The sequence below is a fragment of the Typopeltis vanoorti genome, chromosome 3 (genome assembly GCF_054136105.1).
Source record: "Typopeltis vanoorti isolate ZY-2024b chromosome 3, IOZ_Tvanoo_1.0, whole genome shotgun sequence".
Classification (NCBI taxonomy): Eukaryota; Metazoa; Arthropoda; class Arachnida; order Uropygi; family Thelyphonidae; genus Typopeltis; species Typopeltis vanoorti.
The window spans coordinates 33,843,968-33,913,228 of NC_143551.1; the positions used below are offsets into that span (position 1 = coordinate 33,843,968).

Here is a 69,261-nt window from a genome sequence, read left to right on the forward strand (position 1 = left end):
AGTAGACCGTTGTATTCTAGTTATGCATCAGTGGATGCGACCATATGAATCATTCGTCAGTAGAACAAATTTATCGGAGTTTTATTTTATTTATTTTTATACAATTCATTCTTCCTGCCCGTGGGGCATTTTATGCTTAATTTGAGAAAGAAAACAGGGTAATTATCCCGAAACTTCAGATTTTTCTGTCGCCAAAAGTGCTTGGCTTCACTGTGGAGCAGTCCAAAGAATATCCGATAATTGGAAATACCTCGGTAGAACACGTGAATAATTTCTCTTGGGCGCTTAAACCTCAAAATAGACAAAAACCAACCAGAGAACACACGCAGTTTGCTCAACTCACCCCGTGGTGAGTCCTTGGAGGTATCGCGTAATAATAATATAATAGCCTTAATTGCTTTGGCGTAATTATAGAAAAACAGCTCTCATTGATTTCAAATGCATTTTTCTTCGATAATACAGAGAAACTTTTGAGACGTACTTCAAGTTTAGACAATTTTGCTTATTCCGCCGCAAATTTTAGATAACAGGAATCTTCTCTTGCGCTCATTTAATGTTTATCTGTCTTTTTTTTGGGGGGGGGGGTGCACTACTAAGATTTATGTATGTCTAAATTTCCAATTAAAACAGTTATGTTCAAAGAAGTTATTAGATTAATGAAACAAAAAAAAAGGAAATGATTAAAATCGCATGCTATTATGTCTGTTCTCAGCATTATAATGATATCTGCTGCCTCTATTTTTTTTTTTATCCACAATGAATATTTAATTATTTATTAATTTGTTATTAACACTGTGACCTACTACGATACGGCATTAACTCGTTTCATATATGAATAACTTGGCATTTCTCTAAGCAGACGAAATACTTGCGCGGTGCACGTGAAAATGCAGCATACGAAGAAAGCATTAATTAATGAAGGTCTCCTGAGTGTAGTGGCGTGTTCTACGTGAGGAAAATATTAATATTACTGTACTAGCTAACATTTGCCTCTTCTTTTTTTTTTTAAATCTTTAGCTTAAATATACATGTCCGGAAAATAACAATTTTATAATTACAAAAAGGATTAAAGATCGACGCATTTCCACCGCAATCGTTTTAAACTTAAAACTTTAAGGTGCATTACAAGTTCGAAGAAAATCTTCTCATGACTCAGTGAATGTTACCTTATGCTTTATATTTAAAAAATCGCTTCAAATGCAGTTATTGAAAACGGACAGCAGACCAGATATATGTTGCCAAGAGTAAATTAACTGTGCTGTAAACTGTATTATTTAACTTTACTTTCCTGCTTCTATTTCTTCTACTGAAATGTGGACTGACCTTTGCATTCGTGACAAGACGATTACAAGGGATGCAATACAGGTTTAGTCATCTTTCTGATATATGTTGCAGAACCATTGCATCGTATTCGGTTTTGTGCGCGACTTGCACTGTTTTGAACAAATGGACTATTACATTTAGCACCCGCTAAATTATTCTTATAGAACCTCCATGGATTCAGAAGGCTCGTCAAGGGAGGTCCGCACAAAATCCATCGTATTATTCTTTGAAATTATCACCCTCTCAGACAATGCATTTTACAAACCCGCTACTACCTGTGTAGAAACTGCTTCTCCGTGTGCTTCTTCCAGGAATGATCCTCTTGCCTTAATACCTTCTTGTTCTACATAATAAATAATCATTTCCATCTGTTAAATACCTCTGACCAATTTAATCTTATTACACCATCTTTTGCCCTGATATTACATTGTCTCAACTATCCTCATACTCAAAACTCACCAGCTTTCTAAATTTGATGTAGTTTCATCTAACACTTTCCGTTCACATAAGACTTAGTTCTTTTAAATAACTAGAATGTTTGCATTAAACATGTGCTAAACCAAGTAAAATCCACATATTCACTAGATATAAAATAATATCTAAGATTAACATACACCGTGATCCGACGAACTGCTAAAAAAAAAGGTCTGATTGCAGGGTACCACTTGAAAGATGGCAGTATCCAGAAAAAATGCTAATATTGTAAGCTGTTCGAGGAGTGCTGTAGGTGTTCCAAGAATGAAAAGATACTAGGTAGGAACAACAGCAGTCATCGTGACAATGGGGAGTCCCATTCGATGCTCTTGGTAAACGCAAAATTTCCCGCCTTGTTCAATCCCATAGCCGAGCTGGAAGTGCTAGCCATTGGATAAATGTATTTTCTCCCAGACCAAACAATCCGACATATCTTCCTCTGAAGTAGGCGAAGATGTCAAGGTATCCATTCTTATTTCTAATCACCAATCATTACGTTCGCTGTTTGCATCTGAGAGGTCATTGACCACTGAAGTTTGAAAAAAAAAATTAACCAACTAGTCCAATTGTCCAAAAATGTGCTTCTCAGATGAGTGGTGTTTCCAGTCATGCCGTGTAGGTTAGAAAAAATGTGGGGGCGAGGAGAAATCACCCAATGTCAGAAACAGGTTGCACACAGCAGCGTTATAGCATGAGTAGGTTTTCCTGGCAATCTCTTGGAGCACTGATACCTGTAGAAGAAATTCTTGTATACTTGTGGCTGATCTGATACACCTCCCCCTTCATAGTAATTACCTTCCCAGATGGCACTGCCGTATATTCCAACAGGATAATACGCCGTTCAACGTTATTAATATCGTTCGCGACAGCGACTTTCAGTAGTTACATGGGACAATTTCTCTGGATCTGAATCCCATAGTATATTTCTGGGATTACGTGGATCGAGAAATCTGGCGTTTAATCCTCCCCACTAAACACTTGCAGCATGCCTCCTGCAATGTTCATATGATGTTGCTGTTTTGGAATTTCGACAAAAGAAAACTAAGGTTATGTCTGTCAGTTATGTTGTGTTTTTCTGCAGTTTGCTTTTTTGCGAGATGAAAAACCCGAGCTTTCTGGCGGGGAAAAAAAACATATGAGAAAAGCCAGCCTCTTGCGGTGGAAAACATGTGAGACCGGCTAATTGATCAACTGGTCATATGAAGTGACCAGTTGATCAAGCGAAGCGACAGTTTTGGAAGAAAGAGGTGAGCCTACGAACTATTAGGACCGTGGTCATGATATTTTGACTGGATAGTATAAGTATAAAATGAAATATAAAACATTATAAAATCAGGTTGAGAAACGACGCACACGTCACAAGATGGAGCATGAGAGTTAACGCAGAACTCTGAACCTGAAAAGAAGCGAGATAAAATGTAGTGTGTAATCAGCTGAGCTGACGAGCAGGGACTATTCCCTAATAGGCAATAAATATGAAGTTAAAATTTGTTGGTAGGAATAATCCAAAAGTTCTCTAGCAATGAAAAGGAACAGGGTGAAGCTATATTTCTAGTGCTTGCTCTACTTTATTCGATAGCCTTGAATACGGCTCCTTCCAAAATAATTTGAACTGTGCAAAGAGGAGTCAGAACCATTTTTTGAAGAATCTGATAGGAGCAACCGCTTGTGATATTTGCAGAGAAACTGTTGAACACAGAGCAAAATGACTTCACAGATTTCCATTCGATTGAAGCGTATTCAATGCCGCACACACATATATATATAATCCTGTCCTGACAAAAAATAATATTTTTTAGTAGATAGCTATAATGAAATTCGGAAAATTTATTTCCCGATATACGCATTCAGTTTAAATTTGAAATTTTGAAACGCGCTAAGAGCACTACTACTACTAGTAGTGGTTAGAAAAAATACCAAATCACCACTGAATCCTTGTAACTGGAATTAACAAGCGTACATGTTGTTGCATACATACTCGTATTACAGAAAGGTTCGTAGTCTTATCTCTTTTGGATTACACATATAACAGATAGTCCAAATTAATATTAAAACAGAATGAGTCATTAGGTTGAAGTTTCCCACCCATAACGTACCGTAATAATCATGCTAGTTGCTTACTTCACTTTGATATACGTCCTTCGTTTATTCAAAAAGAGAACATTCACTTAAACAGGTTGAACAGCAATGCGTCTCATCCTCCTGTCACCCCTTCCCCAATAATAATTAAACTTTTCAACATTATTTTGAATGACAAAATTTAAAAGACGGCTAATATTCAGATCCATAGCTCTGTAACCTGGTTGGAAAAGCACTTTGATTTGAAAGGCTGATTCAACTTCCATAAAAATGCCATGAGGAGCATTTTCTGGGGAGCTAGCAAGCCTCAGACCGAGCTATTGTTTTCCTCCATGAAATCTGGAGTTCTTCCACGTAAAAACGGAGAAGAACTGCGATCCAAGATGAAACCACGCAAGTGACAGTACTTTGTCTTAAATAACTGATCCATGTCCACCTAATTTAGATGCCAAATCTCTTTTTCTAGGAAATTATTCGCGAGCAAAATGCTAGATTTTAACACTTCTTGATGAGGTTTTTAATATTTTAATTTTGAAGTGTTTCAAGCTAAGTTCTTGGTGATCACTTTTACTGCAGTGAATTATATATCACATGATACATGTTTAAAACAAGACAGACACGTTGAACCTGGAAGTTAAGATTTAGGAGTACAATTTCCTTCAGGAAGATAAAGAAAGCTTAAATTAGAATGCTAACCAGACTGGTTAGTAGGAATTAATGACAAGATAACTAAGACCATGGGATCAGTGCATTTTATCTTTATGAAAAGCTTAGTCTTCGGGTCCTAGAAGAGATTCAGGCTTAGGTCTTTCCAACCGAAAGGCAAAGATGGCATATTCCTTATAATCGGTCAGAAAACAAGCTAACCTTAGGATTGGAAGTAAGAATATTGCTTAATAAAAATTCTTTGTTTCAGTTAAATATCTAACTGCGTTTAGTGTGTAACTGGACGTCAGAGTTAGGTGTTGTAGAAGAGATGCAACTGACTCCCCTTTTATTTTTTCCTCATAACTATAAAGTGGTAGAGTACAAGCGAAGCAAACACTAATAATCCCTAGAAATTGGCAGTGACTCAGCAAGCGGGGCCACTTATTTAAGATGGTTGAATATAATAATCAATTCCCTTTAAATGATATTTTAGATTCTATTTTGCAAAATTACTGAAATATTAAGTTCTTTCTTTGTGTAATGTAGAAGAGAATAGAAATACTCGCTTTGCAGAGAGGAGTATTTTGTGAAAATGTGTATAACAAGGAAGAGGCTTCTGAACGAAATATGGGTTTATGTTTTCTTCACGATCGTTAATCCCTCTCAGAAAGAAATATCCTTAATTCATGAAGGTCCAAGTAATAGCTCAAATAGTTTCCCAGAGATTTACAGGGCAATGATCATCTTTTGACTCCGGTGGCATTACCCTCGATGAGTCTTAACTCCAGAAGGTGTTTTTGTGTTTTAAATAATTTCTGTAGCAAGCAATAATAAGTGGAATAAAATAGGACAATTTACCATTAGAATTTGGCTGGAAATAAAAATTAGAGATAAATAAATACAACTATAAATAACATCTCTATGAGGATCGAGTTAAGAAGTCATGACACATTTGAGACGAGTAACAAAATAATACTTTATTAAATATTATTTACATATTTTGGAAGGCTGTACAAGTTGAAATTGGGTGTAAATTTTATGAATTTTTTTTTAATTTAAAATGTACGCAGCACTTTTGATGCATCAAAAAAGAAAACAATTGTGAAAGTTGTTCATGAATTAAATACATGCTTTTCTTTATATTGACTTTCCTTTTATATACAAAATTCTCTTTCCTGCGAAAGAATAATTGGTCACGTGAAAAACGTATTGTGGCGTTTGCTTTCAACTCGATTTACAGACCACAAAGTAACGTTTGAGCATTTAGGCTTATCCACATTTAGAGAAATATCGAAATTTCTTTAAGTATTTGGAAGACATCACACTTACTAACTAAAAGTAACGCTAAACAGAGATCATGAACTTTAAATTTCCATTCTTGGCAGGGGCTAGCGCAGACCAGATTTAATTGGAAGAGGAAGAGAAATGCCGATGCAACAATTAATACCCCCAAGAAATTTTTAGGGTAGTACTTGTATAAAAGTTCGAAAAAAAAAATTTCGGATATGACATAAATAAATTTTTAAAGATTTAAGAAAGGTGCTAGAGCACTGAGTCCTTACCTAATCCTCTCCCATTTAGGTCCTTAATTTGTGTTGTTGGGAATAGGTTTAAAAATAAAAATATTTTAAACCTATTCTTTGGAACAGGTTTAAAAGAAGCTGCGTAAGCAAGAGATTTAAAGAGAAACCGTGGAGTTTGCTGTTCGTATGGAAAGTTTCTTCGATCTACGAAACTATGTTGTCACAAAATTCTTTTTCAAATGAGAATTGAGAGATACGGAGTCGATCCTCATTTTGATGTACACTTAAAGCTATCTTCATTTCGCCTCCATGGGATTCTCCCCTCTGCCTGCATACGCCGCTGGTAAAGTATTGAAGCTTATTAATGAATATCGGATTAAATTATAATTAGTATGCAGTTTTAAGTAATCAAAATTAAATAAAAATATTATGTACAGTCCGGTCTCGTAAGGAGGGGATAACGGTGTTAGATAAAACTAGCTCTTGCTTTAAAATCTATTTTGTTTATATCTCTTGTGAATCAACATCTGTCCAAGAAAGGAGAGCAAAATCCATCTACTGAATATTTTCAAAGCAACACAACTAATTTTCCGTCTGATTAATATTCAATATCAGAAGCGAAATGGAAACTGCGCTGATTGTATTGTTGATGAATAACTTACACGTACTTGGTATGGTGAAGAAGGAAAGCGTGCTTGGAAGAATTGGATCCATTTTGTCCTCCCACCCAAGTTTTTTTGCAATAGGTTAGGAGGAAGAACCTTTATATACTAGTTAACTGGAGAATACCCTATTAGCTGAAAGGAATGTTTCCTCATCTATAACAAAACAAAGAACAACAGCATAAGCTGTTTATATTGGTCTGCATGCAGAATAATGCAAATAATTATGGACGTAAATGATCTCACCATATATCAACACCATATTCAGATTTTTGATTTATGATTAACAACACACAACGAATGGAGAATAACTTTACATTTAGAACTGCTTCTCACGCAACTCAGTCATGGGATAACATCTTTTCGTATAAGTCATATTCCCACAAGCAATACCAACCTCGTCAAGTGGTTAGCGTACTCACTGTCTAACCAGCAGGATGTGGGTTCAAATCCTACCGTGGACATGACTGTGATTGCCCTTAGGTGGATGATGAATGGAAGCCTGAGATGGCTTGAAAAACGTTCCATCTTTAGTTCTACAGCAGAAATTATGTGAAAAAATAAAAACTACAAATAAATTAAAAGTAATTAAAAACTATTAGACCGCCCATGGTGCAATGTACTAGACAGTTTTACAACCTTTCTTAGATTGTAGTAGGGTTATATACAACCAAGACATGAAATATAACCACCCCCTTTCTCAAGGTAGCGCAGAAAAGATTGCGGAGGGTAAAATCTGAAAGAATAGAATGAGAACATTTAAGCCCTGGTTATCACCTTGACCATTCATTCATTGTGGCTCGTTCCAGTCTGATTTCAAATCATGGAATCCCAATCCAACGAATCTCAGCCTGGCTAACAGAAATAGAAAGACACTCACAAAAAGAACTGACAAAATTGGGAGACGCTCCCATAGTACCAGGAAGTTTTTGCTGACCATGCCTCTTTCAGAAAAGGGTACATGTCAGTTCGGTGAGGTACAGAAAGGCTTCAATGAATAACCTTAAGAATAATTTATTTAAAATAAAGAGCCAAGAGGCTTCAATTCGGCGACGTAAAAATTATTTAAATTAAGGGGATATTAAATCCCACATTATTTCAAAGCCTAGTAAGAAACTCAAAGATAGAAATCTGATCTAAGAGTTTCATGCCGAATATAGAAATTGTATAAATAAAGTTCGGCGAGTCCAAGCGTAAGCCAACACCTGGTAGTGCAATTTTGAGATCTCATCAGCTGAGATCTCAAAACTTTACCGGTTTCGACCTTTTTTGAGGTCTCATCAGCTGAGACCTCAAAAAAGGTCGAAACCGGTCTGTGTAGTGACCTTCTCTCATGATGTAGAAAACAGTAATACATCTCCTAGGAGCTGTTGTTTTACATTATGGGTAAATACTAAGAACAGTGATCGGAGCTTGCTTCACCTTTGCAACGAGTCGCCCTGGCATTGCACTACCAGGTGTAGGCTTACGCTTGGACTCGCCGAACTTTATATAGTTTCTAGATTTGGCATGAAACTCTTAGATCAGATTTCTATCTTTGAGTTTCTTATTCGGCTTTGAAATAGTGTGGGATTTAATATCCCCTTAATTTAAATAATCTTAAGAATAATAATATTCATAATGAACCATTACTAACTCTGCTAATAATAATGGGCAAACATAACTTCTGTATGTTATTTTATTGACATTGCAAACTATAAAAAAGAAACCAAACCGATACCAGAAAAAAAATAATAATAATTCAATAATTTAAAAACGTGCAACATTCCTTAATCATTAGGCTTAACACAAATAAAATATTTTTTAAAAAAATTAAAACTCCAGAACGAACTCAAATCCAGAAGATAATTTACATAAATACAGTGTATTTGAGCAGTATTTTTTCTTCCTTTGTTACTTGGAAATCAGTAGTGAAAGCTAGCAACTTAAAACTAAACATGTGTCCGTCCTTGGGGGTCGGAACCACATTTCTCCTTTCATGGACAGGAAGGGTCCTTAGTGCATGGAAAGAGAATGGCCATAAAAGAAGTTCTCTCAGTAGTAAAATTATATTTTCCAAAAAAATGTTCTAATCGAGTTAAATCCCCGAATAATACTCCGTGGATTTGTAAGAGTAAAAACTTTCAAATATGCTTTGGATGCAAGAGCTGGTTATACCTGACTACGCACACCATCAATAAACCTCGAATGTACATTTTACAATCCCTCCAACCGAAAATGACGGTACTTATGGTCGGATTAAATATTTGTTTTCGAGCACCTTTCACAGTTTGTTCCTCTTTAAATAAATAGATAATAGTTTTCTTCTAAACGATGTCTTACTGGGCTTAAAGGTCATCAAGTTAATTCTACACAGTAGGGTATGATTAACAGCCCATTGAGCAGGGAGCTTTTCAAGCTTCCTGGTGTGGATTAAAGCGTTTTGTTAGTATTGGTCATAGTTTCCTATCAGGGAGTAGAACGAATGTGAGAGGTGTCTCCATTAAGTTCTTTCAATTCCTGGACTTCAGTTACAGTAGTCTGTTCAATTACTTGAAGATTTGTAGCCATCTTTTTGTGATATTCACTTTCAATGTAGGCAGGAAGAGCAGATAAAGGTTCAATTGGTCGAACTCGAGTTTTCTTTGACCTCCAATGCTTCCAACGTGCACAACATGCAAACCGAAATCGGCAAAACAGAAGTCTTAAGAGCCAGAACATCACGCCTATAGCAATGATGGATAGTCCAATTGTCAGCACAGTAAACTGAGATTCCCAACTGCCAAAAGATCCGTACTGTCCTCCGATACTGATAATACCACCAATAACAATTAACAATGCTCCTAGAAGTACAAGCACGTTTGGTCCAAATTTTGTTGCTCGGTCTAAGCTGTTTCCTCGCAGACATTCTGTTGCATTAGCTGCGAGAGGCCCTTGCCAACTACTTTCACTTAGCATGGCATTTCGTTTAGCAATTAAGTCACGAATTCGTCGAGTCACAGGACTTATATTCTCCGCAACTGGCCGCACAGGGGCAGGAGCCAACTCCTCGGGCTCTTTAAAATGAACGCGAGTAACTCTCGAAGGGCCCGGCTCCATGTTCCCAGTGAAAGCCAGCACTTTAGGAATCAGCTGAAACGATCTGAATAGCAGAAGACCTGATGACGATCTTGCAAGCAAGGTGTTTCCATTTTCTTTTTATTACTTTGAAAACCTTCAAGGAAAAAAAATAATTAGAAAATTAAACAAACATGAATACAAAAATATTTCAAGCAAACTATATAATATTCTTTATGAATTCAAATTACAACTGAAAGTATTCGTTCGAATATGTAATGCCGTGTCTTTAAGCCATATCAAGCAATCAATGACTCCGTTCTGCCCAAATTGCATTTCTTCTGTCATATTTCATAACTCATTAAAGTGAATGATCCAAATCCTCTGGTCGGTCCATCAGTTATTTCCACTTGAACACATGCTGTCCAGGTGGAACGGCCAGATCACTTGACTGTTAATGTTAAGGCTTTGCTATCTTTAATTTGAAACTACTGAACAGGGGAAAAAAAAAAGGCGGTCTATTTGAACACTAAATAAAGTAAGGGATGACTGGCCAGCATATGAATGTAGTTGTGATCTTATTTTGTAGACTGAGTTCAGCACAAATATAAGAACTGCAGAAACCTCGCTTGCGTGCAACTAAAAATTCACTTTGTTCTTAAAACACTTGCGAGATGCTTTAGATGGCTTGAAGAAAGTATACACCAATTCTAGAACTTGAAGGAACTAGGTCAATAGTTCTAAGTCTCAGGAACACTTCCTGACGTAATACAGAAAGAAATGCAAAGCTTGTGTTGACAAGATTCATTAAGAAAATTTCCAGAATATTTGCCAAGCATGTCCGGTAAGTAATCAAATATACATCTATATTTGATGTAGTTGATTAACGAATGGTCGATTAATTTTGCAGTTAATGAATTAACATTGAGTAGATAATTACTGTATAATTCTAATTAATATTCATATTGAAGTCATTAATCTAGTGACTAAGGACGGTCCACATAAGTAAGCAGCATACTGATAGACGAAGTGAATATTTGTAATTCTAATTACTGTATTTTAATTATGGTTGCGGAGCCTGTGTAGCTCAGTGGATGTGGCGTTTGCATACCACCGCGCTTGGCCGCACGAAGGAAGACTTGGTTTCGAGTCTAGTCGGCGACTAGAGGAAATTTTTCTAAGCCTTTTTTCGACCGGTTCCCGAGTTAGTCGATCTCTGGCACGGGCAAGCAGTTTACAGGGCAAGAAAAACCAGAGTTTCCGGGAGGAAACTCGGGTTTTTCGTCCTGTAAACTCAAGAAAATCGACCGTAGAACCCACATTATTTCAGACATTAAATATATTGTGTTAGGGTTAGGGACCACGAGATGGCAGCACGTTTGAGCCGTCTCTCTTCACTGCGTACCGCTTAATTAGTGATAGCCTTGGGCCATCTGTCTCTGATTGGGTACCAGTGGAGATTGAACTGTCCACTCAGTCTCCAAAAGTTAGATAGGGCTAAATGGCCTCGCCTACTCCCGTATACGGGAATAAAAAGGCGTTAGCTTATATTTTATTTTTATTTATAATTATGGTTGCATTTAATGACATCTAAAAGTGATAATCAATTTTAATAAAAATCAATGTGTATTAATGAAAGTTAAAGGATGAGCGTAAAAGGAAGAAAAGGAGTAGTTATGCGTATTAATAGTGTGTTAAGCACCGCACCCATTTGAGATTGGAGGCAAGAACTGCGGGATGTGTCTCGATTACTAAAGATGCCTGTGTAGTCCGTGGTAACTTGCGTAATGCTAAAGCAAAGAAGAAAGACAACCAATTTTGAGCTACCTATGTCACCAGATTCCTTCAGATTTTCTTCCAAGCTTGTTATAATCACCTTCATATATCCATTTCGCACCGAACCCTGCATATGCCTGGCCACCTCCCAAGTACGCAGGGAATGATCACTTTTTGTCCAAATAGCGGCCACTTCACTTAGGATCACGTTCTCTGATGTGATCAAAGCTCAGGACAATTTTTTTTTTTAATTTTTGCTTCTACTTCGTTTGATTAACAGGAACACTTCTAAATAATCAAAGCAGCGTACAAATCATTTCTCCTATCTGATTAATTCTCACATTTCTTATAACCACGTCGAAGTAAAATTATTTCTATCATCTGTTTTAGAACATATACAATTTCATTCCTAACATTTTTAGTCTTCTGGAAATTTTAGTCTTCAGGCAGCGCATCCTTATGCATTAAAGGCAATGGTCATGATTTATAGCGGGCGACTAGCCCAGTGGCGCACTCAGGATTTAACCTTGGGGGGGGGGGGGGGTGAGTAGACTATTCGAGAATACACACTACGCATTGCATGCGATCTATGAATGAGCATCTAAAGTGATCGCCAATGCATGCTACCCGTGATCTCCTCTGACCCGGCTCGGGCAAACGAAGTAGCGCTCTGTCCGCCTGAGCACTACTTCGTTCGCCTTGCGTTCACAGCGGCCGTGATTCCCGAGAGCTATGGGGTATTCCCAGTGACCGCTAAATTCATTAGTATAGAAATAGAACACACGACACAACATACATTTTAAAAAAAATGAATTTTAATTAAGAAAAGATTTTTGGAAATTTTTCTAGTGTTTTTTTTTTCTCCTTTTTTTGGAAGGGCAGGGCCCCTTGGCTTCTCCCTGGGTGCATCACTGGACCAGCCGATCCCGAGTCATTCTGTTCGACTTGACTGAATTTTGCTAAAGTCCCAGTGGTTCATTATCTCGTCGCCCTTTTAACAAATTTCTCTCCTTTGGAAGGGGAAATAAATAAGGCATCTCCCTGGGTGCATCACTGGACCAGCCGATCCCGAGTCATTCTGTTCGACTTGACTGAATTTTGCTAAAGTCCCAGTGGTTCATTATCTCGTCGCCCTTTTAACAAATTTCTCTCCTTTGGAAGGGGAAATAAATAAGGCATAGCAGCCATAGAAAACGATCTTATACAAAAAAAAAAAAAAAAAAAAAAAAAAAATAGTGGATTTTCCTGTCCTCCCCGATACACTAATGCTTAAACTATGCCAATTATTCTTCACAGAATGAAAAGGAAAGTCATCTGATAACCACTATGAATAAAAAAGCAGAAGGTAATCAAAAATAAAGATTTTTATCAACATACAAAGAAAAACTATTATTTCCTGGGTGTCCATGAATATTTGTTCCCTTGAAGGCGAAATGTAGCAGTATAATACATGCATGAAACAATCGTCTTATATGTCACGCGACAAATGTATTAGTCGAAAGAAAAATTTTTCGTGTGTCGGGGAACTTGTTAAAACATGTGGAAATGTTTCCAAGAAATAGTTTCCTTCCTACGACAGAAACTACGTCTCTATTAAGCTAATATTCAGTGGCATTTTCAGAAAAAAAAGGAAATAATTCGGTGGCCAATTAAATTTCAAGTTCCGCTTTGATTTTGCATGCTGGTGTCAAAGTACTTGGACTGAGACGGCTGTTTAGAATTTAAAATAACTTAGCATCAAAAGTCGTATAAACTAAAATGGCAAGTCTGCTCCCGAAAATGCTTTGCGAATTAATGCCAAATATTCTGCGATTTTAAAATAATAAAAACTGCCGCTCAAAAAAAAAAAAAAAAAATAGATTTGGAATATCGCAAGTAAAAAGAGAGAGAAAAGAAAAGAAAAGTTATTTGAAATACAGTAGTATCTCGCTAATCCGAACCAATAAAAACTGTGATCGTTCGGATTAGCGAATTTTCAAGAGACAACAATAACTACCGTTTAAGACAAAAATAATCAGATTCTAATGGTACATTAATTTAATTCTGTAAATAAATGAAGTAACCGATAGAAAAAAGCTACTGTACTGTGTAATGCAAAACTCAAAAAATAATACAGTACCCAAGTTTATTTTAGTAAAAAATGTAATTTGTATGTACCTGTATTGTTGAGGATTCTGATTTAATAAAATTGCATAGTTCAGTACGTAACATAATTTGCGTAAAAAATATCACTTTCTTGTACACAACATAAAAAAAAAGTTTCACAAATTAACACAAAAAAAGTTTATTTCTTTGTAAAAAAAAGTCATTGATTTTCTTTTGATTCTTGGAAGCTAAACTTTTTTCGAATACTTCTTCTCGAAGCTGCATTAACAACAAAATTTTGTGGAATGGCGTATCATTCTACTTAGCACATTCTATACATATTAAAACCGTCAACTGCCTCTTCATGTTTTACTTTTTTTTCTTCGAGTTCTTCATCGTCATCTAATTCATTCTGTAGCTTCATATTTACAGTATAATCTCAGCATTTGATTTGATTTCGAATTCACTTTCGGTTCTACCAGTAATCCATTCCGTAACATCTGTTTATGAAATTTCAACATCTGGATTTATACAGTATTTTTAACCAAATTATGCACGTTTTGAATTTCCTCTGTTTGTGTATATTTCTGATTCATGCCGACAATACTGTACAGTATAAAAAAGCAAACGTGGACACACAATAAATCAAAATAGGCCTCCAGTATAACCGTACAATCGACAGTATGAAAAAAATACTGTGCTGTAATAATAATAAAATAAATAACAATAGTTAAAATAATAATTAGTAAATAAAAATAATAGTAAATAATACGTAATAAATAATTCTTTTCTTTCAAACGCCAGTTCGGATTACTGGAGGGTTCGGATTAGCGAGATACCACTGTATTTTAAAAATATGGTCCGTCCGGTAGAATACTAGAACAGATAATGTTGTATATCTAAAGAAAACGCAATGCCACAGCAAAATAAATATTTATTTATTTATAAAAAAATAATAATAATAACAAAAACGCGTGCGTTACAATGGAATAAAACACTTTGGGGCTATGTGTGTGTGTGTGTGTGCGCGCGCACGCACGCACGCACATATTTTTTTAAAATATATACTGTGTATTATATATATATATATATAAACAATTCCCCAAACTTTGTGTAACAGAAAAGCAGTTATTATGATTTAAGTCAGACCGATGGAGTAAGACTTCAGTACTTTCTATGAGGAAAAAAAAAATTTTACATTTAAAAGATCTCTTCTAGATATTGCACCGGGGAAGATGAATTTACAAACAGATTGAAGGACCTGTGCTTAGCCCACCTTCTACCACCAAATTTGGCTATTTTTTTTGTGGAATGCGTCTAAGTAATCTTACCTGTTAGACCCTAAACTACTGGTTACGCTATGCAGAAAACGTTTTTTTTTTTTGTTTTTTTTTCTCGTTAGAGCGGCATCTTTCCTTTCTACATAAAATTGCTAATTTACATCCTCGAATCAAATTCACTTTAGAGAAAGAATCAACAGGAGGAATCTTTGAAAAAGAGAATTTGACGGATTGCTTTAAACTGCTGTCTACCGTAAACTAGCTTTTACGGATACCTATATTATTCGTATTTCATCTGCTAACATCATCTTGAAAATACATCATTATAAAATCCTTGTTGCATGTGATTACAGCACAATTAGAACCACCGAGAATTCCAAGAAACAGTCAAGCAAACTGAAATTGTTGGAAATGTGCTCTCGTTGCAAATCGATGGATTCCATCGATAACAACAGTACATAAAAAGTTACATAAAAGGACGACTGCTCTGAAAACACTGCTCATGTTCAATTTGTGTGGTGCAAAGCTCGCTGTGATTGGACAGTCGATTGTAATGACACGGAATCATAATCTCCCATACACGTTTTCAAATCAGGAGATAGTTGGAGTATGGCAGCTTTCGGGAGAACATCATTTCGTAAAACAAAACGATTGTTTATATCGATATTCTGGCTTTATTTTTTTCGCTGTTATCCTATAGAAATAATTTAATGCCGATTATGATTTAACCCTTCAGTGTCCGACTCTTGGTAACTTTGTAGGCAAGTGTTCTTGTCACAAAGTGTTCCTGGTGAGATTTTTTTTTTTTTTTTTCAGGGTAGTTCACCACTGCTTCCCCCCCCCCCCCCATTTTATCCGGGCTTGCAACCGGTATATAGCTGACTGATCATGCCTATGGCTGGGTCGTAAGTATTCATTACCGTAATCCATGTGTGTTCATAGGTGCGGTTTGTCTGTTCTGAGGGATAAAGAAAAAACGAGCTTCCTGGTTAATAAAAACCCTCTATCTCCGTACAGGTTAACTCACCTTTAGCAAAAAGAGACCAGATAAAGGTTCCTCACGTCATGAACGGAAATCGAACCCGATCAAAGGGCTTCGTCTATACCGACTGAGCTACGGACGCTCAACACATATCAACTAATGCACCGCATCATGTAGTAAAAGCAGCATGATTTATGGAAATAGAGTATAAAGATTATATAGGCTAGCCCAGCACTTAGCACGCTCATATTACCCAAAGCTGCATATCGATTTTAGCTTTATTTTGAAAACCACTGAAATCCTGGTAAGTTCTACGAGAATAACTCTGAAACAATGAAGGAACTTACATCACCCCCAACTGCCAGAATTTTTACGTCATTTCAGGTTTGCATAATATTTCACTCAAGCAAAACGAAGAATTCGCTAGCCCGTAGAATCGGTTACAATAAACAAACAGCCTACCTGACAGGAAATAAAACTTCAAGGCTGATTGCAACACTGATCACCGATTCGTTCGTATTATTCCGTATAACTCCTGCTAGCTTAACACGCGATTACACAGAAGCTCTCTCTACTTAAGTTCGATATGAACCAGGGAATATTGTTCGAATATTATTTATTTAAATTTGTGTTCAGGGTGTGCCTCTTTATCACGCTAGTTACCGCCCAAAATTCTCTCAAAATAAATGGCTTGCATATATTTAATGCTGCATATGTATAATATATAAGCATGCAATCTTTTAGTCAGATATGTTTTCATAAGTAATAAACAAACTGAGACATAACACTATAGCTTTTACTGGTCACACTGGCTCTAATAATAATCGCTTTCAAGTAAATGAAACTACAACTGTTCTGCGTTATTACTTAGAGACAGCTGACTAAACACTGATCGCATTCCAATTTCGTTATTAACGTTTTGCAATCAAATTGGAAGACGTTGGAGAAAGCGCCTCCAATTTACAAAATTAAGACAAGTATGCCTGTTTTTCAGGATGAAAAATCCCGAATTGAGACCGAATATTTTATTTGATTTTATAAAAGTTCGCACTGAAATGCAGTGCTACATACTATGATCTACCAGAGCAAAGGTCGATGCCTTTGCCCCGATACGCCAAAGCCAAAATACATCAAGATCTATTCCACGCCGTACCAGGTATTCTAGAAGTCATTTGTTGGTGACTCCTCTTCAATCTGTAGAGCAAGACGTATTCTGCCCATAATATGGGACCTTGTTCCTATGACTGACAAGTGGGCGCCCAGTACCCGCTGTCTCTGCATCAATAACCCAAACTCTTTCACCCTTCTTTGCAATTAAATCGGGCTTTTTAATACCAGCTATAGTCCTACAGTGCGGTTCAACCGCAGTCTCGCAACCTTTGTTTTTCACCCGGTTATTTAATATGGAGACCACAGCATCATGCCGCTTCACCCGAATACCATGAGTTCGAAAACAACATTGGGCAATATGAGAAAGGGTTTCACTGCAGCGGCAACCTGCCCTACAACTACTGTCACCTCTGCATGCAGGCCCTCGTGGGTAGGGCATTGATCCTAACCCTGATTAAGTCAATACATTCGTAACCAGGTAGGAGTCTAATACCTTCCTGTACATTGATGCTGGGGAGACACTAGATTAGATTCATAAAGTGATGCCCCATTGACAGAGCTATATGGCTGTGTAGCCCATTTCTTATGCTCTGCCGATGCAGTCTCTATCAGTTGACCTTGATACCTGGTCCACCCTGTAGTAGGCCGAAAGTCTTCCTGGGTAACAGGACAATGAAATGCATCTCTGAAAATTTGAGAAGCATATATTTCTAATTTCTTAATTGTATTATAATGGAGGCGTTGAATAAGCCAGCGGAGGGAAGGGATACCAAATCCGCAGTCCTTCACCATCGCATGAAAATAGGCAACAGGAATATCTAAAGTAAGGCCTAAGCACCATGAACGAACAGCAGACCGAATAACCTTATCCATACGGGACAGTACTGAGACATACACCCTCTGTCCAAAAAGAAACCAAAGAAACCGAACTTTTCCAAAATAGAAGAAACTAGTGGCTCCACCTGTTGTGTCTTTTTGTTTTCGAAAGCGGCAACCTTCATTACTGTTGTGTCAACTGTTTATGACAGTTGTTTCGTTACAAGCTGAATCATAGTGGCAAGAGTGACTGTGTATTTAGACGAACGTTCGGAAAATGAGTTTCAAACAGAGCTGCGATTGACTTTTGTGTTATACTTAGTAAACGTTTTACCGAAAAGCATCAAATGCTTCAAAAAGCATACACTGAAGAATGCTTATTCCGTACTAAGTTTACGAGTGGTTTAAGCGATTTCAAAGTGTCTCACGACCACTTTGAAATCGCTTAAACCACTTCGTTCTTGAGGACGACGAAAAGCCAGGCCGTCCAAAAACTGGACTGAGCGAAGTTAACATCCAACAAGTGCATGATTTCATCAAAGAAAAACCCGAAATCGTCCGTGAGACTGATTGAAGATGAATTGGGGATTCCAAAATCAACTGTGCACAACATTTTGACCAAGAGCGTGGGCCTTCGTAAATTGAATTCGCCATTTGTTTCCCACGAGTTGACCGACGACCAAAAAAATGTATCGAACTGAACACTGCAAGGACCTCAATAAAACCGCTTGTAAGGACTCAAACTTCCTTGAAACGATCGTTAGTGACGAAACGTGGTATTTTGAATATGAGCCCGAAACAAAGCGCCAGAGACCACCAGAAGAGAGGCATCCGAAAAAAAGTCGCTTGGAAAAGTCAAAAGTAAAGACAATGCTGATTTGTTTCTACGATTCCAAGAGCATTATTCACGAAGAATTCGTTTTCCGCCTGGCAAAACGGTCAATGGTGAGTTTTATCTCGAAATTTTGAAGCGATTGATAGCGAGAATTCGTTGCGTACGGCATGAATATCGTGATGCAGGCAGCTGTCATCACTTTTGCATGGTAATGCACCATCTCATCGTGCGAGCATTGTGAGACAGTTTTTCTACTAAAACCAAGTTTTTGTGTGTCAGATCGTTCGCCCGATCAAAGAGCTCCTGCAAGCCAACTTTAGTGGAGGCCACGAGAATAAGATCGACAGCAAAGGCCGAAGCATCAAGAGAGTAACCAATATGATTAGGTTGAGAACGAAAAAAACTCAATGATGCAGTTGAAGAAAAGAGGGAATAGAGGATCGCTATGACGAACACCCCGAAGTGCGGGAAAAGAAGTCGCACAGGCTCGTATATTAATAGAGAATTATTATAACTCTAAAACACATGAAATAGAAGAATGTGGACAGCCTGCAATAGATAGTGCTCTTAAAATAGCAGGAGGAGAAACATTGTCAAAAAGGTTTTCTGAAGGTCCAGGGAAGCCATCAACAAAGGCTTAAGACGTCAGCGGGAATCGGAAAAGGAGGGCGAAAAGAATATAGATGTTCTCAGCACAGCCATCGGAAGGGACAAAGGCTCTGTGCCGAACGTCATGTCGAATATACTTTTGCCGTCTCTTGACTAACACTTTACGATAAAGTCGAAGAAGAACAGGAGAAACTGTAATAGGCCTGTAATCTGCAGCTCTACTAGCGGTATCCTTCTTTGAGATAAATATAGTTCTCGAGTTCTGTAATTAAGGTGGAATAATTTTAGTTGATAGGAAAATGTTCAGAAGATCTTGAAGAATCTGAATGGGGGGGGGAACTTTTCTTAAATGTGACACTGGAAAACCATCAGGACCAGAAGCTGAATTACTAGAGGATAAAGCTGACTACTCCAAAATTACACAAAATCTTTGTGCTGTTCTTCGGAGGGAGGTATAGTCTTTGTACACATCCCGCGATTCTTCTTATATAAGGCTTGAATTTATGCATAAGCCCTCTTTCTCAATCGCCTACGTTAAGACAGACTTCGAGGCCGATGTTGTTGCTCGGGAAATACATTTTGGAGATAATGCTGAAGTTTGCTGGTGATTAAGATGAGCACGAATAATGCCTTCAAGAGTTGTATGATTATATTATGCTAAAGGTTGATGGTCTAAAGCTGATGCTAACTTGGAAATCAGAGCCTCTGTTGCTAAACCCGGTTGTTGAAAATTAACTTGATGTTGGGTAGGCAGGGGTGGAGGGTACGGAGATATTACCCATCCCTAAAAAACCCATCCTAAAAAAAAAAATTAAAAAAATAAAAAAAAATCCAGAATTTCCGCGAGGGGAAATCCTTCACCCTCGTATGAGAATGGATAACTTATCCTCAGTTGAAAAGCCTTCATGAAAGCTTCTCGTGTTTCCAAGATTCGAACTGAAGTCTTTCCATCCAAAGTACATAATCGATACCGAAATTAAGAAAAACATAACCGTCGACTTATAGCAGTACTGAGAAATATCGAAGCGAGCATTTATTAAAAAAATCTCTGCTTGCGATTAATTACAATTTTTTATTTTATTTTCGTGTGGAGTTTTCCCCCATTCCTCGACCACCCCTAAGGACCGGTTGAGCCCTCCTAATGAGGGATTAAGTACGTATTTTTTTGACTGTAACAGCGTGTGTTCACGGGGGCCGGTTTGCCTGTTCTGAGGGACGAAAAACCAGAGTTTCCGGGAGAAAAAACCCTCTACCTCCGTATGATATTATCAAGGACTCGTTGAAGGCACTCCACACAACGCACCGTAATCCTTCACCTACACAGCGGCACTAATCGTCATCTACTGCACTTCAATCGTGTTTTTCGTCTGTAAATTGTATAGGTTCAATTGTGTAATTCGCCCTGTATGAAAAAACTATCTCTGCATGAGATCGGCTGACTCACCTTCAACTGAAAAAGCTGATATAAAGATTATTCTCGTCAAGACGAGAATCGAACTCGTGTCGTTTCCAATCGAAGGGTGCAATATCCTGGAGTTTGTCCAGTTCAGCTATGGAGGCACTATTTAATAAGATTCCAAAGCATAAGTTACAGAAGCAAACACACAAAAAACTGTGAAGTAATTCCAAACACCCTTGACCTTTTTCTTTTCTCTCTCGATAATACTAACTTGGTACAGCTCAGAACACGAAATAGGTTGCCTCAGCTTAAACCAGAAGTATTAGTAATCTTTTCGCTGCATCATGCCGAACAGCATTATACGAATTGAAATTTCAAAATCGCTGACTGTAATTTTGAAATCAGCGACCCATTTCATAATAAGCATCTAAAAGTATATCTTTTTTTTTTTAAATAAATTCACAAAAGGTTTGACTTTCCTTTACGGAATTTTATTTTTTTTTAAAAATCAGTCATAGCTAAACAAGAACTAGTACTAGCTTTTCAGCCAGTAGGTTGTATGCTCGAATCCTCCCCCCCCCATGGGTCACAGATGCCCTTTTCTCTGTATGAAAAGGGAATCTGCGACTTTTCCACTTCTTCCAGCAGACGTCATCCATAAAAACCCAATAAAGTAGAATGACCATATGGAGATAAATATGAAGATCAACTACACGCCGACCAATAGCCTGCGAGTTGATCCTAGTGTTCAGAAGACCACCCTGCTCAATGGAAGCCTGAATAGGTTTGCAAAACGTTTTATGTTTGGTCTCGATGACAGGTTTTTCAGGTTATCTAACCCTTAAACTACGGTATATAGATTTTGTGGTTGTGATTAAAAAATTAGATTGACAGAGACGTCCCACAAATGGAGATCATACTCCTTTACGTTCGGGGAGGATATTTCCAGCCCTCCCCTGCTTTAATAATTCATTAAACAACTATAACGGATTAAGTAAAAACCTTTTGGCATTCTATACTCGTCTATTTGTCCCTTCATTTTCTTCCTTTAGGTGTCTGTTAATCAACTTTAAATCTACACTAAAAAGCAGGTCTTGACCGTCGTGAATATCTGCGAAATCGAATAAGAGATTCCTGCTATGCTTATATGGTTCCTGTGACCGCTATTGACTAATAAGAGGTCACAGAACTATTGACAGTTTGGAGGGAAATTGTTGATAGGAGATTAGTAATAGTATAAACTTAATCATGTAGTACTCTCTTAGTACTAATGTATAACTTCAAGGGGGGGGGGGGGGTATACAAGATATCCCTTGAAGTTACATGTTAGGAAACTGATGATCAAATTTCGGTTTAGCGCTGGTCAAACAGAATCCGACTAATTCGCCCTGTAAATATACGGCTAAATGATGTATATTTACTAGGCAAATCGATGTTGATTTTCACATTGACAAGATAATTTCGTCGACTGCGAGTCTTCAATTGATGACATTAAATTGAAAAATAGCTTCCTATCTTGCGGGGGCAAAGGGAGTTCGCCATTATGAGAGTATATTCTAAGACTATCGAAATTAGTTTGAGGCGTGAAACAGATAAAATATGATCCGCACCAACTGTTTGCGACAATTTCTTCGCAGAACTTGTATAATGATACTCATCGACAGCATGCTTAGAAATTTTCAAGAACCATATTATGTTTTTCAGAAAAAAAAAAAAAAAAAAAACTTTCACCAATATTACTTTTATAAAAATAGCAGTTATATATATATAAAATAGCATTTCTTACCGACATGAACAATTTTTGAAATTAATTAGAACCGATCGAGTTTTAATTATTTTTTAATGTTTTGTGGAAGGGCAAAAACAATTATTTTTGAAAAGAAAAAAAAAAATGTTACGCCGTGAATTCATTATTTAAGTACCAGCACTGCAAAAGGTGTGGAGAATTCTATTAAGCGAGAAAAATCCGCCATTATTGCTGGCAACCATTTTTAGAAACCATATCTGCTATTGAAAGCTTTCCAAGTTCAGGTAGAGCGCTATCTCTTTGTATATCCGCCCGTCGTTATAAACGCCAATTAACCGATTAAGATTGATGTTCCGTTCCACGCCCTTGATTCACTGCACCGTACGGCCATTAAACTACGGAATGCACCTTCGGTTGCCATGGTATTTTGGACTATCCGGCAACTGCATTTAGATACGTTATTCGTAGCTGTTTGTGAGTATGTATATTGGGGTGGGGGTGAAAAAAGATAAAATAAAAAGGGCAAATGAATACGCAACAAACTTCCATTTCCTGTTCGTTTACGATTATTAATATTTTAGAGTTTGCGATTTCAAAGCTCCACCGAATGAAGGGTTTCTAGAGAAAGTATGTATACTGGCTGTCTTTGTTTCATGGTCTCTATGAAATGATACTAGATGTCTGTTAAAAATTAAATTATCAAATGGGAGGCAATTTGAGGAGGGAGGTGTTTAGTGGGTCTCAACAGATGCATCATTGTCATCTGCTGAAGAGAACAGCGAGTTGACAGAATTTCACTTCAATTTATTTGATAACAATCCATTTAAACAGCGAGATAATCAACGTTGTTTTAATAAATTTATAATATTGCACAAATATTATAGCGATCTCGTAATAATCAAAGAATACAGCTCGTCTATCTTTTGGTATATCATCAGAACATTTCAGTGTTTTAATTACGCTTCCAGAGTACTTGATTTATTGCATAACCATGAGTGCATATCATCCTTGTCGGAAATATATCTAATATTGCCGATGAGAGAAGAGAGATGGATAGCTGATGAGTTAAAAGATTTTAAAAAAATAGTTGTAAACTGTAGTGCGACAAGGATAGGACATCAGAGAGACAGAACTGATGGTATTTTTCATATGTTTGCTTTCTTTGTCTTAACTTTGACACGATGGGCAGAATCCCCGTCGTGTCTAACAAAGACAATTCCATCGCCCACGAGTGATTTCAAATTAACAAAATCTACAGTCCAGTTATTTCTAGATGATTATTAAATTCTTGAAAAAGTTAGTCCGGGACAAATTTCATTAGTCGGTAGAGTACGGAGACGGGATATGGAACTGTATGGAAAAATTCTGTGACTTTGTAAACGGGAGATTCTCTTAGTAAAATGTACAGGGGGCAGTGAATACAAGACAATAATACAAGAATTCAAAGGCATTTAAACATCGTATATTGCAGATTACTGCAATAAATAAATAGGATGTTTGGGAATGAATAAGATGATGGGATGAAAAAAAAAAAAAAGAAATAGCTACAGTTATCAAAGAATAGCGTATGGAGAAACAGATTCGTAAAGAACGAAGTAAAAAGTGTTGTGTTACGGAAATATGTCATTAGGCTAAGTTATTCGAAGTCAGGAAGATACAAGTATACAGAGGTCATCTGAATTATCACCTTAAAGAGAGTGACAACAACTGTAAGCAAATAAAAATTTATATCAAATGTTTCGAAGTTAACGAATTTGGTTTGAGCAGATAGGCTTCATATTACTTTTAATGGGAACTTTATATTACTTTTATGGGAACTATACTCCAAGACAGTAGCGTAGCTAGGTTACTGGCACCCTTGGTAAATTTGTAGCTACACGCCTTTTTTCAGTGTGACAATTTCCATGAATGTTAAAATATGTCGCAAGCGATCTTGCCAGCTTCCCCAGTGTTCTTACGCCTCTACTCCAAGAGACTGGGAATTATTTGATAATAGGAAACATGGGAATCGAATTTCAACGAGCATATTCTTGCCAAATTAGTAAAAACCATGTAAAGAACAGAAAAAGATAGAATAAAATGCGAACACAGACGAGTAGATACTGGTCTTGTTCTTTATATTGTTTTGATGATCCGACTGAATATGGACAAGTGTCATAGATCTAGTCGTTTGAGTTTCGTGGAGATATAGATACAATTTCAAGTCTTTTGGTAAGAAATTGCAATTGAAATATATCTGAGATGACGCGACAAATTTTAGTGTAGATCCCAAATGCTACATTCAGAATAAAATTTATCCAGAACGAATTCGTATACAGTATATAACACTTTAATTAAATAAAATAAATGCTCGAGTGGAATGCAATGAATACACAAATATGCGTGGGCTACTTTTAAAAGCCATTAGAAACCTGATATGTAGGTCATCTGGGGAGTGCGTGATAGTCGATTTGAGGCTTCTATATCGTGATTGACCCTTCCGAATTATACAAAGTCGGAGTCCAAGATAACTGACAGTATGTTCTTATTGTATCATTCCTGAAGAGGTTTGGGGTTTTTAAAACTACTGCCCGAAATAACAAATGCTTGAGACTGCTGTATTATATTTGTTAATTACTTGTTTTTCTGCATTCTTTGCCTGTTGTGCTGTCATCAGCAAAACTATGAATAGGATGATAGCAGGTCATTTTGAACAAGAAGAAATACCGTCGGCGAAAGCACAGTTTTTACCGAAGATGAGACCACAGAGTTCTAGGGGGGAAATTAGGATACTGACCAGACAGTAACAGAAAGTGCACGCGATTTATTGTAATCTATATCTCAACGTTCCCTTTCAGGAGTCGTAAATTTCGCAAATACTAAAAGAATGAAAGAAATCAGTCAGGGAGAGTAATGTGAAGCTCATTTATTTTTACGAGTCCCGTCACGTAATGTTTTCTCCCACTTGTGGCTATATCTTCGTTACTAAAATATTCTGTCACATTAAGCAATTTAATTTAACTAATGCTTATATCAACGCCTTCCAGTGCGTTTCTAGTAAAAGGAAAACATTAACAAATACGAATAGAGAAAATATTAACGTTTACAGTTGCAAAAGAACTTTTTCAAAAAGTTTAAATCCATTTGAAAAATCAAGTTCATCACCAAACTCGGATTTATTTACTTAGCAAATTTGTTTGCTAATAGGCTTGCATTATTAATTGATTTTTGCATTTAATGTGGTCTCCACTAAAATTTTCTTTTTTCAGATTTTTTTTTTTATTTCAAAGATGGATGATTACGCCATTTCTTAGCTACGCTTTGATAATTTATAACTAAAAGATTGTTCTTTATTATGTCTAACCTTTTCAAAATTAGAAATATTCAAATGATTTAGCTATAATTCTTTCATTTCAACGTGAATGATCAACATCATTGGTGAGTTTTTTGGTCTGTCGGAATTCCTGAAGAAAAAAAAAAAACAGTTAGGACAATGGAGTTGAACAAGCAAATTCCTCCCAGCATATTTGAGACTTCTTCCCCTTTGGACATCAAATACATTCATTAACATGAATGTATTTGATGTCCAAGCTACGCACTTTATTTTTTGGTGAGTTACATACAATATGTAATGCTTTTTTTTATGTAAAAAAAATTATTTTTATAGTAATGGCCACTTAGAGCGCTTTTGCGATACTGTTGAAAACGAAATTAGTTACATAATCGATGTGGAAACAGATTTAAATAAGGAGGAACTGGTACAATTAATAGATGATGTCGAACCAAATGGCGGGGAAAGTTCTGTTGTCTCGTGAAATTCATCACAATCAGAATCTGTCGAAGATTCTGGTTGTGATGAATCCGTTAAAGAATTCAGTTCAAAGAAATTAGCATAAGGATTGAACTTGGCAAGAAAGTTATTTTACGGATAAAGATTCCTCAATGGAGCGCTCTTTAAATTTCACGAGACAACTGAATATTTGTTTAGCTCCATATTTGAACTTAATAAAAAATTGCAGCATAGTGGTAAGCAAGGTCTTATTACTGACTTCTTGATAACTAAACCAGCCGAAGTATGCAATGAGAATTATACAAATGATATTCAAGAGATTTCAAGTGATGACGACGTCCGGCCACTCGTAAATAAAGAACATCTACGAAATGTTAGTTTTGGAGAGCGTGATGACGATTAAAATATACACTTCATTTTATTTCGGCTAAAACATTTATGTATTATGTGCAATGAAATTTACGTACAATTTGTAATTTTTATAAGTTTATACTATGTATTTGTTTCATAGTTTATGTTTTCTTAACTTACATGAATTACCTGAATTAAATAAAAATATATTTTTGTTGGATATGTCATTGTTGTTTATATAATTAAAAAAAAAAAAACTATTTCGGAACATAACCCTACTTTTTCTATTTGATCTGAGTCCCGCATAACGCGAGTTATATAACGTGGCATTTTTATGGAACCTAACATCAGCGTTATACGAGGGGTTACCTGTAATTCCTTGCAGGTTTTGGTTAAATTATAAGATGTAGGACCCTAAATCTGGTGTATAGTTTTCTTTCAAGCAATGTATATTTCTTAAAGAAATTAGACATTGCTTGAAAAAAAAAGAAGTCAACGGACATCATAGTATGAGCAACAAACAGTCTTGGCACCTTAATATGTAGGGACTCCTTTCGCTGCGATGTTTGCAGCAATTCTACGGGACATATTTTTCACAAGCGTACGATAACGATCAATGAGAATTTTGGACCATTCTTCCTGTACATATGTAATGAGCTCCTGGACTGTTGTGGGGAGGATATCCCTTGACTTCACCCGACGCTCCGGTTCATCCCACAGATTTTTAATAGGATTGAGATCACAGCGCTGGAGCCCAGTCAAGTGTGGTGAAGTTCATTGCACAAACTACGCAGTTACAGCAGCCTTATGACACGGTGCATTGTCCAGAATGTTCAGATACCTCTCGGAGTTCATTGTTCGTGGCACCACAAACAGAGGTACGAGGCCAAGTCAGGAAAAACAGGACATCACACTACTACTGCCGAATTTCATAGTTGGTGTTACGCATACTGGTAAGAGATGTTCACCGAGAATCCGCCACACTTACACCGGTCCATCTGCTCGGTAGAGGGTGTAGCAATCATGCAACGGGTTAAAATAGCCGTAATATCCCGTAATTTTCATGCCATGGAATTAAAATCCATGACAAGCAGTTCTGTGGTAATAATTGATGTACGTTAGATCATAAACATATTTGACTGGAGTAAGTGATCGAAATAGTATCCGTAAGTAAAATGAAAAATTCCGAAATTAGGGTGCAAACGATTTAAAAGTGAGGTTAATTAAAATACTGGACAATGATTTTTGGTAGTTTATGCTAGTTTTAATTCAAAAGTTAATAAAACAGTGATGAATCCAGTTAATTAGATACTACGTAGGCTATGTGTGCATGACTGTGGCTCTAATTTATGGGTCATCTGTTAGAGACTGAAGGTGAATTGGTAGCGATGACATTCGAAATTCTGGTGGACTCATCAAGTTGAGTAAGGTTATAAAAATCCGTAGAGGTTTTAATATATTTAGAAATGCCACCAAATGAAATTTATGGTAGCTGCTGACAGATTCGCTTGGTTGGGGGGGGGGGGGGCTTTAAACCTATAGTCATTAATACCGTTGGTTGGCTAAATATTTTTAATATTATTTTAATATTTTTATTTGTTTTCACATAATCCGAAATCCCTGCTCCAGAAGGCAAACACTTTTTCAAACCCCCCCCCCTTTCAACAAACGTAGAGCTATCGATGAAATTCATCTTGCACCTAAGATGAATTTCATATTTCGATAAGGAATACTCCAGATAGGAGGGACACTAATACCGCGGAGGCTTTACGAGCGTTCAGGTTTTTTGGATGAAGCGTGGGATGCCTCTTAAGTGGGTTTGAAATATTTCAGTGTTGACAGAAGTGGAGCACGTTCAACGGGCTATTCTACTCGGATTTACAATGGAAAATATAGGACCAGTGTACATGTGTTAATTCGTGTATTCTTCTAGCTGGTTGGGCTGTTTTGCAATGATGCGTCATAGCGGTGTGAATTTGATTTGTGTAAATGTATCAGAATTTGATAGAGAGCTCGCAGGAACACAAAAGTACTTTGTAAGCATATCCCTTTCTCGGAGAGAAAAAGGTTAACAGATATAAATAAAAGTACTGGGAGGATTAAAATCTCATTAAAAAAACTGAAACTGAAGCCTTTTCTTGCTCATAACTACACAAACTTGGTTGCTTATTAGGAAGTTCTTCCGCCTCCGTCTGGAATCCCATCAAGACTGAACTATAGATTCCAATTCTCCCTGCCCTCCCCCCGGACACACACACCTTCCCTTGATTATGAACTTCGCTCTATGAAGGTATTTCTTTTTCTAAATGCATTATATTTTACTCTTTTAATTTTCATTTTTTTTTCTTGGTATTTCTAAATACATGTACTAAACATTGCTAAGCTAATTGTAAATACAGCTGGCTACTCAGAACTCTATTTATATTCTTTCATTTGGTTAGATGGAGGGTTAGTGTTTAATTATGAATAAAACCTATTCGCATCAGTTTGCGTGTAAGACATCAAGTATGTCGTTTAAAGGGCTAGCCGTGAACGGTCCAAAGCGTTGTTTCTGTGAAATCTTATCTTAGAATATATGTCGTAGGCCGACCACTGAAATTAAACTTGACCTTCAGAAATTTAGCTTTTGAATGTAACTTAGTAGATTTTGTGCGATGAATACCTTTACGTAAAACTCGAAAACAAGTAAAAACTGAGTAGCGTTTCCAGAGAGCAGATGAATTACTGGACAATCTTTACTTTGTCCAGTAAGTCATTCAGTTTCGAAAAAAAAAAGCTATCTATAAATAGCGAAGTGATGTTATTTGGATAGCAATAAATTTATAAAAATTGGACTAATTTATTGTATCTTTTCACAAGATGCAATCACCCCCCCCCTTAGCGAATTGGATAAACTGATCTGAAAATGCAATCAACCAATACACACACGGTGATATCCTAGATTTAGTGTCTCATGTGATTATAAAACAATCCAAGCCACAAATTATAATCTAGTTATTCAAGTTCAATGTGAATATTTTTTCCCTTTGTTGAAACCTATAACCCACCAACTGAATACCTCTGCCAGCACCGTCGGGAGGATGATAACTATTCTTCGGTTGTGGAGACCGATTTGAATTCCACCAAGTACTTTTCTAAAGAAAGTGAGCTAACCAGTATCATAGGAAATGGAAGGATTCCATTTCCAATGATTGACAGGAAATGGAATCAAGAACATTCATATGACATACTGGTCTCATGGCATTACCTGCCTCTGTAGTAATTCCAACGAATGCCAAACCCATCACAGTGATAGTTGGCCTGTTTTGTGAAGGACTGACAAAGTTTTTTGGGATGTTTTATCCAGATCTTCCTCGGACTTTGTAAAATGACGAAACAGGAAAGGAATTGATGTTATGAATTATCCAGTTTCGTTTCATTTTCTAAGAATTTATAGCATATTATATTAGAGCGGAAAGGGCTTCCTGTCATGTTCCTGCCTCTTCAATAAAGTTACCGAAGGAGAAAAAAAAAATCATCACAAATTACTCCCATTTTATTCCAAGAAACGTCTAAGCAGCTTTTTAAAACAAACACATCCAGTATCTGAATGTTAATCAAATGTTTTGTTGAAAATGAGTGTACCACTGATATGACCAACATCAAAACAAATATGGATCGAAGAAACTTCAATAGCAAGAAATAATAAATTAGTGAATTATCCATTCTGTTATCATAATAAAAATACTTTTTCATTTGAAATTAGCCAGTTAGTAAGTGGGAAATATTGCTTGCTATGTGGTTTTAAAATCACTTCAATAGCAAACTGAAAAACAGACATACCGCTGATCAAACACGACGAAATGTCTGCAGTTGTTTGAAACCAAAATAAAATGAATAATTCACAAATGCTATTTTTTATTTTTTTACAATCATAACAGAGCACGGAAGAAAATAAACATGTCGAAATTCACATGACGCAGTCTAGGTGTCATGAAGCGCAGTTGTTGTTTTGAATAAAAATGTGAATAGAAATCACGTCATCTTGATAAATGTAAGCATAAAAATAAAAACAAAAAACTTAGCCCACCCATGGTACTCAGAGTTGCACTAATGCGCAAATTTATATGGTGAAAGTTATATTTAAAGAAATAACTATTAAAAATTTATTTACAAGTATCCTAAAAAAAAGGCTGCCTATTATTTCATATGAATTTGAAAAAACAGCAATTTGCAACTTAAAAAGTGTTTCACTTGAAATCACAACTAACACTGTGATATAAAAATGCAATTAGCTCAAATAGCTCCTGATCGATTTGATACGACAGTGGCGAGTTTATATAAATAATTAGGTTAATTTTCATAACAAACGAAAATAACCAAGAAACTGCTTTACATAATGCAAAACTGCTGTACAATTGATAACAGTCAGTACTCGACGCACGAGTTAGTATTCGGTAAAAACGTTCACCGAATACTACCTCACTCCTGCAACCCATGGATTAAGTATTATTGCTGCCTTCAAAGCATATTATACTTTTCCTCAGAAAAGTATAATATGCTGTGAGGAGACCCTCCGAGATTTTTGGGTTGAATATAATATCTTGCACTGCACAAAGAATGTATATGTGGTATGAAGTGAGGTGACAGCATAGTGTTTGGAAGAAGCTACTCGAAAAGATATGTTCATGCATTTAAAGGATTCAAAAAAACACACAAGATATTGGTCACAAAATAATACTACTAGCTAAAAAGATGGTGATGAAAAAAAAAAAAAAAAAAAAAAAAAAAAAAAAAAAAAAAAAGCTCTGAAATAGTTTGCAATGGAAAAAAAACATTGCCTTTGTTGATAAGGCAATTCTGCTGTTTGAAGAAGTGGATCGCCAACATCGTGAGATTTAGCAAAGTAAACAGAATACCGTAATAAGTTTAGTTTAATCCTTTATCCAAGTGTGAGCAAACAAAGTTTGCGCCTGAAAGTATCTTCAGGACTGGGGTAAGGTAGTACAGTCCGGTGCTGTACTACCTTACCCCAGTCCTTGAAGATACTTTCAGGTGCAAACTTTGTTTGCTCACACTTGGATAAAGGATTAAACTAAACTTATTATAGTCTAACCAAGTGAAAAATAAACTCTCAAACAGAATACTCTTTGCTGCTATTCTGAATTTGAACAATTTCTTATTCATGAGCTGGCCTCTCCTGCCTCCTCTGATTAATCGTGAAATTAATAAGTGTAGTGAAGCACTGTGTACTCATATTTCATTACACATTCCATGGAGTCAAGACACATACAGTTTATCATTCCGCGCTCACCACACTCTCGGGCAATGCATTCCAATCACTCATTACTCTCAATACAAAAAACCTGCTCCTCATCCCCCCCCCCTTGCTCACACTCTCCTTATACAGCTTCCAGGGATGGCCTCTTGTTCTCTCTTTATCTTAACTCTATCTCTTATCAACTTACATGTCTCGATCATATCCTCTCTCCTCCTCCTTCCACCAATTTCTGCAAATTGCATTTTCTCAATCTGTCTTCATACTCAACATTCCAGAGACCAGAAACCACCTTAGTCAATCGCCTCTGAACTTTTTCCAGTGCATCTTTTTGAAAATCAGGTGACCAGATCTGCAAACAATAATCTATATGTGACCTGATCAAAGCCTTATAGAAGGAAACCATAACATCCTTACTTCTACAAGTCAGTGCCCTCCGCATCATTCCCATTATCCGATGTGATGTTCTCACAATTTTAGTAACATGTCCCAAAATTTTAGATTTTGGGACATGTTACTAAAATTTGTTACATGTTACTCCTTGTCCACAATCACTCCCATATCTCATTTACTATCCAACTCTTCCAAGATATTTCCATCGATTGTGTACTCTACACCCCATTTCTGCTTCCCAAATTTCAAAATCTTACACTTCGCAACGTTGCACTGACATCCCCGCTCATTTACCCATTCAGTCAGTGTATTCAAGTTTTCTTGCAAAGCTACAGCATCCACACTACTCCTGATAGCTCTCTCCAACTTTGCATCATCTGCATATCACCATTCAGACCTCTCCAAATATCATTTACATACAAAATAAACAGCAATAAACCCACAACATGGGGGGGGGGGGTACACCAATAATAACTTTCCTCTTCTGGGATATGGCTCATCCATAGACAACTCGATACCTAACAGAGAGCCAGAGAACTAATCTACTGTTCAGCCCCATCCGTTCCAATTTAATTACCAGCTTGTCATGTGGCAATTTATCAAAGGCCTTTGCAAAATCTAAATATACGAGTAATATAAGTAGGCAGATTGTTAAAACACGATATTTTATATAATAAAATAATATAATATTAATAATAATAATAATGTTATAATTTGTACATGGCAATATTTCGGTATAAACAAAAAGTAAAATTAGTTAAAAATATAACAGAAGAGACCTACACATTTTAGCACTCAGGTAGTTAACATATCCTTATGGTTCGTGTATGGATTCCCGACTTAAGACGAGATCGTCGGGATGAGCCCTGTCGAAGTCGAAGTTGTATAAACTATGGAAAATGTAAGTCTCGTAAATGTTGTTTGTCGTCAGCTTTTTCATATTGCTTTCAGACGATAGTGAGAATAGTCTGACAGTTCGGATCAGCAACTTCCATACGCCATTCAGAATCAATCTAGTTCCTATTAAAGATTTCGTATGAGCAAATAATTTTACTACATTCTTTAAAACAGTGATAAAAAAAAAGATTTCCAAACGTATATTATATTGTTAACCATTTTTAATGTCCAACCACACACATATCTTTCTTGCATTATAATATTTTTATTTATATAAAAATTACTTACTGTTGTAAAGCTTAAACAGTATTGACTTACGTTGAAAGTTTATATCCGATATATACATGCCATATGGACAACATTGGTTAATCAATATAATATAGTTTTTTTTTATTATTATTATTATTCCACTCTCTCCTGAAGAAGTGCATTATATAATGCACGCGAAACTAGCAGACATTGAAACATGCAGCCTTCATATACCATACAGGACATAAAACTTGCAACATGTTCGTCCACAGAAGCTCCGAAGCAAGTATATATTGACCTACATGAGTAACTCGGCAGATGGTTACTTATTTGTTTCAGTTTTTTATTCGCTTTCTTTCTATTCTTACCGATATCATTACCTATGTGCATGCAAACTATTTGCTAATAAAAGACCATCATCCATTATTTATTCTCCGATTGTGCACCTGTTTCAAGAGCAGGAACAAAAAAGCAAATTGTGAAATACGGGATGTATTTAAGTCAAACAATTGTAACCAGATTACAGCCAACCCAAACAATGAGTAACACATAAACCCAGTTTCAACCACAATTAAGCGAGTCACGACCTTTCTACTGACTAACCACGGGTTAAAAGTAGTCATTCTCCACTTTAAATGTACTTTCGCTATCAATGCAATCCAACCTCAGTCATTCATAACTGTTTTTGGAAATCAGTCTTTTCTTCTCTAATAAAAAAAAAAAAAAAAATTGTAGTTTCGAGATAAGCAACATTCGTCTATTTTTGAACTAGAGGAAGTAATTAATTCAGCCAGACAGAATCAAAAAGAGGTTTATCAAACCATTCGATGTGGGTGACGTATGGACACGATTATGCCCTGCTGTACTTTGTCCAGTCAGGAAGTACATTTCATGTTTCATAGATGCTTTTAATTGTCTAGCTAGATGGCGACCTTGAAGTTTAAAGTGGCCTGTCGGTACAAGACGGAGTAGAACATACGTATTTGAAGCCAAGAAAACCATTAAGTTTAACAAAAACTTTAATGGGATCTGATTGAGCGGGTAGACATTTCGTTGGTCTTTCTTGAGGTCCATTACTAGTTGACAATAGCACTTGTTTTTACTGATGACAATGTCATCTGCAAAAAAAAATAATTTTCCCCTGGTGCGCATTCAAAAACATTTAGGAAAAATTGCGTGATTCGACACCAAGTTCTGCTTTTTATTGCACGTTTCCCAATGCGGTAAAACTGTGCACGTAAAAGTGTACCTTGGGAAACACACCTCTTGAGAAATGATGAAAGGTAAGCAGAGACGTCAGTACCACCCATATAAATTCCCAGCGTTTAAAAAGGTCAGAGAGACCGCCATAGTGGATGATTTGCTGTTGCAAAACAATAATGTCATGCACACAACTGGAGTATGACTCATGATATTACTTTATTCTCGTGCATGCGAAAAAAAGGTTTTACATTTATTGCAGTGCTTACATTAACTGATACGACTTTATACAAAAAGTTTCTCATCCGTTGAATAAGTTTGCAACTGACAGATGACATTCCAGAGTATGCAAAGCAAACCTCCGAAAATTGCTTCATTTCGAAATCTTCAACCTACGTTTAAAAATATGACTGGCGAAGGAAATATTTCGAAGACAAACATGTGAATCAGTACCAAAAATGAGTTGAATTGTTTCAATTGAACAGATATTCTAAATACCAAAATTTCATTAATCTCCCTCCGGCCTATTGAAACCAAAAAATTTAATAGTGTGATCACTTTATATACATCCTAAATCCCAAATTTTATTTTATTTCTGGCGACGCTTTTATCCGATTCATGATCAACATTCTACGGTTAACTAGCGTAAAATTAGGTTAAAAAGGAATGCATCATGAAACAACTACTGGATGACTAGTTCATAACAGAAAATTGTCATAATTTAACATCATGATTACGAAATCCGTTAACCATAACTATTCAGATCTTAACATTGCGTATGATAAGCAGGATTGGTGTAACAGTTTGCATACTAGACGAAATAATTTTCCTTCTACACCAAGAATGGATCTGGCCTTCAGTTTTAAGGAGGAAGGACTGAAAATATTTCTAGAATTAAAAAAAAAATTAAAAATTAGTATAATTTTCAAATATTCAATAAAATTCGCAATAGATTTCTTGAGAGGTGCAATGTCCAGATCCGCTCACCCAGATTCGTTCCTGTAACACAGTGGAGAAACACACCATTGAACTGGAAAGATTTCCATTCTTGTTTCCTACTTTGCAGTTGAGGCTTTTAGTATGAAGCACAACAGATACATAAACTAAATGTCTTTATAAGAAACATTTAGTGATGGTATAATAGTTGTGCTGACAGAGTATGATAACTTTCGAAACAAAAATTTAATATTTAACGAAAAGGGGAAAAAAATCCTACCATCACAACAGACAAGCTAATCAAAAGATAATTAACTGACATTACACTCGCTTTATAACTTTAGCTGCCTCGGCGAAATAAAAATAAAAAAATAATAATTACAATATAAAAGAAAATGCTAAGCAATTTTTGCCAAATGGAGCAGACCCTTTTTTTTTTTTAACAACAAGGCTTAAGATTTGTATAGAGAAATATGTAGCCCTAATTGTCAAACGGAGATTGCAATAAATTAATACAGCCGACAGTCCTGGTAAGACAATAAATTTTAATAATCTCTCGTAATGCTCGATTTTCGGAGGGTACTTATATATTTTAAAAACTAGGAGCTTTCTGTCTGTTTGATAGTTATTAACATGCAAGATTTCGCACGTTAATAACTATCGGGGAAATAACGGGGGAAAATAAATTACAAGACAGTCTTTGAAAACGTGCGCGTCAGTCCGATATAATATCATCTTATGTATGTATGTATATATATCCCTATCCCTCTCGTCCGTCCGTCCTAGGACGGGTTGAGTCCCCTCCTAATGAGGGATTACTGGCGTATTAATGCAGCCGGTTCGCCACTCTTCTGCTGCATCCCCTAAGGGCGATATTCATGACTGTAATCCGTGTGTGTGTTCACGGCGCCGGTTTGCCTGCTTGCGGGATGAAAACCCCCAGATAAACTGGTGGGAAAAAACCCTGCTGTCCACGCCCAAGATCGGCTAACTTGGCTATGGCTGAGGAAGATCCTTGAGCTCCTCACGTCGTAGACAGGAATCGAAACTAGGACATTCCTTCCCCAAATGTCTTTATAAGAAACATTTATTGATGGTATAATAGTTGTGCTGACAGAGTATGATAACTTTCGAAACAAAAATTTAATATTTAACGAAAAGGGGAAAAAAATCCTTGCCCAGGCATATGGTTGCGAAGCGCATAGCCTACTGGCTATGCGCTTCGCAACCATATGCCAGGACTAATATATATATATATATCATTTTATATCTCTGTATACATTGATATATATAATCTGAAATGTCTGTTTTTTAGGATAAAGACCAGAGTTTCAGGAAGGAAAACCTTGCCATCACTCTTACCAGCCACTTCAAGATTATATGAAAAGAGTATGTATAAAAATCAAATGTATAAAGGAGCCCTTATGATTACTTTTCCAGCAGTGAAGAATGCCCAAATTGTTCAGTCAACAGCACGGATTTGTGCATTTTCAATTTTGAAAACTGGAGAATAATCAAAAGGGAGAAAAATAAAATAAAGTTCAGCAGCATATAATTACGATCGTCCTTTATATAGAATCTGAAATGGAGTTTTATATTCTCCCTGTTTCATCAATTTAGTCCCTAGTGACTTTCCTAATTGTGAAAGGCGTATTTTACAGGTGTGGGGCATTCAACACATTAGTCCTACTTAACATACTACACTTGATCGTTTTTATTTCTATTTTATTTTTAACTGAAATGTAAGTGTACGCATTAGTCATTTTATAATGGTAATGTGCCAAAGAGTATAAAAGATAATGCCGAAAAATAAATATTTAAAAAAAAAAATTCTATGAGTTAATCGCTTCCGATGACTTCTTCAAACGTTTTACAAACACCAACGTTTATAATGAACATTATACTAACTTTTTTTTTTTCAAGTCACGATGTAATTCTAATTTAGAGAGGAATTCGTTTTGGAAAATACCTCGGATTGAATGTCGTCATCATGAGAGAAACATTAAGAAAAGTTTGTCAACTGAGGATGAGTTTGCGCCCGGAAGTGTTTCTCTTTCCGGAAACTAGACTTGTTTCCACTTGCAAAGCAGGCAAACCACTGTTAGAACACATTTAATGGGTGGAGTTAATGAGCGGGCCTCCCGCAATGAGTTCTGGGACTCCATGGAAGATGCACCAAATAATAAAGTAAGTTCATTTCCCTTCTCCCTCCCCATTTTGCTTACGCATACGGAGTCCACGTTTAATTGATTGATATCAGCACTCAGTGGATGTGTGTAAAGTTGTGCAACTACCGCTGCATTGCAGTCGTAAGAACGAAATACATAAATGACGTTTTAGGATAGGCAAGACGTATTCAAATCTCGTTACGAATGTAACCACTTTTTATCAGTGACTCGATCTGCCTTAAGTGGCAGATCGAGTCACTGATAGCAACATCCCCCCCCCCCAAAAAAAAGGAACGAAGACACTAAAGAACTTTTGCAATAATCCTCATGAATACCAATACAAATACACACAAATGATTCACCTGTTACTGGTTATAAATACTTAGTCCTCGAAAAAGGTCCCGCGCGCAAAATTTGATCGATTAAAATGGTCCGCCTGAAAGAAGCTAAAGATCGTCTGTATTACAGACACATACAGTTATCCTAAAATTCTAAAGTTCATAAACCTAAAGAAACTCTTCACTCAACAGTCGATGGTAAAAGACTCTCTTACATCAGGTAGATATCAAGATTGCTAATTCCCCCACTTTACTACATTGGTACATCATTGTAAGGACTTGATTGAAACCAAAAATATATAATATTAGATCCCACAGATCTCAATATTAGCTCAAGTTTATAAGGTTATCAGGGACAAAATAGTATCCTTATTGCTAAAACTGTTTCCTCTCCGCTTGACAGCCATATCATTTGAACACTTTCCACAAAACCTTTTTTTTTTTTTTAATTAATTCAATAATGTTCAACTGTATTCACTGAAACTTTTCTCATTCGAAAAGCCGCTTCGTATCATGTTTGGTCTCTAACATAAGAGTTTGGGAGATATTGTATCTCCCTGTTTTATTCCTCTATTTATTGGCATTCTACAAAGTCGTGTTTAGACTGCCAGAACCACCGTGCGATTTTTAAAAACCAGTTATATACGATGTTATATTATATCGTAAAGCATGCCAGTAAGGTTTAACTTCCACACTATTAAAGAAAGACAATGTCACTTAGAATGAGACAAATATATATATATATATATATATATATATATATAAAATGATAAGCTTTTTTTGTCACGTTTTTTGTCATGTTATTTGAAACGTTTTGAAACTCAGAGCTACCCTGAGTGTCGAGTCTGCAAAATTCGAATCATCAGAATTCAAGGAGAACCGGCCTACCAGCCCGGAACTCGGGGGGGGGGGGGAGCGCCGTAGGCGTCAGAGCCCCTAGTGTGTATATATATATATCGTATTTAAGAAAAAAAAATCAGCAGCAGAATCTCTCTCACAGATGAACTCATTTCTCTAATAAAGTATGCAGCTTAATCCAGAGCGCGAGGACAATGAATCGAGATTCTTATCATGACGATAGAGAGATCATTATACAGACGTTTTCATTTCAAAGTGAGTCAGCCCATCTCATGTGGAGGTTGCAACGGATTTTCTTTTCTTCTCCAGCATACAGGTATATCTGCAAGAGAACACTCTCACACACACAACCGAATCTTATTGTGCGGTAGTGGCTTAGTATACGTAGTGGATGATTCAGCGTATAGATGGTAGATTAAGTGGTGTAGAGCGCCCTCTCACGATGAATCCTTGTACGCCATGTACAAGGATTCATCGTGGACATAGCACTGTTCATTACAATGTGGTTATAATGGAATCGTCACAAGTGTGAAAGTAAAAACAATTGATTCACTCACAACTAGTTTCCTACGCACTAAACTGTACTTCATCTAGAAATCCGTCAGACGGATAGTGCATATCGCCTTGCGATCACACCAGTGCTTCTTTGTTAATCTGTGCTCCTGTATGACATCTATCATAGCCTGGTATGTTGAAATTAATAGCTGTATTCCCAAATTTAAAGAAGCCTTCGAAATGACTATATCCAGAACAATGCAATAAAAATCAAGGCTTTAATCCAGAACTGTGACCAGCATACATAAGACCTAAAATATTGTCTACGGAGCTAGATTATTACATATGTTGTAATAATCTGTAACAACGAAGCACGTGTGTGACGTGGCAACACGATATGCGCTATCAGTTTATTTATTAAAAATTATCCTGCTACATGTTCCTGATGGAATAAACCATAGTGGATAAGGCATAGTTGAATGAATAAACAAGTTTTTACTTTTCTGACCGAATCATTGCAATGAATAACAAAATCACGATGGTAGCAGTACTGTGCTATTATTCCTTAGAATGGACTACAAATCACAAAAATAACGTAATAATTCGATTCCGATCTGCATCCCTGCTTCGCACACATTCGCTTCATTCCTCATCTTCAAATTCCAGCGAAGAGAGCACCAATTAATACTTAGAATCACAAGCGTATTAAAATAGAAACTCAATTAAAATTGACTAATTTTCTTCCTTTTTACGCAAACCTGCTGAGGTTAGAGATTTGTCAAATTCAAGCTAGGGAAAATTTTTTTTTTCCTTTCGCTTTTTTTTTTTTTTTTCATTCTATCTAATCTGTAGATTTGCATGTGGACACAATACTCGCGCTGCGAACTCAGCTCGAGGTAGGAAAGATCGTTCATCCGGTCCATTTCCTCAGTCCACCTAAAAGCTATGCTTTGTAGTTAAATGAATCCTTAACTATCCAGAAGCACGCACATTGTCAATTAAATAACCAAGAGGAGTAGCAACAACAGTATACCTTCAGTCTCACAACAAAATGAAAATCACTTTGGAAGAATCATCGTCAATCAGAAGAATCGACAATTTTCAGTACATATGAAAGGCAATTACCAACATGTTTTCATAATATAAGCGCCATGAAATCCCCTGCTCACTTCAAGAATTACAAGCATATACTGCAACTACATCGTAGCGTGTATATGCGAATCCATATCCACTTATCTTTCTTGCAATTTATTATTAGTATTACACTGCCACTTCCATGGAGTCCCAGACTTATCGTGGGAGGTCCACTTGATACATAATAGCTTGTTTACATGATATCCACGCTTAAAATCGAAAACAGAACTTGCATGGATAATCCATCCAGACAGTGCCAGTCATATCTCCTAAAACTCATTCAGCAATGTTTCGCTCGCCATTCCAACTGGCAACACACTCCACTCGTATGAGAAAAATCTCTTCCTCATTCCTCTGTTTACAGAACATTTATTCAATTTCCATGAATGACTTCTTGTATCCGTTTCCACCATTTTCTGAACGTTTTCTCATTTATATGCACACCCTAAAAAAACCTCCTCGCCAACTTATATGGCTAGTCAATTTCTCTCGCCCTCCTCTCCTATCTGACAGACGATGCGACTCTCGTGTTCCCTTGACCACATGCGGTGTTAATTTTAATTCACTTTCTTCACTGAGAAACTTATTTTCTATACTGCTATTGACATTTCCTGCTCCAGAGTGATATTACTACCCATAAAAATCGCCAAAGAGGCAAGTAATAATTTGCTCATGAGATATCTCAAATTTGCTCTTGAAATATCTCAAATGAAATATCATTTGAGATATTTTAAGCCTTCTCTTCTTTTTGTCTCTTTTTTTTTCAGTATAACCTGGCCTGAAAAAAAGCCTACCAAATATTGTTTAAACGTTTTACAAACACCAACGTTTATAATGAATAATGGCAATAATCAAATGTTACTGCTACTTCTTCGTTCCGGGTGGATATAACTCGTCTGTTATCATTAACAAGACTCCACCCCCCCCCACCACCACCACCACACACACACACACTTTTTTTTTTTTCTATCCTGCCGAAATATACTGTAAAGAGCACATTCTATGCCTATCTCAATGTCATTCTCTGTCAGTCCAAAAATTCCAGGCTGAATGAACTCAATGTCAAAATTTCCAGATTGGTTCCCAATACTCGTGGTATTTGTATACACAGTTGTGAGCTTAATTCCAGACTTCAGTTTAATCATACGATTTGTTTAAGATTATCAGTTAACCTTGCTGCTGTTGTTACATAGCCCAACTTAAATATATTATCAGTTTTAATGAGCTTCAATCCACGCTGTCCTTCCCTAAGAAATGATTAAAAAGGATAACCATACCTAGAAATGCGAGACTTCTTTGAACATTGATTTTGTCATTCTAAACTGAATTGTGACATCGCCCTTCTCTAATAATGATTAAAAATATGAAGCATATCCGGAATACAACACTTGTCTAAATAGTGGATTTTTTTAAAGCCATTATCTTTAATCTTCTTCTTCTTATCAATATTCATTTCTTACTATAAATACACAGAAATCAAATTTTCGCTACCAATAACTGCATTAACAAAACACCATTTTTTTTTTAAACTGATTTAAACTTTTGAGATTAAATCCTTCAAAATAGAGACAAAAAAAAAAAAAAAAAAAAAAACATGAAGTGACTACGGAGATAAACAATTTTACATAAAATTGCTTATCTCTAAATTACATAAATTTTGCGTAAAATGTCTTCCTAATTTAGAAAATAAGCTGTTAGCAGTATTTAGTACACTACTATTTTTCCCTTTTACCTAAAAATGAATTAATTTTCAGTATCTGCGCTTATCCTTCTACCCCGCCCCCTCTCTTTCCCCCCTAGTTATTTATAAACGTTACTACAACTAATCGAAAAAATAAGAAAATATGAGTACTCACCTGACACACACTGCAATGTTGTCAACAAAATTTAAAAAAAAAAAAAAACTCTGATACAGTAAAATCGATCAGTGATATTACAAATTCCGAGTAATCACTAAAATTATATCCACTTTTGAAAAACTTGTTTATCCCTTGCATACCTTAAGTTTATCATTTTAGTACAAGTTTATATAACGATAATGGTATTAAGTCACTATCGATAAGTACCGAAAGTTTAGTAACAATCGATTGTCTTTAATTTAAAATAAAATGCCGTGAAGATATACTTATTTAACTTGCTGCTAATGCATCGAATCACTTGGCATTTTACACTTATTTGACAAGCACTCATGCAATGTTTAAAAACAATCGAGTCGTTCCTTCAGTACTTGGGCATGTGCAAACGACACGGCTGTTCGGGCTCTACTACTTTCCGCAGAAGATTCAAGGTTTACCAGTGTTAAGAATCACATCAGCTGTTAGAAAAGACTGACGATAGGTAGTCACGACATTTTGATTGGTCTTTCAGGAAATATTACTTATGTTTTAGTATCCACCACATACCACCCGAGTTAATGGACTACTACTAGTACTAGTGTATGTGCAGATATGCACGCTGTCTCACGAGATCATAACCATTGCCAAAAAAAGTGCAAAAATAAGACAATATCTTTTCTTCAAGAATTAAAAGTGTAATTTAGTTACTTGCTATGCGAATGCATAAAGTAATTAATATCATATAATAATTACAATATGTCACACAACATAATGTAACAATTTATAATAAATGGTCATGAATTTAAAAGTATACACGTATAGTAATACAAACCTAAATTCTAAACTTTGTCTAGAGCAATATTCTAATACAAATAAAAAAGTGCGTTATGCGTACTTAGGGAAAAAAAACATATATTTTATGAACAGTTGTTTTGGTTTCGTGCTAAGTACCAAAACATGATATTTAATGTAAAACAACAGCACGCAAACATACTAATATTTCATAATAATAACAACGGTACCAGAATATTATAGCGCAAGCGCGATTAGTTACAGAGAAGTGCCACTTGTCGTCGCTCAATGATATCAGTAGTAATTAGTACTTAATTATTTCGTTAAATAGAAATATTATCTGTGTTGATTTAAATTATATATGTGTTACAGAATTAACACCTTTCAGTCGCACAACATATAAATAATATCGAAAGTCCGATCTTTTAGAATTCGCCACTGGAGACAGTTGAAATATTAACGTCGTCCTAACTGGAAATGAAAATGGAATTACAATAAATGGATGACCTTAGTAATACGGTGAACTTAGTTGTTATTTTCCATACCACGACAACATTTCTTTTCCAACCACAAATCGATTAACGTCTCGCAACTGTTCACGTTGAACGAGTAGGTGTTGTTATATATAGATTCATCTGTTGCGTGTTTGTTGATGCTTGTTAAGTGGTTATTTCCAAGAACTTCCTGGTGTCAGTGACTCAAATATTGTGCGTTACCTGTTCGTAAATGGGTTTTTAAATTGATTTCGTAAAAGCTGATAAACATTCTATTTTAACCTGCTGTCAGCTGTATTTAAGTCTAAAAGAAAATTTTAAAAAGTGAATGGGATGTTTTAATATAATTTGTGGAATGTATGTTATACTTTGAACTTGGTTCTGAATTCGCAAGGGTTCATTAAAATATAAGCATTAAAATAAGCTCTTGATTGAATTAATTTTATTTTTTTTAAATCATTGATTATCTTAAATTACTTAAAATATTCAGGAAATCGCGTGGAAAATTCCTAAAATAAATTATGATATTTAATCATGAAATTTCGCTACGCTGCATTACGCACACCTTGTCTTTCGAAAATACAATTACGTATATAAATGTAGACGAATTTAGTTGCCAGTGTGAGGTCACTACTCTACTTTCTGAAGGCACGAGGTGACATGGATAAAGTTCTAGCTTTACATTTCGTCTCTATTTGGATCTAACCCTTCGCCAACCAATGTACGATAGTTTTTACAACCTTTCATGGGTAGGATTTACGTGAAAAAAAAAAAATTATTGTACATATAAGTTCATGTTATACATTTAATTTTATGTATAATATGACTTTTACCAATTCCCTTATATTTATGCCTTTTCAATAATAATTCCACTGACAAATGGTTAGTACTATAAACCATACGTTATCATCTATGGGACAAGTTTTTCCTGCTCTAGAGAATACACAGTATTTTTCCTGCCATTTCAGCTTACAGTAACAAGGTGGTCCTAAATTATTTATCATCCAAAATAAAGATTTCTGCAAACATCCATGCTATAGTGTGATTTCACTCAACAACTTTTGTTACCGCAGACCTTTGGTAGCAAAGAGATGTTGTCTTGGTAGTATTCAATCCTGCTACCAAGTCTGTTGCATCTTTTTGGCGCGGCGCGCATAATTAACTATGTTAGTATAATTAATAGTCAAGCACCTTCGAACAAAAAATATTTTGCCACAAAATTCTGCTCGGCAGTGTATCCCGCAGTAACGTTCTGCTTAAAAAGGACAAAAAATGGAATCTTAAATGCTCAAATAGGGCATCAGATCAGCAAGGGCATCCAGGGAATACAATCCTTGATGACATGGATTTCTCGATTAGAAAATCAAGGATACTTTAAATCATATAACTGTTACTTATTTGTCATTTATAAAATAAACATACTTTCTACTTTTCGTGTTTTTTTGTTTTAAGTTAAATATTTTACAGGAAGTACCATCTTTAGTGTTTCAAGTCCTGGAAAGCCTTAATCCTTCCCTACTGTCCAGTCAATTTATTATTATTATTATTATCTGAGACCTCCAGGGAGTCAAGGACTCATCGAGGGAGGCTGTTTCAAAGAAAAAGTTAGCTTTTTCTTTGAAAAGAAAAAGCTAAGTTTACAAATATTTTGAAATGGTATTTCTTACGATAGAATCACACTCGAAATTTATAATCTAAACTGCGATTGGATAGTTGGATCTTATGGTTAATTAATAAGCCTTAGTTCAGCGCTGGTTTCAGAGAAAGGGCTTTCTTTTTTTTTCTTTTCCAGGTTTTTAACTGCAAAATCATCAAACTCGTTTCTAAAATGTTGGAGCTAAAATACCACTTTGGGGAATGCGGTATTATTGCTTATGATTGTGGAATAAAAATGAGTTCTTTTAACAATCATTAATATTTACAAACGATTAAACGTCAGCATGAACCTTTGTAGTATTTATTTTTACATATAATTATCATCCTATACAAATAAATATTTAAAAGCCCAGATGCAATCGATATGCGAAAATAAGGAGGTGTATAAAAATATTTAACTGTTAAAATGAAACACACAGCTCCTTCATGTATTAAGAGCATGTTGAGTATATAGTTCTTTATAGCACAGGTGGAATGGAGATCTTCACTCTGTTAATGATTTCGTGTCATGATAATTGCCCTCAAACCATTTGCCAAAAAAACACGTTCGCTCAGTCTCACGTTAAGCATAGAAATAACTGACGGAATTCAGGTGGATGGTACGCTCTGGCGATCAGCCGTGATCTCCGAAGATAGGCAGTCTCACACGGTTCGCTAATCAGGCGCCAGACAATATTACAATCGACTCAATGTGTCAGTAAGTTAATGAGAATTAGCTTTCACCTTCGAGTGTTTGTAAGTCAAAAAAGATGAGCGTCTAGACGAGAGCGGCATATCTAAAGAGTTGCCGATGGTAAAAGCTGAATAGTAGATCAAGAAGGTGGGTTTAAAAAAATAAATAAAAAGAATGTTGTTTTTTTTTTGTTTTTTTCTCTTGATGTAAAATTTCAAAGTAATAGTGTCTATAAAGTCTTGTTGTCCTCCCTGGATACTCAGTTCATCATCCAGAACTTTCACGAATTCTAGGCCAGGTTGCCTGTTTCGGTCTCGACCGCATTTCATCAGTTTGTCTATTGCTTTCTCCCTTTGGATGTAATATATCAAGCAGACGGTATGATTTTTTACTCCAGAAAGCTCGAAATTTCTCTTCGCAAAACAGAGAAACCAGCTGAAGCTAAAGAACACACAATTGTTAGATAGGATCCATTTGTCTCTAGTCCCAATCCTAAACAATAATAGTCGTTTACAATCTTCAGCGTCATTCAGGATGTATTTACATAGGTGTATATATGCATATCTATATATGCGTAGGCTGTTCAATAAGTAATAAGACTATATTTATACAGAAAATAGATTACCTTTACTCGTCATCATTTACATTTTCTTTTTCGAAGTAACTACTGTGAGACGCGATGCATTTGTCCCAACGTTGCGTCCACTTCTTAAACACATGTGAGAGTCCGTTTTTTGAGAGTTCTTTCAAAACCGCCTCCGCAGCTTTTACACATGCTTTGTTGCTTTCGAAATGGCGGCTTCTTAGTGGTTTCTTGAGCTGAGGAAACAGCCAGAAATCGCACGGTGCGAGATCAGGATTGTATGGAGGGTGTGGTAGGATATCTGTGTTGTTCTTCTGCAAAACGTCCACTACACAACCAGTAATATGTGGCTTTGCATTATCGTGGTGCAATAAGAAGCCATTCTTCAGCAATGGACGCTTCCTTTTGACGTGCTTGATGATAATCGCTGCTGTGTTGATCATTGTCTCTGTAATGACGTTGAAGGTCAATCACAGAGACTTCCCTCACGTTCAAGATCTTCCACATTTCGCCTTCCTTCCTTAAAAGTTTTATGCCAGCGAAAAACGCTTGCTCTCGACATTGCTTCATCGTGGAAAGCTTCGCGTATCATGTTAAGTGTCCGATGCCGATTTTTGCAAACGCACACAACGCTGTTCCAAGGACGCTTCCATTTCGAAGACTGGTCGCACCTTGTAGGCGCGCCGATGAGCACTTGCGTTTAGTCACGTGACACTCCGGCACATCAACCCGTATACGCCATCTATCAACCTCTTTTGTTAATACATACAGCAACATTTCTTTATTCCACAGAAATTAATATTGTGATGAGTGGTTTCGCCACAGTAAAATTAGTCTTATTACTTATTGAACAGCCGACGTATATATATATATATATATACTTTCTCTTAGTGGATCTCCAGTCAAGAGGCTGCAGGTTTGAATCCCGTGTAGGCATGGATGTTTGCGATTGTCTTCCGCCTTCATACATTCATTCACCCAAGTATAGATACACTCTCCCAAAATGAACTGGGTCACCATGGAAGTAGTAGATCCAAAACTTCCCGCAATGGGAGAGGTCTTCGCCCTGCAGTGGGTAGAAAAATAGACCTGTTCATCATCAATAGGCAGTTGAAATTATCAAAATACTACTGCCTGCTTCTATTTTAAGAAAGCATTTCTTATATTTATGGCGTAAGAGATTCAGACAAGGACGTTTTCATTAATAGCGAGCATCTTACCACTTAGCAAAAGGGCTTTCCTGCTTTGTTTGCCGACGTAAATTGTCACGTGCCACGCGGCAGATGCAAGGAAAACCTACTATTGCCATGGAAATGCAAACACAACGCCAATCCATGTTAATCAAGCACAAAAAAAAAAAAACTATATACAGCGCAATCCCTCGATTAATGCGTCTTGTGTGTTCTTTAAAACGGGCGTTTTAATCGAAACGCACTAATCGAATATAATAACCTATGGGAAAAAGTATAATTCATTCCTCAAATTTCTTTTTTTGACCTTTAATTATTTTTTTTTAAATAAATTGTCTCAGTGCCTAGTTAAAGGAAAACAATGAAGCTGAAGGACAATAAAACATATTCAGAATATAAATTTATTATTTTACTTCTTAACAAATTATTGAGCTAACGTAGTTTGGCGGGTATTGTGTTTCTTTTTTTCATACAACTGACGATATGGCACTGATACCTTTTCTACTACTTCTGCAAATTTTACTGCTTCTCTCTTCATCAGGGTCAGCCTCTAAGCATTGCTGCTTAAAAACTTCGACTGTACGAAAAATATTTTCAAACTGTTTCTGTGAAATCTCTTTTGGCCAGAAGAATATAAAGAAAATGTAACCACTTAACAATCAGTCAGTGGTTAAATCTAAATTTAGCTGGTCGGAATCACTCAATTCCTGAATGAGATTTGCTTGACTCTTGGACGTTATCATTGTCAATCTCAACAAAACCCAGTTCACGCCCTTCATTAATGCATTTGAGGGCCCTAGGATTTTGTATCCTATAAGCTACCATGGGTTTTAACTTTGGATCACCTTTGGCATTGCCAACTAAGAGAAGAGTCATTCTATCCTTTGCGACTTTATAACCAGGCTGAGATTTCTCTGATTTGAACAGAAAAGTCTTGGAAGGCATTCGCTTCCAAAAAAGGCCGGTTTCATCGGCATTATATATTTGTTGGTCACAACAGCCCCCTTCTTCCACAATTTTCTTCAAAATCTCTGGATAATTTGCGGCCATCTCCTTATCTGCACTTGCAGTTTCGCCTGTGATTCGAACATTATGTAGGCTATTGCTGTTTTTGAAACGCTCAAACCACCCAGCACTAGTGTGGAATTCTTCTTTTCCATCGCCGATAGCCTTTTCTTTCAAGGTTACAAAGAGACTTAATGCTTTTGATTTAATAAGGTGAGTGCTTAGTGGGATCCGTTTTCGGTTAAAATCGTCGATCCATGTAGAAAGAAGTCTCTCTGTATAATTCAATCATTATGATACTTTGATTTCGAGTGGTCTGTCTGCATGCATGATGAACTTGAAGCATCCTTACCTTTCTCTTTGTATTCAGCAGCTTTGCTTAAAATTGCTCTTATAGTTGATTCACCCATTTTGTGTTCTTTTCCTATCTTTGCTCTGGACTCGCCTTCTTCATTTTTCTTTATTATTTCAAGTTTTTCTTCCAATGAGATTACTTTTCGAATCTTTTTCACACTTCCACTTTTTTGCTCACTAATTCTTTTACTCGTGATTAAAGTTTGGGAAAATACTTTAAAATAAATAATAATAATAAATAAAATAATAAAAAAATAAAAACTAAGGAAAACAATTGCAAAGAGGCACGAGATATGATGAGCAAAATGCTATGTAATTAGCTGACGACAACACAAATTTACCGCCAAATTTTGGCGGTAAATTTGGAACATAACATAGTGTACATGGAAATAGTGTAGTATGCCATTAAAAATAATTTTGTAAAATGTTTTAAATCGGTAACTAAATTATTTCATCATGGTGACTGATTTTTTTTTAAATAGTCAGCCATAACAAATGTATAGATAGAATATACTAGAATAGAATAGATAGGAAAACAAATGTTACAAATATTTTAAATTTGTAGCATTTATTTTTAAGATGTATATGGGAGCACTAATTGAATTTTAGAGACGCATTACTTGAATTTGGTATAGGAAAAAAAATGATATACTAATTGAAAACGCAGTAATCTGAGATGTATTAATCGAGGGATTGCTGTATATGGAAAATCTCCTGTATTCATATTTCTGTGGAATATATAAGTTCAGAAATTGAGCCTTAACAGGGACACATCAGGTGTAGTACTTCTGTATTCAAAAAGACACGTGATGTGTGAATTCGACCTTTTCTCTAACAATTAAATTAAAAATGTCAATATGAAGAAGATAATTGAAAGCTCGATGTGGCAATAAAGGAGAGTGGTTTTTTTTTGTTTTTGTTTGATGCCGAAATGCACTTCTACGTGTATTCTTCCACCATTGTTTTTAAATGGTAGAAGGATCCTACACAATAAAATGTTTTACGGTATTATCTCTGAACCATGTGAATTGAAAAAGATACTTTTTTAAAAAAATAATAATTTGATCATATAGTCAGTGGAGAATCAAATCATGTTTTTTCATTTAGCTTTAGATGCCAACTTTAAATTATAGATGATTGTAGCTATTTCAAGGACCGAACACACGTTTCGCACATCACCAGGAGCTCGCAGCCATTCTGCCAAACAATTAGTTAAAAAATAAAGTCCTGTTGTAACACCACTAACACGTACCAAACGTATTACATACGGTTTTAATATTTATATAGTGCTTTTCTTTCTATATATATATACAGTCAGCTGTTTCCATGGCTGGCTATAAAAGCAATATTAATAAAGAAAATGCCCATTTGCGAATCTCATTAGGCGATTTATAAATTTATTAATTCACATGAAACTTTGAAGTGACTATATTTAATATATTTAGTATATAATTACGCTAACATTCTACTTACTATGTATATATATATATATATATATATATATATATATATATATATATATATATATATATATATATATATATATATACATCATGAGATTTTTTCCAGAAGATTGTTTCTGGTTGTTGTGCCATCTCAGCTGAAAGCGCGGGAGTGACGCACAACATGCAATGCTATCTCGTAATCGTACGAGGCAAACCAAGATGCAGACACTCTCTTCACCTAAGTTGACGATGCAAATACTCTGTTCAGATCCCCACCTCCACCGATTCATTTTCACGTCCAATAGATGTGAAACACCTTCGCAATTCTTCGTAATATACGCGCCTGGTGTTTTTCTCTTCGCGTTATAGCAATTTCCCTTGATTATATAATGCCTCTAAAAGTGTCAATCCTTTTACACAGTTAGAAGGTACTTACACTTGAATAGGATTGAAATGTATCATGTGCTCGGAGACGAAAAACAAATTCTACAGTGACTTTAAAAGTGGATTGTTTTATCTTCTCTGACAAGCAAATAATGTAGCCAAATGTTCTAATATTCGGATAGTAATATTTTACATTATAGAAACAGTGCGATAGTTGAGACAAAAAGGCAACTTCGTCATAGAGCAATTTGTAAAAAGCGATCTTCTTAAAGGCTCTCGTATTTATTATTATTATTATTATTATTATTATTATTATTATTATTATTATTATTATTATTATTATTATTATTACATACGAATTGAATATATTATATACGAGATGAATAATAATATTCAACTCAAACAACTAATTATATCACATATAAATACAATATCCCGTGTGGGGACACCTGTAACCCCCATCGGGCGCGTCCCCTGGTGGCGGATCGGGGAATGCTCGTCATAGGTTACTATGAAGGGTAGGAGGGAAATAAAATACCTCCCGCGGACCAACAGAATAGCAGTTCCCTCATAGGCCGGTCTGGGGGCCTCGAAGGTGGCAGCCCCACCACCAGACTCGGGTGCTGAAGGCTAATCCCCTGCACACCTTAAAATTTCACTCATTAAAAGAAATAACAAAGAGATAGCCGAACTGCCTAAATGGTTAGCGACAAAGCGAGAAAAAGGTACATGAGATATCGAACATGAAACATTAAAAGTCTACATGGAAAAGAAAACGAATTAATTGATGAATTTAAAAAATCAAGATTTGATTTGCTAGCAGTCACAGAAACAAAAAAGAAAGGTCAAGGTTGCCAGAAAATGAAAGATGGGTATAAACTTTTCTATTCAGGGGTAAACCCAAGAGAATGGGGAAAACAAGGGGGTAGCTTGCATAATTAAACTAGATCTCAAAGAATATATTACTAAATGGCAACTAATAAACGAAAGGTTGTTGACAATCACTATAGATTTTAAATCAGACAACCAAGTATTCACTGTAATTGTTGCATACGGCCCAAACGATAATGCCAATAAAGAAATTAAAGATGAATTCTTCGAACTCTTACAAAAAACAATTGAAGAAGTTCAAGTAGCATATCATACTACTAGGAGACCTTAATGGCCGGGTAGGGAATCAAGTAGATGAAGAAACGAAACAAGTGTAGGGATCACAAGGAGAAATAACTCGGAATAATAATGGAGAAAGAATAATAAATCTTTGCCTTACAAATAAGTTAGTGATAGCGAATACTATGTTCAAGCATAAAGAAATCCATAAGTTTACCAGGGAAGAGCCCAATAGAAACGAAAAATCTATAATCGACTACGCCATCATAAGCAGATCGTACTGGAAGTATACAAAAAATGCAAGAGTCTACAGACGTCCTGAAATAGGCAGTGACCACTACTTATTAGTATTGGAAACAATCCATAAAATAAAAGTTGAAAAATGTAGAAAAAAGTAGCAAGGAAATAAATGTTAAGATAAAGAACTACAAACTAAAGAAAGAAGAAACAGCCATTGAGTATAAAAGTAAAATAGAAGAGAAGATGAAAGAAGTAGAAAAAGAGATATATGAAGACCAAGATGTAGAAAACCTATGGTACAGGTTCAAAACACTTCTTCTAGAAACAAGCAAAGAAATTTGTGGTGTATCATTAAATAATAAACAGAAGAAACATGAAACACCCTGGTGGACTAAAGAACTAAAAGAAGAAATTAAAAAGAAAAAGCAATTATTGAGAGATATATAACATCAAAGCTGCAGGTTGATAGAGAAATGTAAAGTACGCATCACATGAAAACCAATGTATGTAATGTATGTATTATATGTAAACAAATGTACGTAATGTAGGAATCATATGTAAACAAATGTAAATAATGTATCATATGTAATCAAATGTATGTAATAACTGTAACAAATGTATGTAATGTAATAAAATAAAAATAAAAAATAAATGTAAGAAAAAAAATATATTAAAAAACTAATTATTATTATAATACATCAACATAATTCACCACTACACTGTCCATATACCTTCCAGTAATACATAATCCACCATCCCAATCTACAATTGTGTCTGTTAATTCTATGTGTTCATGCCATGTGCAGACAATGTGGGAGAAAAAAAAAAACTCAGGTTTACGGTATACGATATAATGATAATAATAAACTGCCCACTGCGCCACTGAGCTGTTCATTTTACTAGACATTTCCTCACCTGAGGTGATAAATGCCTCTGACGAATAAATATTAGACAATACTGACTTCAGCCATTATTATTTTAAATATCCATACAATTTATAGACACAATTTTACTTTTAACGCGATAGACCTGTTGTCTGTCTAGTTAGAAGTAAAATAGTTATTAATAATAAAATAACAGAACGGATACTTTTAATTATCGTGAATGTTAAATATCATAGGAAGGAAAAAAGGACACCAAAAAACTTCAGATATTTTGCAGGTTATAAGCCTGATAAACAGAAACTCTTAATCCTAATCTTGTACAAAAGGAAACACTGAAAAACACAACGCATTAGCAGTAAGTGTATACTTATATTATACTTATATTATTATATGGCAGCAAAATTTGGACAATAAATAAACAAGAAAGAAAGAACAAAAAAAGAATAAAAACGAGTGAAATGAGATTCATGAGAAAAACTACAAACTACACACTATTTGACCGAAAACGGAATGGACATATTTAAAAATAATTAAAAATAAAAACAAGAGAAGGATAACTAAACACATAAGTAAACAAAACTGGATAGAACATGTAAACAGAATGGCCAGCACTACTCGATATCCTAAAAAAAATAATAAAATATAAAGGAAAGGAAAGAGAAGACTAGGTGAACCCCAAAAGACGTTGTTAATTGATTAAAAAGACCGGAACAGATCATTTGGTCTACATCCGTAATATACTATAAGAAAATTCCTTACATGTAACGCTTCATTCTTAGTTTAGAATTTTTTACTTCCTCTCTCTATAAGCGGAATCGTTTTTATTTTCATTCTCTTATAATTTGTAAATTGTAGTATATATATATATATATATATATATATATATAAACTTTAATGAGTACAGCAGTGATCTCATTTATGCAGTTCACTACCCTATTGCGTGATTATTTTCACTCTTGGGCTTCCTGTTAGAGCTCTAATGCTAATGGTTTACGTGCGATTAAACAAAATGAAATTATAACAATGATGCAGAAAGTTTACGTTTTCGCAATGCATTAAAAAAAAAAAAAAAGTGAAATACAGTTTTTATTTATTTTTACTTTCCTCACCAGAGAGACATAATCGATGGGGAAACAAGCAGACGATGATTATTGGAATACAATTTTATGTTTATTAATAATGGATGTTGCGAGTGGGAACACTGAATGTTGGAAGCATGACTGGAAGGGGAAGAGAGGTGGCAGACATGATGAGGAAGAGGAAGTTGGACATTTTATGTGTGCAGGAGAGAAGGTGGAAGGGGATAAAGGCGAAGGAACTGGGAGATGGATATAAATTGTTCTAATCTGGGGCGAATAAAGAGGGAAGAAATGGTGTCGGAATTGTGGTATGTGGCAGAATGAAGGGCGAAGTACTGGAAGTATGTAGAAGGAACGACAGGATCATGCGAATGAAATTGGGTCTCGGAGAAGAGCAAGTGGGCGTCGTATGTGTATACCCCGCAAGTTGGCTGTACAGTAGAGGAGAAAGAAGAGTTCTGGAACGTGTTAGATGACGAAATGAGGGAACTGGAAGAAAACGAGATGGTGATTGTCGGAGGAGACTTGAACGGAATTGCCAACAAGAAAATATACCCAAGGAATGGAGCGAAAGTACTCTTGTCCCCATGGACACATAGGGAAACAGGATAGAGACTGTGAAAGGGTGCATCGTGGCAAAGTGGGAATGATGAACCAGGAAAGAGAGAGGATTGTGGACTTTGCAGAAGTGTTTGATCTGGCAATTGTTAACTAGTTTTTCTACAAGAGGGAAGAACGTTTGATAACATTTAGAAGTGGTAACAACAGTTCACAAATTAACTACATTTTGACTAGAAGAAAACATCTTAAGGTTGTGACAAATTGTAAGGTAATTCCAGCAGATCAAGTGGCACAGCAACACCGACTGCTGTGCGCAGACTTTAAAATAAGATCGAAGATAAGAACCTCTGGAAGCCATGGGATGAAGACAATTAAGTGGTTTCGCTTAAAAGAGGAGAGTGTGAGGAATCGTTTTAGGGAGAGGGTGTTAGGGAAGATTTGGGATGGACCAGAAAGTGTACAAGATTGGTGGTAACATAATTCAAAAGTAATCCTGAGCTGTGCAATCGAGGTGCTTGGTGAGACATCTGGAAAGATTGGAGAGCTGAAGGAGGGTTGGTGGTGGAATAATAATGTTCAAGAAGCAGTGACAGCTAAGAGGAAGACAAAGAAGTGGGATGAGTCAAGAGTGGAAGAGGACAGAAAGGTGTACAGAGAGAGAGAAAGCAAGAAGCCAAGAGAGTTGTGGTGCAGGCAAAAGCCATGGCATATCAAGATCTGTATGATCCATTAGAAACAAAGGGAGGACAGAGAAAAATTTACCAACTAGCAAAAGGTAGAAATAAAGCAGCAAAAGACATCTTACATATAAGGCAGATCAAAGACACCGAAGGAAGAGTATTATGGAGGGACGTGGACATAAGAAACAGATGGACAATATACTTTGAGGGACTTTTGACTGAGGAAAATGCAAGGACTCACAGAGAAGATGGGCAGCCTTCTGAGGGGATGGTACAGAACATCAGTAGAGTGAAAGTGAAGGAGGCCATCAAGAATGGAAAATCGGTGGGCCAAGACAGGATTCCAGTGGAGGCATGGAAGGCACTGGTGGAAGAGGGAATTGACCTGCTGTGGGACCTGTTCATGAAACTTTGCCAACAGGAAAATATACCCAAGGAATGGAGCGAAAGTACTCTTGTCCCCATCTACAAGGGTAAAGGGGATGCACAAAACTGTAAGAATTACAAAGGAATAAAGTTGATGTCCAACACAATGAAAATCCTGGAAAGGGTTCTTGATGGAAGATTGAGGAAGGAGGTGGAGATTGCAAAGGAACAATTTGGCTTGATGGCTGGTAGATCAACGATAGATGCTATCTTTGGGTTACAGCAGATGATGGAAAAGGTTCGAGAGAAACAACGGAAGCTAAATCTGGTGTTTATTGATCTGGAGAAAGCATACGATAGAGTGCCAAGGAAAGAAGTCTGGAGGTGTCTGAGGGAGAAGAAGGTACCAGAGAAATATGTCAAGTTGGTGCATGAGATGTACAGAAAGGTGAAGACAAGAGTTCGGACCTGTCTGGGACAGACAAAGTTTTCAAGTAAAAGTTGACTTGCATCAAGGGTCAGCATTAAGTCCGTTTCTGTTTAATATTGTGATGGAGGTGGTGACAGAGAAAGTGAGAGAAGACGCGGCTTGGACAATGTTGTATGCAGATGACATCTTGCTGTGTGCAGATTCAAGAGAAGAAGTGGCAGCTAAACTGGAAAGATGGAAGAATATACTGGAAGAGAGAGGTATGAGACTGAGCAGAAGTAAGACAGAGTATGTGTGTTGCGCAGTGGGCGGTGGCCAGGAGACAGATCTGGAGCTGGAAGGAAATGTCATCAGTAAGGTGAGGGACTTTAGATACTCAGGTTCAACAGTAGAAGAAGATGGAGGGGGATGAGAAGGAAATGGGATACAGGATGCAAGCGGGTTTGAGGAACTGGAGAGAGATGGCTGGAGTGCTATGCGATAATAGGGTGCCAGTCAATCTGAAAGGCAAAATCTATAGGACAGTAGTGACGCCAGCTATGACGTATGCTATGGAAACTGTGGCCCTGAGGAAAATTAACATCAGCAGGATGTAGCAGAGATGAGAATGCTTAGATGGATGTGCGGTGTGACCAGAAAGGATCGTCTGAGAAATGACTGTGAAGAGAACAGTGAAAGTTACGAACTTAGGAGCGAAGATACAGGAGGCAAGGTTGAGATGGTTTGGTCATGTGGTGAGGAGGGAGGACGAATATGTGGGAAGAAAGGTCATGCAGATGGATGTGCAAGGAAGGAGGAAGCGTGGGCGGCCAAAGAAGAGATGGAGGGAGCTGGTAGAAGAGGACTTAAGGATGAAGAACTTGGATGTGGTGACAACCCGAAACAGGAGGATGTGGAGGAGACTCGTCATTAACAGCGACCCCATTTAAATCGGACAAGCTGCAGAAGAAGAATGAGTGAAGCATCTCATGATATTCGGTAACTCAGTGAAGCAGTTCCTGTTCGAATTTGTTATTGTCAGTAAGTTCTTTGAATATTCGAAAATGTGCGCTAATTTTATTTCAGTGGCAAAGCAATTAATATCCCCGTTTCGCACATCTCTCTCTCTCTCTCTCTCTCTCTGTAAATCTGCGGTCAGCATTCAGTGAACTAGAAAGAGGTGAGTGAAGAAATGTGATAAAGTCAATCCTTGCGTTTTGTATTCCTTCCCTTTCTGTTACATAATTTCATGCCATTTCATATTTCAGAGTTCAGCACGACTTTATTAGCTGTCTGTTCATAGTTTGGGTTGTCGGACTATATTGTCAGTCTTGCAGTTAAAAAAAGAAACTGCGAATATCGATTTCTTTTATCTTCGACTAATTACTATTAAATTACGTACGATTTGAAACTACACTTCTACAGTAAACTTCGAAACTTTGATTTTATTAATAGCATTGTATCAATTTTTTTAAGTGGTAAGCGTTACTCTGTATATGATCACCATGACTTTATGAAAAACAGTATGCATAGACATTCTTTTAAAACTTGTAAGTCATTTTTAATAACTGCATCCACGAAAGCTAAAAAAATTACTCTGGACTCACATTAACAAATAAGTCCTTGACTCCCTGGAGGTTTCAGATAATAATAATTAATAACAAATAATAAAATGAGCACATTCCATGATGATTCAACGTTCTCCTTGTGCTTACCGATTTTTACTCAGTTGTTGGATCAGCCAGCCACGCGCTGAATATGATGGGCCAGAAAAAGCGAAAGCAGCGACGTTAATGCATTAAAAATTAACGACAGGATTTTGATTATATTAAAATATTTAAGGGAATCTGTAATCTAGGATTGTCGTATTTTATACAATGCTTCAGTTATGTTATTTTGCTACTGCTCATTGGATTCGCTTCCGTAAAACCGCTGCCATAAAGTGAGGAAAACATGACAAGTAAAAACAAGAAGATGATGGTGTCACTGTGTAAGCAGGGATCACACAGTATCCGAATTTCTGTGCGCGGATATGATAATCTGGATATCTGGGTGATACGGAAACGTCCAGAGGCGATTGACTAGAACTATCTCTGAACTGTTATGATTGAGTACAATGATAAATTGCAGGAATGTGCTCTGCAGCGCTTTACAGACAGGAGGCGAAGGAACGATATGATGTCGGTGGCAGTAGCATATCAGACAAGTAAGATACGGTCGAATTATTTCAAAAGGGTAACAGATGGTGGGAGAACGAGGGGTCATCCCTGGAAGCTATATATAAGCTGAGTTATGAAAAAGCGATTGAAAAGATTTTTTGCACGAAGGGTGGTGAATCAGTGAATGAATTTGTCGGAGTCGCAAGGTACGATACGTATCCTGGCCAGTTTCCCACGATTCCTGGAAAATAATTCTGATACTGATTTTTTTTTATTATTATTATTATTATATGAAAATAAGCGAATCTAAAACTAACATATCGAACTATGATTATACACTGTTAATGCGAATTACTGAGCCATACTTGAAACCCTAATTTAAGAAAATTGATACAATTATACCTGACGATTTTCTTTTATATATCCTTCTGATAGGTGCATTTTTTAAGGTTTATATTCATTTTATTGCTGATTTCCTTCAATACATTAAGGTTCCCCAATTTTGAATTTAGATGATACGACTTTCGATTACATTTGCATGTAAATCCCCACCTATCATTCCTGACAAGTTGGAACACTGCTTGAAAGGATAATCACTATATAGGAAGCTTAATAGATATTTTATGTTGCTCACCCTCTCAAAAATATCAGGACGGTATTTTAATTTTAATTGTAATTTTAAACGACTGCATGGTACTCTTGCTTATCCGTACAACAATACCACCCAATCGTTTAAAAGTACAATTTTGAATTTTTGAAGTACAATTACAATTACTCCTAGAAATATTTCGTATTTTTAAATACAAGACAGAAGTGTAAATAAGTTATAATAGCAAACAGCCAGTTTTTCATTAATTTCTCTGATATTTTCTATCGCTATGTAATATTTGTGATATCCTTAGGTCATTTTTAATTAATATCAGTGTATTAATGGAGATTAGGGTGTAGGCATTATCGCTCAAGCAATTAAGGCTATAAGGGCAGTATTTATTTGAGCTGTTAATTGCGTGTGTTCTTCAGCCGATTTGCTTATTTATAGGGTGAAAATCGTGCTATTCTCGTAATGAGGCCTCTAACTCACCTTTTATATAAAAACATTATTATTATTATTATTATTATTATTATTATTATTATTATTATTATTATTATTATTATTCACCAGGGAGCTTTCCCTTTATACCGATTATCTTGCCTATCGCCAGTGCTTCCGTATGACACTCCAAAAGGCACGTTATACTGAATACTCGTTGGTTGAATACACTATAGACGAGGGGAACATTTCAAAAAAAAAAAAAAACATTTCAAAAGTCTTTTAACCAGAATTAGCCAGTTTCATATACAGAACTGGCATGATTTTACTTTTATCCTTTGTAATTTTCTGGTGACCGACACATTTTGAATGAGTGAGCGAGAAAGAGAGAGAACTATGTCAAAAACCGAAAGGGAAAGCAATCACAAAATACAAAATTAACGGAGCGCTGATACAATAAACGTTCGGTACCTACTGATATACAGTACAGTGGCTTCTGGCGGATGAACTTGAAATTGTAAACAAAATAAATAAGAAAAATATAAATGTTATGAATAGGGAAACAACTTTAACAGCTGGGAAGTGGGGGAAAGGAGTAAGAAATCAATACGATATCATGTTTAATCTCATATGCTTAAATTTTTAAATATTCAAATTTCTTTTTTGAGTATTTAAAATTTCCCTGCTCTTGAGTTTAATGCTGCTTGTTTCTTCAAAACACTTCATAAAAATCTATGTATGGTTTTATCTTTCTTCGGCAACTTTAAATTGTATAATTAAATGCTTCCAACTCAAATTGCATATAATAATGATCTATGAAAGTATTATTATTCATATGAAGCTATTTTATTATCCATATGAAACTACTTTTATTCTCTGAAATTGAACATAAATTTTCGTATGTAGATTGTATGCTAGGAGTAAAGACTCCTATATTTCAAAAATTTTAAGTACTTTTAGTTCCTTTTATTAGGATTAAAATAAACAGATTTTTTAAAAATCGAGTTTTTATTTTATTTTGTTTTAATGCAGCGCTATGATTTCGCATCTATTTTTATGCGCTTTTGGAGTACTTTTTTAAAAACATTTACTAAAAATCGCCGAATTAATTTTAAAATTTCCGAATTTATTAACAGCAGATGAGTCAGATGTGGCTGCTGTCGTCCAATGCTTAAACAAACTTTTGCTTCAAGGCTGCAGTTTAATTATGCATTATATATTTACATTTTGCTGCGTGCAAGATAAGTTGCACATCATGCTATTAAAAAATAAATAAATAAAACATTACTTACAGTGCAGAAGGATTCCGTATATTGATTGCATACTCCAGGTGATGTTAAATATAAACTCCTAATATTATCGCGTGAAGATTTTAAAACCACTACACTACAATTTTTTTACTTTTATATCTACAAGAAGGCGTTTCCTTGGCGACTGAAGAGCACGTTATGCTGTTGTGGACTGGTGTGGAATGTCGAGTTTCTCATTTTACGCTAGATGTCACTCTCTTCAATAAACGTAAAGGCTGGTTGATCTAAATTAGATCCCAGCATTCATTGGCTCAGTGTAATATCCGGCTGAAGTAGAGTCCAGCATGGCAGTTCCGAAGAACTTCATTGTAATTAATCAAAACTCTAACTTTATATTTGCAATAAGGAAAACTAGCTTATGTATATACTTTTTGATTTAATTTTTTGATGGAAAATAGGTCTCTAAAAGTTAGAAATTAAAAGGTTACTGCAATGATATTATACACTTTACGAAAGACCGTGAGAAATGTGACATTTTGAGAGATATGTACAGTGTATCGAGAACTACGCCATATCACAAAAGCGGCAAAGTATTTTCGAAGGAAAAAAATGTGATGTTTTCAGAATACAATTTTCACTTTCACTTTAATATTTCAAAAATTTCAAAAACTCGGAGGAGATGGAGAGGTTGATAATAATAATAATAATAAAATTCTTCCGTTCGGCAGAAATAACTTTTTTTTTTTTTTTTAAGTGTTGGGATTTGGGAGTTACTCGAGTAGTTCCTGAGTTAGTCTCAGTCCCAAATTATATTTTACGTACACGCCATAGATCATTTGGGTGGGGGGAAGGGGGGTAGTAAAGGACTAACAATCAATTAGAAGACATGTGGCTGGTGATTCTTAGATTCTGAATATTGGTGTTGCTTAAACCATAAAAGAAATACAGCACAATGGATGCTATCGTATACTATATATGCATTTTTCCGACATTAAAATAAGCACTTAAGATTATTATACGATAATTTTTAAGTGGAATAAAGTTAAAACACCAAAACCAAATCTTTTACAATTCAAAATGTATATTAACATTGCTGAATTAGTTAGGTACATACGCTTACCTTTAACTATGTCTTAAAACGTATGCCAGCTACTTGTATTCGACAAAAGGCTCTTATAAAATATCCTATAGATATTACAATTTGAAATAAAACCAGGTATGAGAATGACTTTTCATTGGAAAGTTATCCAAGATAACTTTGACATTCGAGATGAATTTGGCGTAAACTTTGTAATAATTCAAGGACATGATACATATAGCATGTTAACAGAAGTATTGTAACATCCACGAAATATAGGCAAATATCTTTTTGATGCTTTGTAGATCATTTTGGCTTACATCATAGCATTCAACGTATGTGGTAAAGTGTCGCATACTTCTGATACATTTCAATGAAAAGTAACCTCCATTCTTCGTACAAGACTGTCTTGAATTCTTTCAGTAATGTTGTTCTTCAACAACGATTTCTCATAAGTCATTCCACTTCATTCCACAAGTGTTCAATCCGGTTTACATCTAGGTCTTCAGTTTACCATTTCCTTAGAGTACTTTCAAGCTCGCCCATAGGACTTTTTCAACAGATGGTAACAATGAAATGTAATGGATCAAAGTACGAAAGATATCTTCAATGCCATCCCATTTCGGCTACTATGATTTATGATAATGGAAGAAAGACGGTACGTTGCACCCTTCGATTACAAAAGGCCTGAGTTCGATTCCCGTCGTGACGGGAGGAGTCTTTATATGGACTTTTTCAACTGAAGGTGAGTTAGCCGATTCGTGCGGAAGTAGCAGGGTTTTTTCTTCAGGAACTCGGGTTTTTCATCCCGCACACAGACAAATCGGCCCTTCAGAACACACGCAATTTACAGACAAAAAATACTAGTTGTGGTGGTGGTAGTGGGCGGTAGATGGCGCTGATGTAGTTGATTGGTAGTAGAGGTTCGGTGTAGTGGTGAAGACGGAGAGTTGTAGAGTAGGTGTCCTCCCGCGATGAGTCTTCGGACTCCTTGGAGGTGTCACGAATAATAATAATACAGTATGTAAGATTTGCAGGGTTACCGCCATTCGATGAAAACAAATTATTCGATGAAAACCGTAGAGTGAGATTCATTCTTACTGCAAAGTACCCATTTCCAGTTCAGAGGTCCAGCTTATGTGGTTTGAGCAACAGATGCTAGTAATGGACTCTTGCTACCAGAAATCTGTGTGAGTCAGCTCACATATGGAAGTTCATTGCGATCAAGTTCCATGCGCATTGTTCGCACGCTGACAATCAACTCTTGGATCTTCTGTCTAATTGCATAACAACTTTTTCTTGTGAGATTGAATGAAAAGCATACTATAGACTTCAAATCCTTTTCTGTGAATATGCTTCGGCTGGGGTATTCCAGTAGTGCCAACATGATGTGTATATATATTAATTAAAATAAAGACAGAACGGTTCTATTTAAAAAGATCACGTATGATACAACGTAATCGATGCAACTGAAATTACAGGATATTATTGGCATTGATCTGAATGAATATAGGAAAAATAAAATGTGTGTGTGTGTGTGTGTGTGTGTGTGTGTGTGTGTGTGTGTGTGTGTGTGTGTGTGTGTGTGTGTGTGTGTGTGTGTGTGTGTGTGGGTGGGTGGGTGGGTGGGTGGGTGGGTGTGTGTGTGTGTGTGTGAATAACTATTTCCTACCTACGTGAAATAAGAATAAACTTGTTCTTGTTGATGGAGAAATATTCCTCAAATTGTTTTGTTTCGAAATACTGTATTTCAAATTAGAAAGAAATACGATGAAGCAATGTCAAGTCTTCTATTTGGTGTACCATTGTTTAAAATCGTAAACAAGATATGGTCTGCTAGGCCTGAGTTTCCATGCCGAAGAAACCGGATAAAGTTCACGTAATCTTTCTTATTTCATAAGGTTGTTTAATTTCTTCATAACATGAGCACTTCTAGAAAACTGATCTTAAAAGTTGTTGACTGGGTGACGTTCTTCCTTTACGAAGGTAAGATTAATGATATCTTCCACACCTTTAAAAAATGATGTGATAGTAGTCAAATTTCTTAAGGATACACTGGATTATTTTTCCAAATTGCTTTTTACATGGACCTTGCACTATTTCAAAGAGTAATGTACACTCTTAGATTACGGATAAGGAAGAACAACGAAGAATGGAAGAATTTATATCATAATAATAATAATAATAATGCACTGTACTCACAGACGGTTTAAGCACACGACTTCCACGGATTAGATTTCGTAACCATTTACATCCTTTTATACTCTAAGTTATTCTTAGCATTAATTCATCATTTCTTTTCTGTGCCTCTACAGTGCTACCAAAGATCGGCGTATACCATTTATTGGAAACATTGGATTTCAGTCCACTGTACTAGGCTCAGGTTTGAATTCAATCTATTACGCTCAAGAAATATTCGATTTCTGTTCAACATTTCAACGACAAATGATATTACAAAATGAGTCCATGGATCTCATATGAAAGTGGATATTTGTAATTTAGAGCAACCAGTTAACCAAATGACCTGAAAATGCAGTGATCAGCAATCTGACGATGCTGTAAGGACTGCATATAGGTTAAAGTTCAAAATATTTTAATGAAATCTGTAAGATATCGTTAAAATATCTTGAAGCCTAACATTTGATTATTTGTTCAGATTTAGCCTATTGAGAGGTTGATTGTTGAAAATAGAATTGCTTTTTGCCTATACATGTTTCAGTCACGTAAGTGAATCACTCTAATGCTTACAGGCCTCAATAAAAAGGATGTGTTCATGTGTAAATGAATTGTCGTTATTTGGAACCAATGATTTGCATTGAACAGAGTGTATGAAATCTATAATTAACACTTGAAATATTAAAGGGAGCCAATAAGGATCAGTGATATCATGAGCAAGAATATGACTGGAACGCAAAAAAGACTAGCCTACAGAGGAATCAGTGACGTTTTATTGAGGCCTGAAATAATGAAAATGCCAAAAAGGCAATAATTTTGCTCGAACAACTCTGATACTTAATGCTAGCCAGAAAGATGGAGAGAAAAAGAAACCAGTTTAGATAAAAGGGATTTAGGTAGAAAAGCCAGCAGGAAGTACCACATCAGAGTGTCAATTGTCAGTGAAGGACGTCACTGAGCCACCAATATTGTTCTGATGTGCCATCGTGAAATTTACCAGGAGACTACTTGTGGCAAAATGCCAAGGACATCCCTTGCTAAAGAGAATTCACATCCATCATGACCAAGCAACACGTGGTAGATACTGACTGTGGGTTATGGACTCGATTACCTAAGGTACTTTTAACGACTGGTGAGAAACACGATATATATATATATATATATATATATAGTCATGTTTCACAATCTTAACACACACACACACACACACACACTGGGAAAAAAGCGTTCCACAAAAATCAACTTTACTTTTTCATTGCACAAGCGTAAAGCGAGATGTTTTGAAATCGAAGTAAATATTACAAGATTTTACTTGATTTCATAATATTCTTAATAAGGAAAATACCATGTCATGTTATAGTTTCAGAAGAAATTGAAGACTAAATTGAAGTAGAGTTTTTATCTATTAGTTTGCACATGTATTCACTTATCTGTGTTCAGATTTGCAAATGAAAAACCGCAGTTTCTGGAATTAAATTAAAAAAAAATAGGAACATGATGAAAATGAAACAGTTGATTGATTTTAATTTTGAATTACAAGATTTAGTCCAGGTTGCCCATAATTATAAACAAGAAATGCGAGACATCAAACGTGTGAGTGGGGGGGGGGAGAATAAGATTTCCTAAAGAAATAAATAAAAATAAAAATAAAAATTTCCACGACATAAAATTCATAATTTTGACCATAAAAATTGTTAATACAAATTAGCACAAATTTAGGTATTTAAAAAGGTACCTTTCTTCAGCGCTGTTAGCATATTCTAATGTAAAGTACAGTAACTATATGTTTGTGGCAAATAATTAAGTAATAATAAGTAAATGTATCATCATCACGAACCATGGCTCACTGCCGTTGGTGTTCGATGCCTCCTTCACTATCTTCCACCTTTCTTTGTCCAGTGCACAGTGTCGCAGTTTCTGTACACCCATTCCACACCAGTCCTTTATGTCATCTATCCATTCTCTGTATGGTCTACCTCTTCTGTTTAAACCATCCAAAATACCAAACATAAATGTCTTTATCTTCCGGTCCTCACTCATTCTGCAGATGTTTCCAAATAATTGCAGCTTCCGTTTTATAATCTTCTACATTAGATTCTCCTTTGGTTGTTTGGTTCTTCATTTGTGACTTTCTTTACCGATCCTATTCTTAGAATCTTCCTGTAACAAGTTCTTTCAAATGTCAAATTTTCTTGATTCCTTATTATTACCCACGTTTCAGATCCATACGGTACACCGCTAAAGATGCATGTTTCGAGCACTCTTAGTTTTCTGTGCAGGCTGATCACTTTACTTTTCTAGATGCTATCCACGGCCTTCAGATTTGTTCTTCACTTTGCTAGCCTGGTCTTTATTTCTTTTTTACAGTCCAAGTCATGCCATTTTACTTCCCAAATATGTGAATCGTTCTACATTTTCTATATCAATTCCATCCACTTGTATTTTTGGTTTCATGTTCTCACCAAATACCATTGTCTTTGTTTTTTCCAAGTTCATAACAAGTCCAAATGTTTTTCCTTCCTCATTTAACAGTTTCAATGATTTTTGTAGTTTGGTGATATTGGATCCCCTTGTCTAGTACCTCTGCTTGTTCTAAACCATTTCCCCAAATCATCGCCTATTCTAACTGCAATCTTATACATATCTTTTAATATAGCCATTAGTTTTCTATCACTTCCATAGGATTCAAGCACTGCTAATGTCACTTTCTGGTCGATACTGTCAAATGCCTTCAAAATCAACAAAACAAGTATATATGTTTTTGTTTTTTTTCCTAGCTTTCTCTGCTATTAACCGCATTGTCAAAATCTGTTGAATTATAGTTCTGTCTTTAATAAATCCTTCTTGTTCGTTTGCAAGGCATATTTCCAATTGCGTTCTCAATCTTTCTGTCAATATCATCACCATCACCTTACCAAGATGACTTTTCAAGGCAATTGTTCTATAACTTTTACATTCCAGCTTATTTCCTTTCTTCTATAATATCACTAATATCGATTTCACCCACTCTTCTGGCATTTTCCCTTCTTTCCATACCGTATTACACAGTTGGTGCATTTCTGTAATCATACTTTCGCAATCATATTTAATCATTTCCCCAGTGATGTTATCATTACCAGGACTCTTGTTGTGCCATCCTATTGCTTTTTCTACTTCTCCTCTTAAAATGTCCAAATCATATTCACTACACGGTGGTGATATCTGCTTTAATTCTTCAGTCAGTTTCCCAATGCTATCTAAATCTAGTTTTTCTTCATGTAACTCGCTACAATATCTTGTCCACCGCTGTACAATTTTATCTTTACTCATCAATACTTTGCCTTTTTTCATCTTTAATTGTCATCTGTTTTGGTTGTCACCTTCTATTAATGGTTCTAATCATTTTGTACACCTCCCTAGTTTTATGCTCTCCATAGTGATGTTGTATATTATTACATTGGGCTTCTAACATTTCATCGATTCTGACTGCTTTTTTCACCTCATTACACTTTCTTCTACGAGTATATTGCTCCTCTATTTGTTCTGATCTATCCCTTCTTATCTTCAACATTCTTTTCTCCTGTATGAACTTCAGTGTTTCTTGTGTAATCCATTTCTTCTTGATCTTCTCTTCTTCTGGTACTGTTTCTTCAACTGCATCTTCTATCGCCTTCATTACTCCTTTCACTCTTAGATTCGAATTTTTTTCTTTGTCCACACTTTTAAGTTTCTCTTCTAACACTGTTCTGTACCTTCTTCCTATTTCTGCTTCACTTCTTCTTGCTGTATCTCCTCGTTTCTGATGATGGAGTTTGTATTTTCTTTTTAATTTCAACTTGATATTTGCAATCACTAAATTATGATCCGAGTCTATATCCGCTCCTTGAGTACCTCGATACTGCTGTACTGATGTTTTTTTCATCTTCTTTTAATCGTAATCATATCGATCATGTTCTTGCTTTTCTCATAATTTGATTGTCACGTCCATTTTCTACAGTTCTTTTGTTTTAATCTTGTATTACAGATCATCATTTCGTGATCCACAGTAAATTCTAACCTTTTTTCACCTCATTCATTTCTTTCTCCGAAATCTATTTTTTCTCATGACGCTTTCCCAACCATCATTATCTATTCCGACTTTGGCATTACAATATCCTTCAATAGTTGGTAAATTTTGCTTTTGTATTGTTTCTATTGTCTCTGTCAAATCTTTGTAAAAGAAGTCAATATCCTCAGCTGTGCTGTCAGATGTGGATGCATTTATCTGGACCACTGATATATTAAATGGTTCTGCTTGAAATCTTGCTACTATAATTCGTTCATTGTCTGGTTTGTATCCTAATAGTGCTTCTGTAGCTCTTTTGTTAAGAAGGAATCCAACTCCTGCTTATGCTTGGTGTCATGCCCTGACCATATGACTTCGCATCCATTTATCTCTCCTGATGATGTCCATCGCATCTCCTCCAGTTCTAAATAATTCCAGTTTCCTGACATCCAAATTGTCTGTACATTCCATGTTCCTACTGATAGTAGTTCTGTTAGTTTCAGCTTCTGTTTCTTTTCGCTATTCCACGTTTCGATCCAACCCCGATCGCTCCATTGGTATCGCGGACCACCTTGTTCATCCGGGCATGTTTTGACTGTTGATCGTATAGGCATCAGATAAGAATCGTGTTTTTTTCTTTACGGTCAGAGCATCGACACTCATCGGACCGACACTCCTCCTGTAGCCAAGCTTGGGATGGCATGAGACCCCCTAAGGATCCCATGTGGAGTTAATATAGCTGTAAATATAGCTGAAAATTAAGTTGGTATTATTATTTTTTTTAATACTAAGAAAGTGAAATTTAAAGTAAAACACAAGTATCACAAAATTTATCCAAGCCCAGCAATTTTTATTTCTTGAAATTTTGCTGTTGTGGCTGATGCAGCTGGACTCATATACAGGCAGCCCTCGGTTTACGCCTCAGTTCCGTTCCGTTCCTGAAAAAAACTGGCGTAAACTGAATCGGCGTAAAACGAACCCAATTTTAATGGACCATTTGTTAAAATAAAATTATTAATAAAAATTAAAACAAAATTATATATGAAAAATATGAAACTTCGAAAAGATATGACATATTTCTATGTTGAAGTTCCTGGTTTCGGATCACATCCATTTATTTAAAAAAAGTATCCAGTGTTAACTGCCTAGATTTTCTTTTTTCTTTCTTTACGGAGTTCAGTGTAAGGTCGAATAGATGCGATTACACTCCTTTTTACGTTCGCACTCTGTTCCCAATCGTGGTCCATTTCGCAGAGTTCATCAGTCAATATCTCTATGCTTGCAAGAATACACTATAAATCGGACGTTTTCATACCTCTCAGAGGACCTTCTTCGTTTTCTTTTTCCTCCTTTGGATGTTGACTTAATTGTTCGGC

General features: G+C 36.0%; 1 protein-coding gene across 4 annotated transcripts; it reads right to left on the reverse strand.

The window, feature by feature from the left end:
* Window positions 1-8,028: 8,028 nt before the first annotated feature.
* On the reverse strand, window positions 8,029-60,727 carry LOC150108028 (uncharacterized). 4 transcript variants are annotated; one of them, XM_090415526.1, is made up of 3 exons: window positions 43,097-43,196; window positions 32,938-33,174; window positions 8,029-9,902 (listed from the first exon to the last, which is right to left on the reverse strand). In XM_090415526.1, the coding sequence occupies exon 3, from the start codon at window positions 9,785-9,787 to the stop codon at window positions 9,158-9,160; it is 630 nt and encodes a 209-aa protein (XP_090271652.1). In that variant the 5' UTR covers window positions 9,788-9,902; window positions 32,938-33,174; window positions 43,097-43,196; the 3' UTR covers window positions 8,029-9,157. The 4 variants fall into 4 exon arrangements, with proteins under 4 accessions (XP_090271652.1, XP_090271655.1, XP_090271654.1 ...); XM_090415529.1 differs by lacking the exons at window positions 32,938-33,174; window positions 43,097-43,196 and adding an exon at window positions 60,651-60,727; XM_090415528.1 differs by lacking the exons at window positions 32,938-33,174; window positions 43,097-43,196 and adding an exon at window positions 16,216-16,340.
* Between the last annotated feature and the right edge of the window lie 8,534 nt (window positions 60,728-69,261).

Excerpts from the sequence above, each read along its gene's own strand:
- LOC150108028 (XM_090415529.1), bottom strand. The coding sequence starts at position 9,787 with ATGGAGCCGGGCCCTTCGAGAGTTACTCGCGTTCATTTTAAAGAGCCC.